This window comes from Cryptomeria japonica, chromosome 2 (genome assembly GCF_030272615.1).
Source record: "Cryptomeria japonica chromosome 2, Sugi_1.0, whole genome shotgun sequence".
NCBI lineage: Eukaryota > Viridiplantae > Streptophyta > Pinopsida > Cupressales > Cupressaceae > Cryptomeria > Cryptomeria japonica.
Genome location: NC_081406.1, coordinates 31,824,933 through 31,897,021, shown reverse-complemented (window position 1 = coordinate 31,897,021; position 72,089 = coordinate 31,824,933). Strand labels below are relative to the sequence as shown.

General features: G+C 36.6%; 2 protein-coding genes across 2 annotated transcripts; both read right to left on the bottom strand.

Annotated features, from left to right (window-relative positions):
* Positions 1 to 32,180: 32,180 nt before the first annotated feature.
* LOC131047430 (NAC domain-containing protein 59) lies at positions 32,181 to 34,693 on the bottom strand. Its single transcript, XM_057981319.2, has 3 exons — positions 34,561 to 34,693; positions 33,533 to 33,816; positions 32,181 to 33,161 (listed from the first exon to the last, which is right to left on the bottom strand). The coding sequence occupies exons 1-3, from the start codon at positions 34,691 to 34,693 to the stop codon at positions 32,358 to 32,360; spliced, it is 1,221 nt and encodes a 406-aa protein (XP_057837302.1). The 3' UTR covers positions 32,181 to 32,357.
* A 6,437-nt stretch (positions 34,694 to 41,130) lies between these two features.
* LOC131859028 (uncharacterized) lies at positions 41,131 to 44,133 on the bottom strand. Its single transcript, XM_059212539.1, has 5 exons — positions 43,742 to 44,133; positions 42,790 to 43,657; positions 42,374 to 42,681; positions 41,929 to 42,256; positions 41,131 to 41,631 (listed from the first exon to the last, which is right to left on the bottom strand). The coding sequence occupies exons 1-5, from the start codon at positions 44,131 to 44,133 to the stop codon at positions 41,131 to 41,133; spliced, it is 2,397 nt and encodes a 798-aa protein (XP_059068522.1).
* Between the last annotated feature and the right edge of the window lie 27,956 nt (positions 44,134 to 72,089).

Genomic DNA, 72,089 nt, shown 5'->3' with positions numbered 1-72,089 from the left:
GTGCTGATAACTATCTTCTAATTCCATTCACTTCATAGAATGTATTAAAGTCCTTAGATATGAATTCTCCTCCTTGATCTGATCTTAAACATTTGATTTTCTTACCGGTTTCATTTTCAACCATTGCTTTGAATAGTTTGAACTTTCCAAGTGCTTCTGATTTTTCTCTGAGAAAAGTAACCCAACACATTCTAGAATAATCATCAATAATTAGCATGAAATATCTATCACCTTGTAAGCTTCTAGTTCTTGTTGGACCACATAAATCAGTGTGAATCAAATCAAGAGCATTATTAGATTTTTCTGGAATACTTTTGAAACTAGCTCTAATTTGTTTTCCAAATTGACATTCCTTACAAATTGTATTCTGAGGTTTCACAATTTTAGGTAGATCTCTAACTGTCTTAGAAGTACTGATTTTTACCATGCAATCAAAGTTTACATGACATAGTCTCTTATGCCATAACCAACTTTCATCTATATGTGCAATTAAGCATGCCTTTTCACTATTATTCAAATCAAAGATATTACCTCTAGTCTGATTACCGGTTGCAATTTCCATACCAGTTCTATTCATGATTTTGCATTTTCCATTTTTAAATTGTAACTGAAATCCCTTCTCAACTAATTGACCAACACTTAAAAGATTATGCTTTAATCCTTCAACATAGTAGACATTGTCAGTGTTATGCTTACCATCAAGAGATATTGAACCCTTACCTTTGATTGAACAGGCTTTGTCATCTCCAAATCTTACTAAACCTCCATTGTATTCTTGAAAGTTCAAGAATTTACCTTTGTCTCCAGTCATGTGATGTGAGCATCCTGAGTCAATAATTCATTCATCCTTTGTTTCAACTTTAGCTGCTAGGGCTTGTTCTACCGGTTGAGCAGTAGGTGTCAGTTGATCTTCTGTTATAGCAACAAAAACCCATCCATTGTCTACTGGATCCTCATCAAAATCATTAGTCACACCTTCAGCAGCAATGTAACAAGATTTGTCTTTGTTCTTCTTAAATCTATTTCTCTGATATTCAGGATTAGGCTTGTATGTTCTTCTAGCTTCTTCTCTTAGTCTAGCATGTCTATCAGGGCATCTCGAAGCCATATGACCAATCTTATTGCAGTTAAAACATTTAAAGGGTGCTTTACCTTCATACTTACTTCCAATTGGACCTTTTGGCATTTTTCTTGCAAATAATGCTTCAAGTTCTTCAAGCTCTTCATTCTCCTTTCTGGTTTCTTCAAGTTCTCTTGCATAAAAGGCTCTCCAGTCTAATTTTTCAAATGATGGAGCAGATGATGTTGATGCTTTAAAGGCCAAATCTATCTTTATAGTAGCTACAGGACCAAATTCCTCAATTTCAAAGGCTAAAAGTTTTCCAATTAATGTATCCCTAGTTACTGATGTATTAGGCATTATTCTCAACTCATTTATAGCAGTAACCTTCATTTTATATGCCGGTGGCAAAGCTCTTAAGGTTTTTGAAACAATTTCATCCTCACTCAAAGTTCCTCCACAACATTTAATTCCCAAAACAATTTCATTTACTCTTTCCATAAAAGCAGAAATCCTTTCATCTTCTTCCATTTTCAGATGTTCATACCTGACTCGAAAGCTTTCAAGTTTTGCAATCTTGACTATGGAATCTCCTTCATTCAGTGTTTCCAAATGATCCCAAATAGCTTTAGCAGTATACCTATCTGATAATCTCATGATTTGTTGATCTGATAATGCGCTCAAAAGTGCTTCTCTTACTTTGCAATCATTCTCTTCATCTTTAGCTAAGGTAGTTGGAGCAGTCTAACCAGCTACAGCAGCAGTATAACCATTCTTTGTAACTTCCCAGATGTCTTTACCAATGCAATTCAGATGTGTCTCCATCCTGATCTTCCATAACTCATAGTTGGTTCCATCAAGTTTAGGACTGCCCTTCCTGAAATAATTAGTAGACATTGGATCTCCTCAAGTTGTTAAACTTCTGCAAAACAGGACTAGGCTCTGATACCAATTGTTAGGTCCCGGAGATAACTGAGGGGCGGGGGGGTGAATCAGTTGTCTTTTTAAATTCAAACCAAAAACCAATTAACCAACTTAATGCTTAATATCGGTAAACCAGTTAAGTATGCCGGTAGACAGTGTTACCAATAAATTGCTATACTGATAAGGATTAATGCATGAAACATAAACATAAAGTCATCCACAACACATAACACCAATATTTGTACGTGGAAACCCTATAAGGGGAAAAAACATGGTGGGAAACCTTACCCACAATCAGATGATACTACTGCAAATAGTGAGTGTACATAATGGGGTCTACACATGCAGAAAGGCCAACAGCCTAGAGCTCACTGCTTAATCACACAATGGGAGTCACACTGACTACAGTTGGATGGTTAAATCCAATAAGAATGTACTGCACAAAATAGCATCTTCATATGCTGGATTCAATACTGGTGTAATGCTAATATGCTTATACAAAAACCTAAATTCACCTTCAAATGATGTCTTCATGTATTCCTCTGCTTGATCGTGCATATATCTTCACACAATTCTTTTTCGCATTCCACACTTGATCTTACAAATAAGATCTTACATTTATACCATACCCTAAGACCAATTTTAGTAGGTCGGCTCTACAAGATATTACAATAAAATCATTTTACAAACAATATAATATCCGATGCAATAACCAATTGAACATGTCAGCTTAATGCATTTACATCAATAATAAATCATCTCCATAGCGTGCCATGCTGATCTGGAAAAGATATACCTACTGGTGTAACCCTAGATAACCTGGATCTATTTGTCGGTAAAAGCAAATATGCAAATATGAATATACCAATGATTAATCCTTCAAAACAAAGTGTCCACACGATGTCTTTGACATTAACAAGTGTCTTCCATATCATTCCAGGTACCGGTGAACATTATATCCTGCCGGTGAACCATATACCAGTAACTGTTGCACAGTTTACTTGCTTGCCGGTGAATGTTGTTGGATCTCCAAAGTGCTTGTTTTCAGTTGGTGTTGACATCAATGACAAAACCATACCAAAATACCAACACCATGATTTATCCAACAATCCACACATGCTAACACATACTCCAAAGACGTTACAAAATGTAACATGTAGAAATAATAACCACTCAGCCACATAACCTCTTCCAATGCAAAATACTCCATGCGGATCTCCACATGCCATGGTGAGACCCAAATTAGCATCTCAACATATCTTCAAACACATATCTGGACCAAATGAATATGATCCACTAAAACACAATACAATTAGCAACATATCCAAAGGGCACCAAAAGTATTTTGGACCACCCTGAATACAGGATGATACAACCAACACCAAAAACATTAACTTCAACATAAAACATAATTCTGCAACAACCAAAAGCATGTCCAAAATAACATTCATCTGGATAACCAAGTTTGACATCAATGACAACCATGCAATCTCATGCTATCAACAAACTCCAACAATCTTCAACAATAACATGATTTTTCAACACCCTTTGGTGATAATCTACTTTTTTTAAATCCAATAATTCAATCTTTTGGGGTATCTTGTCTACTTGAGAAGTAATTTTTGGGGTTTTAAATCTATTGGTGTTATTTATATACCATTTGTGTAAAGAGTTGCGATATTCTTTTGGTTTTAAATCTATTGTCATTATTTATATACCATTTATGTGAAGAGTTGTGAGGTAGGGTGTGTGTTTCTAAATTTTCTTGGGCTTTTCTTGGGCATGCAATACTCTTCTTGTGTCGATATAAATCTTATCTTGTTGGGTTGGTTCTTACTTCTTTGAATTTGTAACAAGGCCATGGGTTTACATATTTCCAAGTGAAGAAAATTATGTATTTTTTCTTCATATCTTGTGAATAATATTAAAGATCTTAGATGATTCTCTTAGTTGGCAGGGTTGGTTAGAGTCTTTTATGGCTTGATGATATCATATCAATAGGCAGAGAGATCTTTATAAATTATTTTATTTTTATTTTTCCCCTTTACTTCTAACCAACTTTAAAGAGAATCTTATTTGTATAGAAATTGGAGTATTTTTATTTTAAGATTAAAGATAAATAGTTTTGAGATGTCTACTATAAAAAGAAGGAATAAGATTCAAATGCATGTTTTATGTCCCGAACATTTGGGAACCTTTAAAAAATTTAATAATGCTACAAAATATATTAATAATTATGATAGTATTTCTTTTTAGGATGTAAATAACAAACCAATAATCATTAAATTCATGTACAAATCTTCTAGCCTATATTTGGAAAATTGAAACAGAGCATTGAAGAGAGGAAATGATGCGTGCGGGTGGTCTAGTTCAATGCATGGGCTACGGTTGTGCCCTTCTTGTGCCTCCCTTTTGTGTTTTATGCATTTTCAATACTTTTTGTACTCTTAGGGGTTGTGTTCAAGGTGTGTGGTGTTGTTCAAGACTTTTTGTGGTGTAGATCGGTGGTTGAGGTGTTGGGAGTTTTTCTTTTGTAGGAATGGATGATCATAGGTTTTTCAATAGCTTGGGGGTTGCTAGTACTATGTTACCCAATGGTTCTTCCTTGAGTATGCATGCAAGGTCATCAAACTCATTTTATGTGGGTGAGGGATCCAAACTTAAGAAAGTGAATGGTTGTTTGTCGAGGAGTTAAGATTGTCTAGTTTTGGTCATTCCTCTTGAATCAGTTATGCAGGATGTCTCTTATTGAAGCAACCATGCTCTGATCTACAAATTACTTGGAATCTATATTTCTCTGTCGATGTTGGAATCCTGGATTTAATTCTTAGTAGGTTGAGGGTGATATGGAGATTATGCCAGTTGTGAATAGTTATTTCATGGTTGTTTTTTCTTGCATGTTTGATTGGAATCATGTTTTTGAGGGAGGGCCCTACTTTTACAATCATGTGGGTTTCAATTCAACTAAAAAATTGTCTTCGAGGGTTCCTAACTAGGTTTGTCTTTCATGGCTTCCTTCAAAGTTTTAGAGGGAGGATATTTTACAAATGATTGTTTCTCTACTTTGGAAGCCAACTATAATTGTTCAACATACCCTCAATAAAAAGGTAATTACTTTTTCCTATATTTGTGTTGATATTGATGTGAATAATTTTTTGTTGGATTCATTGGAAATATATCTAGGCACTTCATCATGGATTCAATAGTTAGATTATGAGTCTCTTCCTTTTCAATATCAAATTTTTCACAAGTATGGACACCTTCAACATCAGTGTTCTAGGGTAAATAAAGCTACTGCTCCTGGTGGTTCTCCTCCTTCCACAGCTCCGAAGGTGGATAAAGGGGACAAAGGAAAAGCCCCTATGAAGGATGGTGTCCCTGATAAGGATTTTTTTTTCTAGCTAAGCCTTAGGCTAAGGAGAGGGGACAAAAGAGGTCTTATAGGGATAGGAAGAATTATGAGGGCTTCAACTGGTTTGAGGTATTGGACACTTTGGCCCTAAAGGAAGGGATTCCAATGGAAGTAACTTCTGGGACTACTGTTATGCATATAAATGTTGTGCAGGAGAAGGGGACAAATTTTATGGGTATGGATGATGTGCAGGATCAGGGTATTGTTCTAAATTTTCAATCTTCACAAGGCCTACAAAATCCTCTGGTGTCTCCTAATGTTCTTGATTTTGGAGATCCAAATGACTCTGCAGATCTACAAGATGATATTGTATTGGCAGATTCGGCTAAGGAGGTGTTGGCATTTGGTAATCAATTAGGTCTTCTCAGGATTTGGGTTTGCAGCAATGACCCCTTAAGAAAGCTCCTTTTGAGAATTCTTCAAAAGGTGGTCGCAAAAAGGATCAAGAGAAGATTAAATTAGTTGGGGAGTTGTTGGTGGACTCTGGGTCTATTAAGACCATTGATGCTCACATTTCCAAATCTCTTCAATGATTATTCTCTTGGAATGCAAGGGTGTTGAATAGCATCCCTCGACAAAAATCTATTCATGCTTTGGTTACAGTTCATTCTCCAAGTATATTTTATATTTAGGAGACTAAGATTTTATTTGATTCTATGCTTCTGTGTGCTTCTAATATCTGGCATTTTGGTTAGTTTCATTGCATTGGTTCGCTAGGTTTTTCTAGAGGTTTAGCTATTTTTTGGGAACTAAGAAATATTGTTCCACTTTGGTGTACATATCTAGTCATTCCACTCTCTCTATGGTAGCTTCTAGTTTGGAATGTGGAGAGATTATTATGGTTACTAATGTGTATTCTCTGATTTATATCCATGGGAAAACTCTTCTTTGGGCTCATATCAGGTATGTTAGATCATGTGCTCCATTTCTTCCTTGGGTTTTAGCTAGTGATTTCAATTCAGTGTTAAGTTTCGAGGAGAAAGGAGGAGGGTTGGCTACGTTGGGTCCTTCTTCTGATCTCTTTTGTGAGAATGTGGACCTCCTTCATTTAATTGATATCAAGCTGTATAATGGGGTCTATACTTGGAATAACAGATGGTGCATTGAGGAGCCTATCTTTGAATGATTGGATAGATTTCTAGTATCCCGCTTTTGGATGGGTGGTAGCTTGATTTCTAATTCTGAGATCTTGGAATGGAGGGGTTCTAATCATTGGCCCATTGAATTTTTAGTGGTTTCTTTTAACATTCCTAAGAAACCCCCTTTTAAGTTTCAACTCATGTGACTTCATGATTCTTCCTTTCAGGACTTAATGGTCTAGTGGTGGAGAGGTGGGAGCCCTGCCTACAATACTGTTATGTATTCCTTTGTTAAGAAAATGCATTTCATTAAATTTCAGCTTAAGAGATGGAATATGTTGTGTTATGGTAACCTTAATTATATGAAGAAGACTGTTTAGGAACACATCAATGTTATCACCCACCAAATTCAAGATCATGGTTTCTCAGAGGATTTAGGCAAAGCAGAGTCTCAAGTTGTGAGGGAGCTGGAGGAGTGGGAACTTCGTGAGGAGATTTTTTGGAAGCAAAAGGCTCAGATTGATTGGCTTTAAGAAAGGGACATGAACACATATTTTTTTCATAATTATGTGCAAGCCCGTCAGAATAGGATTTATATTTGGGTATGTGCAGGATCATGGTGTGCCAAAACAGGCCCTTAAGTGGCAATGAAATTTCAGAAAAATCAGAGTAATGCAACTTGACATGAAAATTTGAATAAGTTGTGAACATTATTTTTAAAATATGTAAGAAGAGAATATATAGAAAATTGAATCTAGTTTCTAAGCTACTAGTTGTTTTTTGGAAAAAAAAAATCCTATTTGATGAAAATTTCAAATTTCAATGCAGTGGTACTAAAATTTCAGGAAAAAAAAAAGAAGTAGATGTATGTCTGACCACCCTAATCACAATCAAATCTTAATATTTTTTTATAATATTTATAATATAAGTATTAGACTCATGTCCGAATGTGACATATATTTTTTTTTAATTTTTTATGAATTAAATAATTATTTATGATTTTTTTACTACAGCTTTTCAGAAATTCAAAAACTCCTACGTCTGACCACCTTAACTTGGTCAAAACCTTATGAAATTTAATTTTTTTTAATTTTTCCCTATAGTAGACGAAGCATAGGATGTGACGCATGTTTTGGTTTCAAAAAATGTTATACCGTTTGAAAGTTATGAGTGTTTTTCAATCAGTATATCAATCAGGACTATTGTCAGAATTCAATTAGAAAATAAATAATAATTATTTACTAAAGTCAAAATAAGACAAGCCTTATATTGTTGGAAAGCTGGGAACGTCCTTAAAAAATGCTTTTTGTTTTATCAATTTTGGCTACAAAAAAAGTCGTCAGCCACCAGTGTAAAGTCTGGAAAACCAGGGAATACTGAAAAACACATTTTTTCAGTTGACTTTCCAGGCTTGTAACTTCCAAGCCTAATACCAAAGCATTCCCGAGCCAAAATTTGAAATTTGAAAATTTGAGTACAAAAATTTGTGGTCCCCGATGAATTTCCCTTTGCTGCCATTTGTGAAGTAAACTGCCACATGGCAGAAATCCAATATCCGATTAAATCGAATATCGGATTTTATTAGTCATATTTTAAAGAGAGAGAGAGAGAGAGAGGAGAGGGACGGAGAGAGAGAGGAGAGGGACGGAGAGAGAGAGAGAAGGAGAGGGAGAGGGAGAGAGAGAGAGAGAGAGAGAGAGAGAGAGAGGGAGAAGAGGGAGAGAGGGGCAGAGAGAGAGAGAGAGAGGAGGAGAGGGAGAGAGAGAGAGAGAGAGAGAGAGAGAGAGAGAAGGAAGGAGAGAGAGAGAGAAGGAAGGAGAGGGAGAGAGAGAGAGAGAGACCATATGACCCCTAATGACACAATTTGGTGTCTTAAGGGGACCTATGGTGTCGTTAGGGGTCATATGGTGTCTTGGGACACCATAGGACCCCTTAAGACACCAAATCATGTTGTTAGGGGTCATATTGTGTCTTACGACCCATAACTATGACCCCTAATGATAGTTATGTGATATGGTGTCCCATGAACCCTTATGACCTCTCAGGACACCATATGACCCCTAATGACACCATATTGGGTCGCTTTGGGTCATATTATGTCCTAAGGGGTAATATTGTGGTCTATGACCCCTTAGGACACCATATGACCCCTAACAACATGATTTGGTGTCTTAAGGGGTCCTATGGTGTCGTTAGGGGTCATATGGTGTCCGTAGGGGTCATATGGTGTCTTGGGACACCATAGGACCCCTTAGGACACAATATGACCCCTTAGGACACAATATGACCCAAAGCGACCCAATATGATGTCATTAGGGGTCATATAGTGTCCTATGAGGTCATAAGGGTTCATGGGACACCATATGACCCCTATGGGCACCATATGACCCCTAACGACACCATCGAACCCCTTAAGACACCAAATCATGTCATTAGGGGTCATATTGTGTCCTAAGGGGTCCTATAGTGTCCCAAGACACCATATGACCCCTATGGACACCATAGGACCCCTAACAACACCATAGGACCCCTTAAGACACCAAATCATGTCATTAGGGGTCATATTGTGTCTTACGGGGTCGTAGGACACAATATGACCCCTAACGACACAATTTGGTGTCTTAAGGGGTCTTATGGTGTCACAAGACACCATATGATCCCTAACGACACCATAGGACCCCTTAAGACACCAAATCATAACATTAGGGGTCATATTGTGTCGTACGGGGTCGTAGGACACAATATGACCCCTAACGACATGATTTGGTGTCTTAAGGGGTCCTATGGTGTCGTTAGGAGTCATATGGTGTCCATAGGGGTCACATAGTGTCTTGGGACACCATAGGACCCATATGGACACCATATGACCCCTATGGACACCATATGACCCCTAATGACACCATATTGGGTCCCTTTGGGTCATATTGTGTCGTTAGGGGTCATATTGTGTCTTAAGGGGTCCTATGGTATCCCAAGACACCATATGACCCCTATGGACACCATATGACCCCAATGGACACCATATGACCCCTGACGACACCATAAGACCCCTTAAGACACAATATGACCCCTAACAACACAATATGACCCAAAGCGACCCAATATGGTGTCATTAGGGGTCATATGGTGTCTTAACGGGTCCTATGGTGTCCCAAGACACCATATGACCCCTATGGACACCATATGACCCCTAACGACACCATAGGACCCCTTAAGACACCAAATCATATCGTTAGGGATAATATGGTGTCGTTAGGGGTCATATGGTGTCCATAGGGGTCATATGGTGTCCCATGAACCCTTATGACCTCTTAGGACACCATATGACCCCTAATGACACCATATTGGGTCGCTTTGGGTCATATTGTGTCGTTAGGGGTCATATTGTGTCTTAAGGGGTCCTATGGTGTCCCAAGACACCATATGACCCCTATGGACACCATATGACCCCTTAAGACACCAAATCATGTCGTTAGGGGTCATATTGTGTCCTATGACCTCGTACGACACAATATGATCCCTAACGATATTATTTGGTGTCTTAAGGGGTCCTATGGTGTTGATAGGGGTCATATGGCGTCCATAGGGGTCATATGGTGTCTTGGGACACCATAGGACCCCTTAAGACACCATATGATCCCTAATGACACCATATTGGGTCGCTTTGGGTCATATTGTGTCGTTAGGGGTCATATTGTGTCTTAAGGGGTCCTATGGTGTCCCAAGACACCATATGACCCCTATGGACACCATATGACACCTAACTACACCATAGGACCCCTTAAGACACCAAATCATGTCGTTAGGTGTCATATTGTGTCCTACGACCCCGTACGACACAATACGATCCCTAACGATATGATTTGGTGTCTTAAGGGGTCCTATGGTGTCGTTAGGGGTCATATGGTGTCCATAGGGGTCAAATGGTGTCTTGGGACACCATAGGACCCCTTAAGACACCATATGACCCCTAATGACACCATATTGGGTTGCTTTGGGTCATATTGTGTCGTTAGGGGTCATATTGTGTCTTAAGGGGTCCTATGGTGTCCCAAGACACCATATGACCCCTATGGACACCATATGACCCCAATGGACACCATATGACCCCTAACGACACCATAGGACCCCTTAAGACACCAAATCATGTCATTAGGGGTCATATTGTGTCCTACGACCCTGTACAACACAATATGATCCCTAACGATATGATTTGGTGTCCTAAGGGGTCCTATGGTGTTGTTAGGGGTCATATGGTGTCCATATGGGTCATATGGTGTCTTGGGACACCATAGGACCCCTTAAGACTCCATATAACCCCTAATGACACCATATTGGGTCGCTTTGGGTCATATTGTGTTGTTAGGGGTCATATTGTGTCTTAAGGGGTTCTATGGTGTCCCAAGACATCATATGACCCCTATGGACACCATATGACCCCTAATGACACCATATTGGTGTCCATAGGGGTCATATGGTGTCCCACGAACCCTTATGACCTCTTAGGACACAATATGACCCTTAACGACATGATTTGGTGTCTTAAGGGGTCTCTCTCTCCCTCTCTCCCTCTCCTCCTCTCTCTCTCTCTCTCTCTCTCTCTCTCTCTCTCTCTCTCTCTCTCTCTCTCTCTCTCTCTCCCTCTCCTCCTCTCTCTCTCTCTCTCTCTCTCTCTCTCTCTCTCTCCCTCTCCTCCTTTCTCTCTCTCTCTCTAAAATATGACCAATAAAATCCAATATCCGGTTTAATCAGATATCGGATTTCTGCCATGTGGCAGTTTAGTTCATAAATGGCGGTAACGGGAATTTTGTTTGGGGACCACATATTTTTGTACTAAAATCGGATATCGGATATTATCAGATATCCGATTTTGGTACTAAAAACCAAAAAAAAAAAAAGGGTTTGTGGGCCATTCTGTTGATTCCAAGGGCCGACAGTCTGGGTCCTATGTTTTCTGTTGACGATTACGGGGTTGCAGACAACTAGAGACAAATTAGTGCTTTTGGGAGATTCTTAAAGTGAAAACTTACATTGTCAATCACGAAGGAGCATATGTGTGGAGGGAAATGGGGAGTAGTAGTCGTCGGAAGTCTAAACGCAAAAGAAAACTTTCAAATGACCAAGTTGAAGTGTATAGAGAAAGAGATAGAGAATGTCATAGGAGGAGAAGACAAGGTATGTTAAATATTGCTAATGTTACTTCAACTGAAGAGGAAATTGAAATTGAAAATGTGCCACAAGTTATTGAAAATGAAAATGTAGATTTTGAAAGTAAAAATATGGAAAATTTTGAAAATGTTGAAAGTGATAATGAAAATGCTCAACATGTGGAAAATTTTGACATAGGAGGTGAAAATGTGGAAAACTTTAACATTGAAGGTGGAATTGCCTCACCAAGTGAACCATATGTAACACCTAATTACTTTAGAAATGAAGACCCTATCATGGATGAAAGACAAATTCCAAATCCAAGACCTTCAAGAACCCCAAAATGGTTATTTGAAATCGATGATAACATTATTGCGAATCTTGAAGGCAAGAGGTCAACAAGAACCGTTCGGTTGTGGGCTACAAAACTTTTCAACCAAAATTTTAGCAATAAGACATTGACCGAGCAATGCCAACTCTTTGTTCAATTGCTAAAGATGATAAAGCTGAGACCATTGCTAAACAAATTGAAGATTCGTATGAACAAGAAAACGGAGAGAAATTCTATTATTGTAAAAAATCTATTTGACGCTCTCAATTCTATTGGAAAGAATACCAAAGAAAGAGATAAGAGAGCCACTCAAAGAGTGATTACAACCTCCTTAGTAAGCCATCAATTGAGGAAGGCTCGTCAAATGAGACAAACTTGTGTTGATTTTAACATAAACCATAAAAGTTTGGATAGAGCACTTGCACGAAGACAAAGACTTGACGATCCACTTCAACAAGATACATGGGCATTTGGTGGGAGGCTTCCACGTGTTGATAGAAAGTTGACTGACAATGTGAAGGAAGAGATTCAACAATTTTGGCACTCTAATTCTGGAGTGTCACCCAATGTAAAGGACGTTTTGAAATTAAGAATCGGCAATCGAGACCGCACACCGCATCCCAAACATTTCTTGGAATCAAGCCAAACAATGTTGTACAAAAAAATTTGTGAATTACATCCAACTTTGCAAATATCACAAAGGGCCTTTGAATATTTGAAACCATTTTATTGTGTTCCTCTTAAGATTCGCAATACCTATTGTTGCAAGTACCATGTGGAGTTTTCAATGTACCATGAACTTTTATGTCATATTCATTCTACGATGCATACTAATGAGATGTTGCAGGAGTGTGGTGCAATGCTATTTCCGAGATCATCAAGAGACTTGCAAGATCTATTTTTATGCCCTAGAGATGATGGCTGCTATTTCTATAGAAATGATTGTTTGAATGAGAAGTGCTCAGAATGCGGTGGGTTGTCAAAGTTTGTTTCATGTTTTCATGACGGCAGCGAACATGAGTTTGGAAATAATTATGTTGAGAAAAAAAGATACGAGACAGTGAAATATAATTTGAAGAGTGGAGGTGAAGGTTCTAGATGCGAATTAGACTCAAGAGAAGTGAGTATTGCTGATTTTATTTTGGATTTTAAGGAAAATCTTTTCTACAAGTATGCAAGGCACACCCATAGGTCTTAGTGGTTGGATCAACAGTTCAGGATGTGTAAGAACGCCTTCCTGATTGGCACTATTGTATCGGTGGTTGATTTTGTAGAGAACTATACATTGCAACCACAAAACGAGGTACAGTCTCAGTACTACAATTCAGTCCAGATTGCTATTTTTGTTCACATTACATATAGACATGCTCCTGATAGTACAGAAGAGGACAGGAAGATAATCAGGGAGTATCATTTTTATATGAGTGATGATAGATCACACTCCTCTGAGTATGTGCAACATTCTTTCGAGAATTTTTTTGAGTTCTTGCATGAGAAAGATATTGCAATTGACTGACATATAATATGGTCAGATAACTATACAGGTCAATTCAAGAATGCGCATATGTTTTATTGGTTGAGTAGAATGCATGTGGAGAGGCATATACCTCATATTTGGTGTTTTTTTGAGGCGGGGCATGGGAAGGGAGAGCATGATGGAGCAAGTGCATGTTTGAAGAGAGCTCTAGTTAAGGAGCAATTGAGGATTTCAGGTGCAAATTTCTCTGATGCACGTTCTATTGTTGATTGGTGTAGTTCATCATTGTCACATGGAGGTACTCTTGATTCAGCAGTGAGCAGATTCTTTTGGTTGGTTGAGGAGGGAACAGTGGGAGAGATTGGATTGTCAAACAATTAAAGATTCTTCAAAGATGCATTCATTTCTCAGCTCAGATGCAAGTACATGGACCATTTGGACAAGAGCGTTGGCTTGTTTTTGTCAAAGTTGTCTTCAGTGTGATTGGGATCAGTGCTAGTCAAGTGAGTGGGTTGATATGTGGGTTCCCCACTATCTAGCTCCTTTATCTCAAACAATATCCTTGTCAAACAATGACATGGAAAGTTCACTTGAGTATGATCGTCTATCAGATCTTGTACAACCAGGACATGTTTTTGCAGTTGTTGCACTGCAATGGAATGAAGAGAGATCAGAATATTGGTTGGCATGATGTGTATAGGGAAAACAAAAGCTAACACAACCAGTGATAGATGATGATGGGTTCACATATCCTATAGGTTTAGTTGTTGTTGTGGGAACTTGGTTGTGAACATACATGATTAGAAAGAATGGCATACCTGCATTTGAAGACTATGAGAGACACAAAACCATTATAATGTATTCACAACTTATTATAGCTACAAATGTCAAGTTGTTGAAGCATCAAGCAAAACTGAAGACCAAAGAGCTATGGACAGTGACTACTGTTGATCATGAAGCAATACTGGATACTCTTAAACAAAGAGATGAACCTTCAGGCACACTTGAGTAGTAGGTCTTTAATGGTGCCTTATTTTTTTATCATGCATTTCATTTCAAACAATGATCATTAAACCTTAATGTTCAAGTTTGTTACATGTATATTAAGGATGTGTTCAAAATGCAGGTCTATTGATGAACATTTTTTTTGGCAACACGGTTTTTGCATGCACATAGCGAGTACACTCGATATAATTGGAAGGGACGTATTTTTGCAACATGACTTATTATCATGCATTTGATGAGCTTTACAATTTTTGTTATTAGAGAACACTATTTGATAATTTTTTATGATATAATTATCGCATAACCTTTATGCTCATGAAGGTATTTTTTGATGATATACAATAGTATCACATTACGATTTTTGCGTCAACATAGTGGGTTCTATTGATATAATTCGAAGGGACGTATTGTTATGGTATATGATCCCACCTTTTCATTTATTATCATGCATTTCAGTTGAAGTGATTATCATAAATCTGTTATGTTCATCCATGCATTTTATGTGTAGTCTAACAATTCTTAAAAATACAGGTTCATGCTAGATCATTCATCATTGACAAGACCCTCTCTTGGTGATGGTACATATTCCTTTGTGCATTAATGAGATTAAATTGTGGGTCTTCTTGTATTTATTATCATGAAGATGATTCAAATGCATGTGGCCAGGACACATCTGCAGTGGATCAAATTGTCATGACAAATGATCTATTGAATCAAACATTTGACATTGATAGTCAGGTAAATAGGTTAATGTTGGGCCTTCAACATCAACACCTACTAGTCAAAGTGGTCATCAAACTTTCACTCAGGTAACCTTGTCTATTTTTATTCATTAATGGTTTATAAAATAAAGTCAGTTAGATTTTGGCAATTTAATAACATTGTTTCATTTTCAGATGCTAACATCAGATGCACCTAATATTCTCTCCACAATGGAGCATGGTGTTCTCTAGTAGTAGCATCTTTGATGCTTTTGACAGTAGTATGAGTCAGATTAATAAATTTCTAATTTGATGCTTCCCACAGGGCTTTGCAACTTCAGATTGTGAGTGTGCCCCTGTTACAAATGAATTGTACTTTAATCAACATAGATGGTCTATGATGGCTTTTTTGTAAGACTATACAGTTTTATTACATATATTGTACTTTAATCGACATATAACAATATCCAAGTGGTGTTTGGCATGAGCTTGAATATGGTAAGTTGTATGCATCTTGAAGTTGAATATGATATGTTGTATACATCTTGAAGTTGAACTTTGATTAGACTTTGTTAGCATTTGATGAATCATAAATGTCATTTTATTATTAATCTTGTGAGTGTGAGGTGTAGGAATAAATATCAATTACTTTGAAAGTCAAGGGACAACGCCGGTAGGGTATGACCCCGAGCGTTCGATCGAGTGGGGGGGCAAAATATGAGCATGCGTAGGGTATTGTTCATTAAATGAATTGTATTGTTTATGAATTGTATTGTTCAGTGAATGAATTTTATTGTATTGTTGATTAAATGAATTGTATTATTCATTAAATAAATTGTATTGTATTGTTCATTAAATGAATTATATTGTTCATTATAAAAACAACACTTAGGATGAAATGAAATGAATTGTATTGTTCATTAAATAGCCATTATTAACCATTGTTAATTATTGGAATGAAGATTAAAGATTTCCATGATAACACCACACGCAGATGAGCAACAATTTATATGATCAAATTTCAACTTCTGTATATATAAAAATGTCGAATGATTACAAATGTATGTCCATACACAAATATGGCATAAACACCAACTGAAACAAAATGTATGTCTAAATACGTGAATGTATGTCCATATACAAAATATACATGCCAACTAGACATGTAAGCATCCCAAAACCATCTATAACATCCTAAGCTGTTGATGGATCATCAAAATCGATCCTCTTCGCCGCACTGCTCGACTCTGAAGGATCCTACACAAGAAAAACAAACCACGATTAATATTAGTTATATTATATAATTTACATTCGAAAAGTTAACATAAAAATGAACTATTTAATTGAACTATTCATGTTTACCTCATCTCCACGTTTTCTCTTCAGCTTTGTAGGACTCTTGATGTATGTCTTTGGTAGAGGAGGTATGTTTTGAATATTTTCATAAACAACCTACATATGTTTCGAAACATGACATTGATACAAGTTAGCATATAATTGTCACTGATAATAACAAATTATATCTACTAATCAAAAAATAAAATAAACACACATCTACTCGAGGCATCTCTTCTTCTTCTTCAGGTATACTGGGTGTAGTCATCAAGGATGTGAAGCCAAGGATTCTTTGTATATATACACAACAAGTATATGAAACTATCAATCTATGTCTAGACATGTATAATCACTATAAGTTATTTAAATTATTCATTCAATCATATTTGCATTCAATTACCTTTCCCTTGTCTCCAATTGCACTACCAGATCCTAGATCACATTGCACCGCACTCGTGCTGCTTGTGCCCTACAAGAGTAAAATAAGATATACATGCAAGTTACTACATAATCTAATTAATACAAATATAAATGATGAGCATGTATGTATAATAAAATACAAACGACTAGGTGCAATAATATATGTACCGTCAAGCTATCGAGGCCAAATGAAATGGCTGACAAGGTGCCCTCCTAAATCTCTCTCAACTCATCCTTGGTCATCAACTGTTAAATAGACCATGTAAATAAAAATTAGTACTTAATATTATCTAATTTATAAATATTTAATTAAAATATAACATGAACTGTGAAAACACAAATCTTACCAATACATCATCAATGTATGATGACGGTGCCTCCTCGCCTCTAGCATGTGAGGACTCCCCAGGGTATCCTCCAGTCTGTGTAATAACCTCTGGTGCATCATGCATCTCATGCACCTCGTAATCTGCACTATCCACAGCAGGATCAACGGGCTGTCCAACTGGACCCAAGCATATGTGCCCACACATGACACAACTATGGGGCACACATATGTGTGGAGCTGAGGATGACGTGTCAGCACCACCCGATGCACCGCTACCATCAAAAGTATGCTGAGCTACTGACGCAGCCTGAGAAACCAAAAGGCTACTCAGAGAGTGAATAGCCAAAATGGTCCGTGAAGCCGCCTCACAAATGATATCAGGATGTTGAACTGCAATTGGGGGATCAACAAGAGGAGGGGGGACATATGGGCCCTGGACTACTCTGACTGCCCCAGGTCTATTTTGGGGCATACCTAAACCTACACCCTGGAAAGGTTGGATGTCAAAGTAGTTCATATGTTTTTGTAAAACAAACTCAGCATACAATTTTTTTATGAAATAGAAGGGGATATCAAGATTGTTGTTGGGTGGTTTGTTGAAAACCATCCACCAACGATCCCAAAAGTTTTTCACAATCCCATCATTTGTGCACCATTTGATAGAAAGTTTTATATTTTTGGGATCTACAAGCTGACCAGTACGGGGATTGACAAACAATGAGGCAATTTCGGCTTTAGATATCTCAAGATCCTTGATATCCTTATACGATAAGCCATCTGCATATTTTTCCTTCATAGAATCTCGCCACAAAAGGGCGGCATCATGCTCCTCAGTCATGGTTTCCATACTTTTTACGATCAATGTGAGAGGATCAAACAATGGGTTTAGACGAGGGATCCTACGATATACTTTTGCAATCCCCCTCAATTCATTCAAATTTTGTGCAATCAAATCTTGAATTGAGGGGGGGTTTGGCAAATGAGGGTTTGGTTGTTGCAGTTGTGGTTGGTCAGTGTTTTCATTGTTATCTCCCATTTTTAACCTAAATGAATGTAAACAATTAAATTTAGTTAACAAATTTAAACAATTAGGTATTTGATTTTAAAAAAACCTAGTTTTCATGAAAAAAAATATTTTTTCAATGAAAAATCAAATAAACATTCACAAAAAATACAAAAAATGAATGAAAATGATTCAAAACAACAAAATTCTTACCTCTAAATCTATTTTTTAGCAATTTTTTGTCAAAAAACCGGATATCGGACGGAGCGAATATCGGATTTTGACAAATTCACGTGACCCGTGAGTTAAAAATGACTCACGGGACTGTTCTTGTCTAAATATAAAAGTCTCAGAAAATCGGATATCCGATTTCAACACTTAAATTATTTTTAAATAACATATATAATATATTATTATATTATATAATGCGTATTGTATTATTTATATATACTATAATATTATATAATATTATATTATGTTATATTATATTATAATATAATATAATATTGTGTGGGGGAAAAAGTGAAACTAAGCAAACATGCCCTAATCTCACTTTCAATCACACATTTGTGGAATACGAAAGAGCCTAGAGGTATCACACAATTGGCTACTTCTTTTTGTGGAAGAGAGAGCCATGGGCTACCTATTAGGATTTCTATTCCTTTGTTGTAATTGAAAGATAAAATGATGCAAGTTCAATTCCCAACCCCAAAGTGCAAGTATGAACTAATAACAAGATTGCAGAATTGAACTTAAACTATGGAAAGTTGTAAACATAAGGACAAGACAAGAATGTAAATGCATACCTAGTGTTAAAATCTGAGTGAAAATGTTTGGGATGGGGGCATGGGCGCCACTGTCCTGATTCTGCCCCTGAAACTGCTCTGGAAACTACTGTTTTGCAACCTGGAAAGCTGTCAAAAATGCTGAAAACTGCTATCTGTCAGGAGGACCAGGGCGCCCAGCACCCCTGTCCCAGGGACCAGGGTGCCCAGCGCCCCTGTCCTGGCAGGACCAGGGCACCCCACACCCCTGTCCTGGTCTTTTTCTCTGCAATTTGGTGTGTTGTTCTGTCTCAGTCTACTTCTTTCGGATCTGCAACTTGCGGCATCGTCTGAATCCCGAAATCTGCACTTATATCTGAAAAGGTGTTTTGGGCAGCTATATAGGGTTTTTCCTTAGTCAAACCCCCGCTTTGGTGATTTCCACCTCCACGAATAGCCAAGTTGTATTGTAAAAGTAGTGTGTGTGCAGACCTTGTGTGTGTGCAAGATCCTAAAATGCAAGTAAGCAAACTAGAGCAACCTAGAAAGTAAACCCTAATTGCTTGTAAATGATAATGTAAATGCTCTAAATCAAGATACAAAGTGATCTAAAGCATGAATACAAATGATATAATGAGGCTTATGCAAAGACATGAAAACAACATGAAATCATACCCAACCCCAAGGGAGGGGTACAAGCCAATCTTCAGTCGGTGATCCCCTATTGCTCTTCAATGCCTTCAAAGCCCTAAATGGATGAATGAAATTGATGGATGCTTGATGGATGGATGTTGAATGTTGTTGAAGTCTTCAAAGATCTGCTCTTTCACTGCATAGAAGGCCCTTTAAAACAAAATTTGGGATCCTTTCAAATGAAGAAAGAGAGCTCTTATATATGAAACCCTAGGTCTTAATTTCAAATTTTGGCCGACCTAGAGATTGAATCTCCCGCCAATTTCTTGGGGTTAAGCTTTATTTTATGATTGGATCGCGCTCCTAAAATTTTGGGAAAAATGTCCGGGACCATGTGCACTCCGGGCGCCATGGTCTCGATAACTTTTCACCAAATTTTCAGGGCCGTCGGATATGATGATTTTAGAGAGAATCCCGAAGTTACAGGTGATTTCGAGATGTTTTGACCCCCGAAATCAAGCCCCCAAGTTCAAAATAGGACCTAATTAGGGTTTTTTGATTAAATGATGTATTGGAGGAATAAAATGAAAGGGGCACACTTTAATGAAAAGGGCCCAACTTTATGATATGGAAGATGATGAAATAGAACCCTGACCTAATTAATTTAATTAATTAAGTGCTAAAGGGGAAATGCAATGCAAAATGCAAAATGCGCCAAGGCGGGTGCTAAACTAGGTGTGAAATTGTACCACCCTAGCAAGTGCATACAATTTACGACGCTACATTTAGCCCCCACTTTAGTGGTCATATGAACACTACGTGCATATGCAAGCTAAAGTACAGAAAAGTAAACATTATTTGAAAAAGGATATATCCATTAGTCTGTCGAACGAAGCCCCCAGTGGTATCTGCAGTACACAGTTAGGAACCGCACCCTACAAAACACACGTCAGATCACAAAATCACCTAATGCTTACTAAGGAAGGTGATGATTTCGAGGGTAGCTATATCCCCCCCCTGTTTCGGCTTGCTAATTTTAGTGAGTTGAAATAGGGTCTCATGTTTACCACTTCGAATTGTTAAAGAATATTGATGACAAATGCTCACAAGAAGATTTGATATGAGATCAAAAACTAATGGAGAGTCATTTGGTAAGAAATAGGACTAAACCTCAATCCCAACACAACAAAGAGTGTGAGGATTTGAGAGTTCTCTAACACAAGATGAAGGATGTAAATGGAAGCAAAATGCAAAGAGAAGAAAAGAAAGGGAAAAAAAGCATGAATACACACATTGGTGATCCATGAGAAGAATAATGAGAGAGAAAACATGGACTTCTTGCCCCTAGATCTTGTCTAGGTGATCCATGGGAAAAAGGACATGGAAAACTAGCCCCTAGAGTCTGTCTAGGTGATCCATGTAAGGGAGGAGAGTGAGAAAGTCTAGCCTTATGCCACTAGTTCCACTCAACCTTGTGCATGTGTGTGTAAGTGAGGTTAGAAGCACCTCATAGGAGTCTATGCCTGAGTATGCTACAACCTGTATATGTATAGTACAAAAGTGTGACATCTTGCTCTAAGAGTCTGTGCTCTGGTTCCAAGAATAATCACCTTGCATAAAAGAAAAAAAAATGGAGACATCTCGCTCTAAGAGTCTGTGCTCTGGTTCCGAGAATGACCCATTGCTCAAAAAGTGTAATATTTATGTCATAAGAAAAGTAGAACAAGGATACCTACCTTTACCACAAAAGAAGATACCCCAAAAATGCAACAATATCATAGATCCAAGCAAGAGAGTTTTGCACTCTTTAAGCAAGGATAAGATAGTTGAAAAAGGGATATCTTGTAGTATGTGTAAAGGAGATCCTTAGAGGAGAAGAGATCTTTGTACAAAAAGACACCTATCCCCGAGAGGAGTTGTCTTAGACAAATATAACATCTTCTAGAATAAGACAAAGAAGAGAATAAGAATGCAATACTTCCTTCTTTTGCGAGGTGAAAGTGATTCTTAATGAAGGATGACGCTCTTTTTAACCCAATTGGGAGAGTGAATTCATTATGGATGTATTTTACCAAGTGCAAAAGAGGTTGTAGTCAAGGACTTACACCTCTTGTAAGAAAGAATCCTTGAACAAACAACAACAAATGCATACAAGGAATAACATCAAGTAATAAAGTTCACACCATCCACAAAATAGGAAAAAGTGGACCCTTAGATAAAAATAAGGAAAGACAATTGCCTCCCAAGGATAAGGACAATGATAAGGACTTACACAATCTTCTAGGGAGAGATTTAGACATAAGCAAAATGTACTACATACCCACATGAGTTCATGCAAGCAAGACATTAGTGTATGTAAAATGCTCCTCACAAGAAGAGGGTAGGATAAGAAAGGGAATACACATCTTCTCCCGTATCTAGGAAAAGAGGATTCTAAAGCAAAGATTATCAATATTTCCACACTATTACCCCAAAGGGAAATTTTAACCATAAAAAGAAGAGATGTATGAAGTCACCCTTGTCCCCATAGGAACAAGAGATAACATAGAAAAATTACGCTATTATGTTGCTTCAAAAAATATGATTGCACTTGAAATTGTACCATCATGAATGACAATGAGCCCCCAGTAAATGAGCTACCAATGTCACATAATGATGAGCAACATAATAGCCATTAATGTTATTTAAAGACATGATAGATTGAATGAGGTATTTGAATATGACATGCTAAATGCTCAACTATAAGTGAGATCAAAAACATGTATAAAATGATAAAAATTGAAGAAGAAAAGTCACAAGAAATCTTAGAAGAGGGATGAGTGTAATTTATTAGAGCCTTATCCCTGGAGGAAAGGACTTTATGATGAATAGGAGATAAAGATTCATAAGTGGATTTAGAAACTTGAGGGGATTCATAAAGAGATTTGTTCATCGCCAAGATTTCCTTATGAGGGGAATGAGAGTTGATAGAAGTAGAAGATGATTTAGTTGAAGTGAGATCATCATCACTACTAAATATAGCATTCACATTGAGAGATGGTCTTTTAGATGCTTTGGTGGGCTTAGAAAGATTATATCCAAGTCCAAATGAATATTCATGCATGTTATGTTCTAAAGGAACTTTAATTCCTTGTTCATTTGCACCACAACCATTTCCACTATAGCAACTCTTAGCCAAAATATGAAAACCACGACCATAACGATTAGCCATTTCAGAAAGAAAAGGTGGTTTTTCATAAGACAAAGAATCAAATTCTTCAGAATTAGAGGTGTGAGGAGAAGAAGTTTGAGAAGCAGCCACAAAATTATTGCTCATAGGTTCAGGTAAGACTGATTGATCTCTAGTTTCTTCCTTCTTTTTAACTTTAAGCTCTCTAGGAGGAACCCTATACTCACCTACAAAGGTGGGATTGAAATCAAGAGATCCCCAATCGTCTTCTGCGAGAACCTTCTCAGGGTCAAAAGCCTTTTCATGTGTAGGTTCAAGTTGAGAAGAGTCTTCTTCAGGAACTTCAGACTCATCCAAAGAATTTTGATTATTAGAGGGCGATGATTCATCCATAGGTATCTTGTTTAACGAGTCATCACTAGAAGAGGAAGGCTTAGAAGAACTCCCTTTGGAAGTAGATGTTTGCAAACAAGCTTGAAAATTAGTATCACCTATCAAGGTATATGTCTTATTATTATAAATAAATTTAACTTGTCTATGCAATGTAGAGGGGACAACTTGCATACTGCGAATCCAAGGTCTCCCTAATAACAAGTTGTATGTTAGATTTCCTGACATAACATGGATAGGAGTAGGCAAAGTAACAGGTCCCACTATGATGGGTAAGGTGATAATACCTAATGAAGACTTAGCCACATTATCAAATCCTTGAATGGGATGAGAGTCAGGCTCAATAAGGGATGTATCCACATTCATCTTATGCAATAGATTAATGCTACATACATTAAGGCCAGAACCATTATCTACCAATGTTCGTCTTATAGCAGTGTCATTTATGATAACCACAATCATCAAGGGACCATATTGATGTTGAATTTCACTAGTAGGCAATTCATCTTGAGTAAACACAATTTGAGCTTTAGGATTCATCACAGAGTTAACCAAAGACACTATATTACTAGATGTATTAGGTGGAGGAACATTCAAATCTTTCAAGGCATCTTGTAACATTCCATGATGAGCAGAAGAAGTTTGGATCAAATCCCAAAGGGATATCTTAGCAGGGGTAGCTTTAAGTTGTTCTATGAGATCATATTCCTTACCAAGAACTTGTGAAATACGTGGAGCTTGCGGAAGAATTGGTTGAGGATTAGGAAGAGAAACTGGAGTAACAAGAGGAGGATTAGGCTGCCTATTATTTCTAGTATTATAAGTATGGGCAACCGCATTATAACTCTCTCTAGTCAGTTGCTTAGCATACTCATAAGGGCTCTTAGTAGAATAACCTCCTTGCACAGTAATAATAGGTTTCTTAGGAGTGCAAAAAGAATCATTAGCATAACCACCTTGAACCATGAGGTTGGGAATTTTGAGAAGGACAAGCACCTTGGACAGTGAAGAGAGGCTTGTTAGGTGTTTCATTTACATGTATCAAATTAATTGAGGATGGTTTAGAGGAATGAACAAAAGTGTTGGAATAATTATTGATAGTCTTCTCTTGCACTAAAATCTCATCACAGATTAAATCAATTTTAGGAGAGAGACAAGAGGTAGGCATTGATGTTCTAGTAGGAAAAGTAATACTAGGAAAGGTCATATCATCCTCTATCATCAAAGGATCTACATGGGGAATAAACTCTCTAGGAGAAGAATCAACATTACTCTCTAAAGTCTCACTTTTGAGAGGGAGATCTTTGAAAGAGATGTTAACCATCTTGCTTTGAGCTAGGGTTTCCTTATGAGTAGAAGCAAGTTGAGGAGAGGGAGATGCTTTATTTTTAGAGGGAGAATAATTGAGATTCAAGGAAGGTGAGAAACTATCAAGGGAGTTTTCAATCTTGATTTCATCCCCTTTGGATAGGGTTCTCTCATGGGGAAGAGAATAATCTACACCTTCTTCTAATGGTTCATCCCAAATAGTGAGGTTGTTGAAAGGAGTGTTTGAAGTATTATCAATTTTGGGAGAGGAGACCACATTGTTTATTAATTCCTCATCCTTAGGAGGGAGAGCATCAATAGATGTGTTAAACTCATCCTCTTTCCTCAAAATATGTTCAATGTGATCTTTAGGGGAGAGAGAATTAAGGAAATTGCTTATCATTTCATCTTCTTTCTCTAAGGGATGTTTATGGGTAAGACAAACTTTAGGAGAAGGGTAAGCATTTATCATTAATTCATCATCTCTAGTGGGAATTTTGTTGCAAAAGGAAATGCCATCACTAGGAAATGTAGGGATAATGTCATCTTCTTGCACAAAAGGATCCTCATGAAGGGAGTGTTTTTAGGAGGAACATGAACATATTTGTCCAAAGATTCATGCTTAGGAAGGAGATCTTTGAAAGAAGTGTTCGTAACCTCTTATTGCACTAACATGCCCCCATTGGAAGGACCAACTTTAGGATAAAATAAGTCAATGTCCATCAATGAATTTTCACTTGGAGAGGCATCATGTAGGGAAGGTGAAGTAACATTAATAAAGGTGTTTATGATATCATTCTCTTCCTCTAGGATAGCTAAATAGGAAGGGCACATTTTAGGAGAATTGTCAAGATCACTCTTAAAGTCCTCATCCTTAGAGCATGGGAGAGTCTCAAAGGGATTGGTAGCAACTCTTTTAGGCACTAAAATGTTGTTATAGATGGGGGTAGGTTCTTTAGGAGAAGGGAAAATTGAAACAAGGGAAGCTAACCCATTATCACATCTATGAAATGAATGCATCATGACAACAATTTTCCTCTTTCAAATGACAACACATGCAAAATAGAAGGAAATGTTTTAAATTTAACCAATGAAAGCACTTAGAATGTAGATTTAGAAAATGAAATTTATGATTCAAATGAGTTTCTAAATCAGATTTGAAATTAGTGATCCCAATTAAGCTATCTAGAAGTTCAACTTTGAATTGAAAAATTAGGGTTTTAGCAAAAATTTCCTCTAGATTTTTTTGAATCTTGCAAGAAATTAAAACTTGTAAACACAAATTTGATTTTGAAATAGCATAAACACTCAAATTTGAAAACATAAATCAGAATTAGAGAAGATTGGAATTCACGTCGGGTTCACCAAAATGTGTGGGGGAAAAAGTGAAACTAAGCAAACATGCCCTAATCTCACTTTCAATCACACATTTGTGGAATACGAAAGAGCCTAGAGGTATCACACAATTGGCTACTTCTTTTTGTGGAAGAGAGAGCCACGGGCTACCTATTAGGATTTCTATTCCTTTGTTGTAATTGAAAGATAAAATGATGCAAGTTCAATTCCCAACCCCAAAGTGCAAGTATGAACTAATAACAAGATTGCAGAATTGAACTTAAACTATGGAAAGCTGTAAACACAAGGACAAGACAAGAATGTAAATGCGTACCTGGTGTTAAAATCTGAGTGAAAATGTTTGGGACGGGGGCGCGGGCGCCACTGTCCTGATTCTGCCCCTGAAACTGCTCTGGAAACTACTGTTTTGCAACCTGGAAAGCTGTAAAAAATGCTGAAAATTGTTGTCTGTCAGGAGGACCAGGGCACCCAGCGCCCCTGTCCTGGCAGGACCAGGGTGCCCCATGCCCCTGTCCTGGTCTTTTTCTCTACAATTTGTTGTGTTGTTCTGTCTTAGTCTACTTCTTTCGAATCTGCAACTTGCGGCGTCATCTAAATCCCGAAATCTGCACTTATATCTGAAAAGGTGTTTTGGGCGGCTATATAGGGTTTTGCCTTAGTCAAAGCCCCACTTTGGTGATTTCCACCTCCACGAATAGCCAAGTTGTATTGTAAAAGTAGTGTGTGTGTAGACCTTGTGTGTGTGCAAGATCCTAAAATGCAAGTAAGCCAACTAGAGCAACCTAGAAAGTAAACCCTAATTGCTTGTAAATGATAATGTAAATGCTCTAAATCAAGATACAAAGTGATCTAAAGCATGAATACAAATGATATAATGAGGCTTATGCAAAGACATGAAAACAACATGAAATCATATCCAACCCCAAGGGAGGGGTACAAGCCAATCTTCAGTCGGTGATCCCCTATTGCTCTTCAATGCCTTCAAAGCCCTAAATGGATGAATGAAATTGATGGATGCTTGATGGATGGATGTTGAATGTTGTTGAAGTCTTCAAAGATCTTCTCTTTCGCTGCATAGAAGGCCCTTTAAAATAAAATTCGGGATCCTTTCAAATGAAGAAAGAGAGCTCTTATATATGAAATCCTAGGTCTTAATTTCAAATTTGGCCGACCTAGAGATTGAATCTCCCGCCAATTTATTGGGGTTAAGCTTTATTTTATGATTGGATCGCGCTCCTAAAATTTTGGGAAAAATGTCCAGGACCATGTGCACTCCGGGCGCCATGGTCCCGACAACTTTTCACCAAATTTTCAGGGCCGTCGGATATGATGATTTTAGAGAGAATCCCGAAGTTACAGGTGATTTCGAGATGTTTTGACCCCCGAAATCAAGCCCCCAAGTTCAAAATAGGACCTAATTAGGGTTTTTTGATTAAATGATGTATTGGAGGAATAAAATGAAAGGGGCACACTTTAATGAAAAGGGCCCAACTTTATGATATGGAAGATGATGAAATAGAACCCTAGACCTAATTAATTTAATTAATTAAGTGCTAAAGGGGAAATGCAATGCAAAATGCAAAATGCGCCAAGGCGGGTGCTAAACTAGGTGTGAAATTGTACCACCCTAGCAAGTGCGTACAATTTACGATGCTACAAATATTATATTATATTATATAATATAATATTATGTTATAATATAATATAATATTATATTATATTATATTATAATATATAATATAATACAATATTATATAATATATAATATAATTTAATATTATATTATATAATATAATATTATATTATATAATACGTAACATATAATACGTATTATATAATACATAACATATAATATATTTTTTAAATTAAAATTACAAATAAAAATCGGATATCTGATTTTATCCGATATCCGATTTGCATAGGTAATTACTAGGCCAAGGTGTACTGACACCCAGGCCAAGCAAAAAGTCAACACGGATTTTCACGTTTTTAGGCGAGTGAGGAAGGCTATTTTTTTCACATTGCCACTTTTTGGCCCCCCTTGATCCTGCACTAACCCATTTCCTCTTTGGTCAATTTAGAAGGAATTTAGTTGTCATCTTTGCAAGCTTTGTCTCGTGAGGCTAATGAATACCCTTTTACTCTCTTTACTAAAAATTTGCCTCCTACTGACGATGAGAATAATATTATCTATTGTCACCAATGAGATGAATGATTCCCTCATATGTATGATCTCTCTATCTAAATTGGAAGAGATTATTTTTGGGATGCACAAGAGTAAAGCTCCAAGTCCAGATGGGTTTCCTATAGAATATTTTCAAGAATTATGGGATGTTATTAATATGGATTTGTTGGAGGTGGTTTGAGAATCTCATGGTATTAAACAAATTCTCTAGGCCCTAAATTCTACTTTCCTTGTTCTTATATTCCTAAAAGCGAAGGTGCTAATCGGTTGGATTTCTTTAGGTCCATTCCTCTTTGTAATGCAATGTATAAAACTGTTACTAAATTGATTGCAACAAGGCTTAAAATTTGGCCCCCACCTATGATCTCAGATGAGCAAGGGGGTTTTGTGGTTGAAAGTCAAATTTTGGATAGAGTGGTGATTGCTTCTGAATTCATTCACTCTATGACAGTGTCTAAGGAGAAATATATGTTCATCAAACTAGATATGGCCAAAGCTTATTCTAGAGTAAACTGGATTTTTTTGCCAAAAAATCTTATAGCCTTTGGTTTTTAGTCAAGAGGTTCGATTGGACTATGAGTTGTGTTTCTTCTATGTCCTTCTCTGTTTTTTTTTCTTTTTTTTAAATGCCTGGTAAACTTTTTAACATAACCGGCGACGCTGGCATGACACGCCCTCTGGCTCCACGTGAAATGCTATTGACCCGGAGCTATGAACCAGTGAGGCCACAATCAGGGGACCTCATCCACACACTTTAGTTGTTCAAACTCGCGAGCACAATGGCCTAGCGAAGACACAAGGCCTGCGAGCACAATGGCCCAGCAGGGGTTTGAACCTTGGTGGCCACTTCACCAACGAAGTGTTTTAACCATGACACTACATGTCCAAAGGCATGTCCTTCTCTATTGTTATCAATTGTGAGTTTTCTGAATTATTTGGAGCTTCTAGGGTTCTTCGCTAAGGGGATCCTATTTCTCCCTATTTGTTTATTATTATGGTTGAGGGTCTAGGAATATTTATTAATTCTTAGGTTTCCCAAGGCTAAATTCAAAGTTGGAGCTGGGGTAATGGGTTGCCTAGGCATTCTCATCTCTAGTTTGAACATGATAATGCTCTTATGGGGGTTTCTCGTCTTCATGAAGTTGAATCTTTCCAATGGACATTGAGTGTTTATTTAGCTACTTTGGGTCAGAAAGTTAATGAGCACAAATCTTTTATCTATTTTTTAATACTCCTGAGTTTCTTCAAAGAAGGATTGCTAATATCTTGAGGTTTCAAATTGACTCTCTTCCCTCATTCTATCTAGGGATCTCTCTAGCTATTGGAAGGTTTCTTAGATCAAATTGTCAATATTTGTTGGATAATCTTCGTTAGAAGGTTAATCACTGGACTCATAGGTGATTGGCCACTTTTGTAGGGTGAGTCTTCTTCAATCTATGATCCATGCTCTTCCTATTTACAAGATTTTTTGTTCAAGTGGCTCCTATGTATTTTCTTAAAGAACTTGATGATCTCTCATGCCACTTCCTTTGGAGTGGTAATTTGCATACTTCTAAATGGAGCTTAGTTAAATGGGACTTTGTGTGTAGGCCAAAGAAGGCAGGGTCTTAGCCTTTGCTTTGCTATCTTGAATGGGCAACTTCTAGCCGCCAAATGATATTGGCATAAGTGTACCTATCAGAATTAGGTTTGTGCTTGCATTCTCATGCATAAGTATCTAAATGAAGTTCACTTTTTGGATGTTCCTCGTTGTCATTTGGAGGGAAGGGGTTCTATGATTTGGCACACTCTGAAAACTAGGGCTCAACTAGTTAAGAGTGGATTGTTTTGGATATGCAATAAGGGCTCTAAAGCTCTTTTTTGGCTGGATTCTTTAGATGGAAATCCTCCTATTCTTTCTATTCGTCTGCACCTCCAATCCCTTTGTGATAGTTTTACTGTAATGGGTTGGGATAAGGTAGAGCATTATAAAATTGTTCAAAATTTAGGGTTGGTTGTTGGTTATAGATGGAAGGAATCTTGTCAATAGCCATTAAATGGATTTGTGGATTCTTCTCATGAATGCAACTCATTGGTTGGGCAAGTTGTTTTGGCCTAGGGAAAAGATTCAGCTGATAAGTACTTTGTTGTTGTAGGGTACTTAGAGCTTGTTAGACAATTGTTTGGTGCCATTAAGGTGCCTTGGTGGAAATAGGTGTGGAACAAATTTTTGTGGCCCAAATGCAACTTTTTCATGTGGTTGGTGGTTCAAAATCAATGTCTTACTTGGGATAATTTGTGCAAACGAGGCTTTCAAGGTCCCTCTATGTGTGATTTGTGTTGTAATAGTGAGGAGTGTGTTTCTCATCTTTTCTTTCAATGCTCCTTCTCCAAGGCGATTTGGCACTTCTAGTGGGGTGTTTGGAATTAAGCCTACTGACATGTCTCTTCTTTGGCTAAGTTTTGGGCCCAGTGGGGTCAGCCCCCTGTTAAGTCTTCTTTTCTTTAGGTTGTCTGGGCTCTAGGACCCATTTTTATTATTTGACATATTTGGTTGGAGAGGAATCGTAGGATTTTTTAAGATGCTAGGATTGTTGTTTAACACTTGTGGAGGAAAAAATTTCATTCTCTTCGTAAGACTATCTTAGTGAAGTGTGACTTGTGGAAGTGTGGATCCTAGAGATGTCAATATTTGTAATCAATTCAATTTTCTTCTTCAAGGAAGTGTTCCTTCTCCTGGGGTGAGGTGTGCTAGGCAAGTTATGAGAAGTAGTTGCAAACGTCCTTTGAGGAAGATAAATCAAAAAGGTCATTGGACCCCTCCTCCTCAAGGAGTTTTGAAAATTAACACTGATAGTTCATCTCAGGGGAATCCTAGCCATGCTAGTATTGGAGGAGTAGGTCGTGACAACTCTAGAGATGTTCAATTTATTTTTTTAGTTTATAAAGGTCTTCATACAAATAATTACATGGAGGGTCTTGCCATTTTATATGATGTGGAACATAGTATTGTTCTTGAATGGAACAAGATTATTTGTGAGACTAATTCTCAGGTGATGGTGACTTTGTTGAATGAGCAGCGGCTAGATGATGTCAGTTAGCACCTAGCTTTGGTTATTAGATAGATTCTTTGATTGTGTGGCTCCTTGGAATTTGTTTGTTTTAGTCACATTCCTAGGGAGTGAGATGGAGTAGCATATTGCTTGGCCAAATGGGCCTCTAAACAAATGCAAAGTTGGAATGTGTTAGATAGAAGACAACCACCTCCAAAATTGCCTCACATGTTGGATCACTTAGTAGAAACAGATGAGAGTGTGTAATGCTCTTTTTCTACTAAGCAGTTGGCCCTCCTTGCTTTGTTTCTTTTTTTGTGATTGAATAAATTTTTACCCTTCTTTTAATTAAATATCATAAATAAAATAAAATTTTAATAAAATCAAAAAATAAATATCATAAAAATTTATTGAGTATTAAAACTAAAAAGATTAATAAGTAGAAGATATAGAAAATATGTCTATTTATTTTATATTTGAAAAAATAAATAAAATATTTTTCAAAAAAATAATTACAATAAAGATATTTATTTAATTTTAAAAGTAATAATTAAAACCTTTTAAATCTTTCTTGCCTTACCTTTTATTAAAAAATCCTTCTATAGATGAAATATCCTCATTATTTAATTTTAAAAAAAAAAATTTAAACTTCACTTAACATCTTTAGTCTATTGTTCTAAGAATAATGAATATTATAACAATTACAAAAATATTAAATTTATTACACAGAAAAATACTATTATGAAAATTACTACTTGCTAACATAATAAATTATTTTAAAGTACCAAAATCTTAAACTTACTAAAAACAAATTTATCTACTGCTGAACTATCACCCAAACCTGAAAATACACTGTTGAATAATTTAAAAAGGCTCACAGACTTGACTTTTCTTCTTTGACAAGGAGAAGCAGGATCCAAAGGTCAGCCAGTAAACCTTTAAAATATTATATATAGCTATTACTCATGCTAATTTTAGTATAATCCATGTGTTTTATTTAGCCATCACATAAATCTTATTCAGCTGTAACAATCATTAAATAGCTGTATGCTTTAAATTCTCCTAAAAGGAGGGAAGAAAATTGATATACAATAAATGGCATCTTATAGATGAATGGAAACAAAATTTATTAGTATTCACAAACAGAAAATGAATTTGGGCTGGTAGTTTGTAAGTGTTAGTTGTGAGTTCTTTGTTGTTATTTTCAGCTCTCTTTTTTTTGGTCCTATCATTCTTAATGCTACTTATCTTTCTGTTTGTAGAAGGGTCAAGACCATTTCAAAAAATAGGTCAATTGTCATTGAGTACTGGAAGAGAAGTTAGATATAGGACCTCCAGCCAAATTCTCCCCCATGAGTATACTCAAAGTTTGAGCATCATCAACTTGTTCAGTATTTCTGGCACCAAAAACTCTTTCATTAAAGGCATCCCAATTTTCTGCATTGATCCCCTCCTGCTGATGATTATAACAGTCACTGACCCATTGGAAGCTGTCATGGTTGTTCCCCAAACAAGTTATATCATTACATTCTTTTTCATGGAACCCAAAATCAGTAACAGGTGACTCCATAAGTAATAAGCTAGTATAGCTAGAATAAGGTTCAACCAAACTACTATCAGAAATATCATTGGCAACTGCTATACTATTCTGCTCCTGCTGATTTCCATTACTGAAACATTGGGTGCTTTCAAAATTAGCTTGCAAACCAGGTATGTCAAAGCCTCCCAAATGGGTAGATGGGAGAAGCATCTCTGAAAATTCTTGGAGGGGAAGAAATGGTAGCTTTTGACCACCTTCCAGATTAAAGAAGGAATTGAGGCAGTTTACATACAGATGACCAAAATCTGTAGTCATGGCTTTGTCATTGGGTATTGCACTAAACATGTCAGCATTATTACACATGGAGCATATAGCTTTTTCATCATTTATTGAGGTAGTGATGATACAGGAGGATTCTAAGCTTGAATTTGTTGCATTTGAGAGTGATGGCAATGATGAAACTTCTGGTTGATCAAGCACTGAAAATTTTCTTTTCTGACCACTTTGAGACTTTTTTGGGTCTTCATTCCTCTCAAAGACTTTGCACAGAACCCATTCCTCCTGCACATAGATAGATCAAATGCTTTATATGTGAATTAATCATCTCCTGCACTTTGGATTACATTATCTACCTAAAAAAAATGTTCAAAATGAGCAAGATGATCAGATTGTAAAGTCTTATGAACTTAAGAGATATAAGTTTTCCACAATCTATAATAGTTCTTTGAGCTGCTTCAACGTTTCTGATCACATTCTGTGATAGAGAACTAAAGAATATATCATCTTGATGATGGATCATAGAATGTGATCCAAAAGGTTGATTGAAAAAAGACACAATCCAATATGAACTTACCTGGCATTTACTATTTACCATTCTATATTTTGTGAACTTGTAGAAGGATATCAGGAATACAGTATAAGTGATTAACTACCTTCATGTTTGGGTAAAGGAGATTGTCTGAGAATTGACCTCCTAAGTTATACTCATCCATGATCCAGTTGGTTTTTTCTGAATGTGTATGCCTTCCAGTATAGAAAACCAACTTTTTCTTTTTCCCGATAGGAACTTTTGTCTGTGAATCACAAATCTCTTGATCATATCCTGATTGTTTCCAGAATCCACCTTTTGTGCTTCTTTTGACTCTTGGACCTTTTGCATACCTCTGGCCCCTTCTGTGAAAGAAGTACCATTCCCTGTCTCCTGTGTTAGCTTTTCCTGTGGTGCATTATCATCAACTATCAACATCAAATCATTCCTTACTATATAATGTTGACAACATTAATGGAAACCTTGTAATATTGACCATTCACAAGAGATCAAAAAAACCTTAGGGTTCTATCTATACTCTCTAACAAATTCCTTTGTGCTTTTGGAACTGAAGTTGAAATACAAATTTGAAGGTATTGGGACAAAGCGGTGTCTTAATTCCTTTTAAGAATGCAGATTTTATGTCAGATCAACACTGCATATCTTTGAATAGATAGTAATGATTTGCATGGTGTTATAAAAATTTAAATATAAAATACATTCATTTCAATTATGTTTATGCATTTTACAATGGTAGCAGGTGGATCAGTACAATAATATTACATTTTGGTTGACAATAATTCACAAATTAAAAATAATGTACACAACATTGAGGAAACTTCTAAAGTCCACAGAGCTGTTAGATCATAATTAAAAGGCACCATAAACTTTAGTCTGTACCCCATTTGCTACCTAATATTTTAAAATTTTCTTCAAGTATCACCAGATTTTTCAACATAATAGGTGCCGCCTAGATTTTTGATTTTACATAAATTTGACTTTAGCCTTCCATAAATATAATATTTTATCTAAGGGAAAAAGACATTAACTGAATAAATAAATCTTCCCATTATATTCACCCAACTGAACAAATATGATTTAAGGAGAATAAAATTACAAGATCCAAAGAAATTTATAGTGGGAAAAGAGTACCAGGAAGATCCCAAGGCTCCAACTGTGTTAAGTCTGCATCAGCAATGAAAGGCACAGAAAAAGTGTTATCTAACGTCTTGTGGGTGAGATAATATTTTAAGAGTTCCTCATCACTCGGCCGCAATCCGTACATTTCTGCCCTAAAATTTATTTAACTTGCGCTTCAATTTCTGCCCCAAAATTTATTTAAAAAGAGGTGCCAATGAAAAGCTTTTTTTTTTCAAGGTTGTTTATTAACCTTAGCACATTTATATCTTTCTTAAATATATTTTTTAAATGGGAATATGGATATTTTATTATGACGACGTGATCTTGCTAAGATGAAAAAAAGTGTGTAAATTTGCTATTGGTGCATCTGTCTTCCTATGGACTTTAATATTAAAAAAAAAAACTATGGCTTTAAAAATTGTATTGAAATATTTGTCAAATGCATAATATAATTTTTTAATTTTTATGTAGATATTTTGAATATATTTATCTTAAAAAGTGGAGAGATGTTAATTTAGAGTTATTTTATTTAATACATAAAGATAAATTTTGTATGTTATTTATTTTGAGAATATTATATTTATTATTAAATATTAATATTTTGACATGTAGATGTTTGGAGAGATATCAATTTAGAGTCATTTTATCTAATGCATAGAGAGAAAAAAAAAGTTGCTATTTATTTATGAAATATTATGTTTATTATTGAATATTAATATTTTGACATGCAAACTTCTATTAAATTTGAAATAACAAATAAGAGCTTTTGTTAACAAACTCACACTATCATTGGAGAGTGGACACTAATTAATTAGTATATATATCTTAAATATTATCAATTTAGAGTCATTTTATCTAATGCATAGAGAGAAAAAAAAAAGTTGCTATTTATTTATGAAATATTATGTTTATTATTGAATATTAATATTTTGACATGCAAACTTCTATTAAATTTGAAATAACAAATAAGAGCTTTTGTTAACAAACTCACACTATCATTGGAGAGTGGACACTAATTAATTAGTATATATATCTTAAATATAAATGTGTTGAAGAGTTGTTGTTTGAGCTCGCTCAATGGTCCCCTAGGGATTGGTCTCGCCTCAACTTACCCCTCCATGACCCCAACTTGGCAATAAAAAATAAGTCCAAGGCAAGGTTTGGTTGGAATTTCAAGGTTGAGATGTGGAGATACCCTCACATTGCTTTTAAAAAAAATGCTATTGTTCTATAATTTTAAAAGTATTTTGTTAACTAACACTACCTTGCAATAAAGAAGACGAACTAATATGGTGCGCTGCAAGTCAAGTAATTACTCAGTTAAACTAGGATACAAGGTAGCTCAAAATGATAATTCGAATAAAGAATGGCCAACTAAGAAATGTTGGGGAACTTATATGTTACCTAGAACAGGAGATTTCACTTGGACAACACTACAAAAGAAAATTTAACAGGTGACAGACTTCAGAAAGTAGATATCTTAGTAGATATCTTAGGACCACATAGATGCTCGCTATGCAAAGAGCAAGAAGAGTCAATAGACTACCTACTAGTGACATGCAAAATAACAAACCAATGTTGGTCTCATTTATGCAACAAATTGTCTTCAGACGTTTAGTGTTGTGGTATAAACACTCCATTGGTGAGGCAGCCCTCAAGGTTCAGACCCTTGCTAGGCCATTGAGCTTGTGGGCTTTCTACCTTTGTTGGGTTGTTGACCTCGTAGGTTTGAACAAGTGAAGTGGGGGGAATATGAACCCCCAAAAAATGGATTTATGCAACAAATTAGGTTGGAATGGTCCATTAGAAAATAACCTCATGGGAATTGTCATAGAATGATCCAACTTATATAGAAGAAGTCTTTGGAAAGGCTTATGGCAAGAACCAAGGGCACAAATAATTTGAAATTTATGAAAAGAATGCAACAACGGGATCCTCAAATAGAAAGAAACCCCATCAATAAACTCATACACAAAATTGAAATTGTGATCAACAAGCATTAAAACACCGAAGTAGCAAAAAAGTAATTCAAACAATACTCTTGATAGGATGACAAAATTATCATAACTGACCAAAACTGATAATACCTAAAGGAAACTTCGTTAAAGATAAATTGAAAAGAAGGGAACCAAATTGGAACCTCTCAACCAGTAAAAAAATCAAATAATTAAATTTTGGCAGAGCCTAAAGAGAAACCCAAGAATGTGGGATTCATAATAAGAAATGAGAATGGAAATCTTGAATGGGGCAGATCAATAAAATTACCAGAAGGCATGAACAATGAACAATGAAGCCAAACATGTAGCTTTAAAATTTTGAAACCAAACTTGTGTGAAAAAATTAATAAAAAACTTAGATATAGAAGGAGATTCAACAATAGTGATAAATGCAATCTCCAAACAATATTCGCCTAGCTGGAAAGCCACCAAATGGATCGAAAGGATAACAATAATTATAAAACACATACCGGACTATACACTGTCACACACTTACCGTGAAATGAAGTGAGCTGCAGATTTCATGGCAAACAGAGGCATTGACCAAGACCATCAATCAATCATTTCCAACAATCCAAAAGACTAGCCCGATTTAGACAATATAATCAGCAAAGATTCCATAAGGACGGACTCACTAATCAAAAACTCACATATGCACAAAGATATTCCAAACACATGACTCAAAACTAAACTCGGTGTCAAAAAGACTCTGATAAAATCTTAAAAACTTTAAAAACTTAAAATAAACCATCCTTTAACAATGGCAAGATCTCTAGGTATAGTTTGGAGTAACTCGTCTCTATTATATACATCATAATATTTCTGTAGACACCTAAAAATGGTCAACGCTTGCAGGGTCATACTTTAACACTTGCGCATTGCCTCATTTTAGGTTTTTGCATCGCATTAACATTTCTCCTATGTCACGCACTTGCTTTTTATCATTTGCAAGCATCGAGTCATTCTTCTATCATCTCGCCTTCGAATTTGGTCTTGTCGACAACAACCTTCAGTCATGATTTTGGTCGATCTTTGTCCTTGTCAATCTTGTCATATTGCGATCGATTCGTCATCGATCCTTGTCCTTTCCAATCATGTCAATTTGGTCAATTTGTCATTAATTTTTGTCAACCAATCTCAATCAAATCATTTTGTCGCACTGGTCATTTATCAATTCAAAATCATGACATTAATTATCTTCAATCAAGACCTAATTGTCATTTTCGCATTTCTAATTCGTCTTCTAGGGTTTTATGATTTAATTTGCCATTTCTTCCTCTAGGATTACTAAATTACTTATTTATCCTAAGTCTTCTCATTACAATTAAATCTTCATTTAATTGGCTAATTATTCCTCTTTGTGAATTGATTAATAAATGAAAAATTATTAATTAATTCACTAATTCCTAATTTCTAATTTCTTAATTCCTCTTTTTCTAAATTTTCTAATTTCTTAATTCTTAATTTCAATTTCCTCCTATTTCTCTCCTAAATTTATGGAAATGACATAGAAATTTGTCATAGAATTTGTCATAAATTGTCATAAATTCTTGACATAGAAATTTGTCATAGAATTTGTCATAAATTGTCATAAATTCTTGACATAGAAATTTGTCATGAATTGTCATAAGCCTTGCATAGCAATTTGTCATAGATATGTCATAATTTTGCTATTCTTGATTTGAATTTCCATTTGAATTGTATCATGCTAATCTTGTCATTTATCCAATTCTTCTATAAATTGGATGATTTTCAATCAAAGCTAATCTGAATCCTTAATCAAACTACCGAACTTACGCTTCTAGTACTCTTGAGCTTTTCATCAATCTTGCTTTCAATTGTATGTGCACTTGTAGGTGAGATCCACAAATCCATTGAAGAGGAAAGAACAACAATGGAGCCGCATGGAAGGAGCATTCAATTCTGCATTTGGTTTGCATAATCTTTCATTTTGAATGCTTTGTTTTCATATCTCTATTGAGTGTGCTTAGGATTAGGTTCATTTGCAATGAGTGCTCTCATGATTGAGTTATCATGTCTTGTGTTTTGATTGATCTACTTATCTTGTGATGATTCCTAATTTCTACGCTACAATTTCAATAACAAATATAACACAATGGCAAGATCTCTGGGTATAGTTTTGTAGGTGTGTAGACGAAGACGAAGAGCAAAGGATTGATCTGATTAGGATCTATGACTATTGCATAAGAATGCTTATAACAATTACATAAGTTAATTCAAAGCATACATAAGCGAATTAACATGATTAAAATTCTTAAATAAACAAAGCATATTAAAGATGATGATAGAAAGAAAAGAGAGCAAAATAGATAGAAGAGCAAACACAATTGATAATGGAGTTCGTCCAGACGGACTACGTCTCCGGGTCCTACTCCAATAGGGGGACCGATCCGATTACTCCAAGAAATCAATTACAAATGTTTGCAAAAACTATTCCCTTCAAATCAATTACAAATGTTTGCAAAAACTATTCCCTTCAAGCACATCAGTATTTAACCTTCAACATGCAGGAATAACAACAAACTATTCAACATAGCATCTCCTTCCCATCGCCTGGATACCTCAAAAAGGCCTACTACCCCCTTTTATACATAAAATAAGTCTAAAATAGACTAAAACCACCAACTCCCATAAATAACCCTTTACAACAAATTATTTCCCATGTATATCCCCTTTACATTCTTATAAATTTGGCACCATTAGTAATTAGGGGGTTTATTTAGCCAATATCCCCTTTAAAATAGGGATTGGCGGGCTTCACATTGTTTAAATTTAATATGGGCCGCTAATGACTCAAGTGCTATATATAGCACAACGGTTTCCATCCATTTTGGGAGACCGGTAGTCAAGGGTTCCACCCCCGTCGGCCTCCATTCTCTCTTTAGGCAGTTGGTTATACAATAAAACCAACTTCTCTCTAAAAAATAGTAAATATGAATGAATGGTCTAGCAGTGAAAGCGGCGGGTTTGTTGAGGGAGGTTATGAGTTCGAATCTCATAACATATATTTGGCTAAACCATTTTCCTTCTGAGGTGTCACGTGTTTATTTCTGGAGTATTGGAGATAATTTATTTTATCCTCCAGATCAAGCCTCCCCACTGAAGAGCTTTCGGACCTCTGAAAGTTTGACTACTCAGAAAGTAGGTGAGGGTAAAGTTCCCTCACTTTACCAATCTCCATCCATCTTGCTTTACTATGGTGCATCCCTTTCCGTCCCACTTTAAGGTATTCAACACCACCTCTTTTTGAAGATCTGATGTTTCTGTCCAGGATGACATCCTCTTGCAACACATTCAGATGCTCAGGTGCTAGGTCATCGACAGAAGGAATCTGAACATTAGCCTCTTCATCCAATATCATTGGAGGCTCGTACAACTTCAGATTTTCTACATTTACAACTGAGTAAATTTGCATATATGGAGGAAGATTAAGGCGAAAGGCATTGGTACCGATCTTTTCCAAGATCTCAAAAGGACCATATCTGATAGGCTTAAGCTTCTTACCTTCACCTTGCATCCTTTCCTTGCTAATATTTAACCAAACATGGTCACCAACCTGAAAATAATGATCTATGCGATGTTTGTCATGTCGAGCCTTGTATTTGGCTTGGATCTTCTCCAACTGAGCTTCTACTACCTGATGAATTGCTTGGACTTTTTGAATGAACTTCAAATCTTTCTCTGCATCATGATGTCCATCTTCAACATCATCTTTTCCAAAGGAAAAGTCCATTGGTGTTCTTGGCAAGTAACTGAAGCAAGTCTCAAAAGGAGACCTCTTTGTAGAAGAATGTGTTGCATGGTTGTAAGCATGTTGCACATAATAAAGATTCTCATCCTACAACTTAGGATGCTTGCTACAGTAACCTCTAAGTAGATGAACAACTATCCTGTTGACTACCTCTGTATGTCTGTCAGTCTGCAGATGGAAGGTTGTACTCTTCTTCAGCTTGGTGTCCATGAGTCCCCTCAAAGATGTCCAAAATTCCCCTAAGAACCGAGAATCTTGATCTGATACAATAGAAGTAGGTAAGTCAAAATGAACCCATACAAATTGGAAGTACATATGAGCTGTTAGTTCAACGATGACCTGTTTCTTACAAGGCATTAGAATACACATTTTGCTGAATCGATCAACAACAACATACAAATAATCATGTCCCTTCCTAGACATAGGTAAACCTCCCAAAAAGTCCATAGACACACTTTCCCATGGACGGGATGGTACAGGTAATGGTGTATACAAACCCAATTTCCTATTACTTGATTTACTGGTTGCACACATTACACATCCCTTTATATACTTTGTAACAGTTTCTTGCATACGAGGCCAATAACAATACTTCTACAATTGAACCAATGTTTTACTTACCCCGAAATGTCCTGCAATCAAAGAGTTATGTGCTTCTCAAATCACTTGTGCCTGTTCATCTTTAGGAACACATAATTTACCCAAGTGGTACAACAAGTTATCCTGCACATAGTAATATTTTTCCTCTACATGTTTACCCTGGATTAAAACTGCATATATATCCTTAAAGTTCTCATCATTAGCATATTGTTCCTAAAAACTTTCACGAACCATGGAACTATTTTTAAGGATTATCAAAGCATTCTTAACTGGAGGCCTAGAGAGCATATCTGCTACTTTGTTATGGGCACCTTTTTTATACTTAATCACCAAATGAAACTGTTGAAGAAAACCCATCCACCTAAAAAGCCTACTTTGTTGCAGTTTAGACTGTGAGTGCAAATACTGAAGTGGCTGATGATCAGTGTGGATTATAGTTTCTTTGCCCATTAAGTAGTGTTTCCATTTCTTAGCACTCTGAACTAAAGCATAAAGTTCCTTATCATAAGTGGGATAGTTACTTATTGCGCCTAAAAATGTTTCAGAGTGGTAGCAGACTGGTTTACCTCCTTGCATGAGTACAGCTCCCATGGCAAACCCACTCGCATCCGTCTCGATCTGAAATGGTTGATGTAAATCTGGTAAAGTCAGAACTGGTGCAGTGCTCAACTTTTCCTTCAAAGTGTTGAAAGCCTTTTGCTGTGGACCTCCCCACTAAAAAGTTGCCTTCATACTGGTCAATGCATGCAATGGTGATGTGATAAAAGAGAAGTTTGCAATGAACTTCCTCCAGTACTGAACTGCACCTAAAAAACTCTTGACTTCTATGATTGTACTTGGCCTAGGCCATTTCACAATACATTCGACCTTCACAGGGTCTACTTTCAATTGACCATTCCCTACGACATACCCTAGGTACACTAAGGATGTCTTAGCGAACTCGCATTTAGACATCTTTACAAAAAGTTTTTCTTTCCTTAGTACATCCAAGACTTTTTTAACATGAATTACATGATCTTCCCAAGACTTGTTGAATACAAGAATATCATCTAGGTAGACTATGACAAAATCATCAATAAAAGGACGAAAGACATCATTCATGACTCTCATGAATGTAGTTGGTGCATTACAAAGCCCGAAGGGCATAACCAACCACTTGTAAAGTCCTTGTTTTGTCTTAAAAGCAGTTTTCCAAATATCATTTCCTGCAATTTGTAGTTGATGATATCCACTACGCAAGTCTAACTTAGTGAAATAAATTGCATGTTTCAACTGATCAAGTAAATCATCAATTCTAGGAAGAGGGTACCTATTCTTTACCATTATCTTGTTCAGAGCCCTGTAGTCAATGCACATTCTCCAAGTCCCATCTTTCTTTGGAACCAACACAATAGGAGAACTGCAAGGAGATGTACTAGGATGAATAAGTCCTCTCTCAACCAACTCTTGAACCTACTTTTTGATCTCTTCATTTTGCAAGACTGATAACTGGTACATGCCAATGTTTGGAAGTGGCACATCCTGCTGCAACTGGATCTCATGTTGTATCTTTCTCTTAGGAGGCAATCCTTTTGGTTCCCGAAACAAGTCATCGTAAGTGGAAACAACTTTGACCATTTCAGCCTTATGTTTAGGATCACATCCTTTAAATGCCTCAAATGTTTCTTCCTCTTTGGCTTTTACAAGCATTAATACAAAGTTCTTACAAGAGTTGACTAACCTTTTCATTTGACCAGCATTAACTAGTGCAAGATTACTCTTTACCTTATGTGCTCATACAATGTATTCAACCTTATCTTTAAAAAGATGGTATTTGTTCTCCCCTCTATAGAAGATAGCCTGTCGATCATACAAATAGGGACTCCCAAGTACAAGACCACAAATATCTAAAGAGACTACATCAGCTTCTACCTCATCTACAAAGTTTGCAGTGATAGCAAATCTTATCTTACATTGTTTAGTTACTTGCAATTGTGCATCATTGCAAACCCATCCCAGAGGATATGGTTTTGGATGAGGTATTGTAGTCAAGTTAAGCTTTTTAACAATTTCTTCAGATATCAAGTTAACTTGAGAACCCGTATCAAATAATGTATCAACTTTAGTATGTTTGATAACAACCCGAATATGAAATAATTCATTCCTTTGCTTATCATTCTTAGGAGTAGAATCTTTACTTGTACTTGCACTTATATTAGAAGAACTTGTAGCTGATGAGAGAGATCTACCTTTTTCTTTACCTTGGATTCCAACAGCAATGATCTTTGTCTCATCGCCAAAGTTAGATCCAAGATCTTGTTGAACTATAGCAGTAGTCTTTTGCTTGTCTTTGTTTCCACCATATCTCTTTGGCCTTTTTTCAGGGTGCAACTTCCGGCACCTAGAATCATCATGCCCTTCTTTCTTGCAATGTGAGCATGTGGGTTTTTCACCCTCTTTCTTCACTGTAGCTATCTTTTTCCCCTTCCCTTTGTTTTGGGATTTGTTCTCAGACTTAGATAGCTTCTTATCAAACTTATCAATAAAAGAACACTTACCTCTTAACTCTAGGTGTGTGGCTTGAACACAGACTTTATCTAAGTTACTAGGATTCAAGACCAAAATTGAATGTCTCAGATAAGAGTGAAGACCAACTATGTACTTAAGCAACGTGTTATGGGTATACAATGGAACATTTAATGCAATAGCCTTCTTTTTTAATTCATGGGTGTAATCTTGGACAGACTGACCTTTCCCTTGCCTAAAAAGTTGCTAGCTCATCATTAGTTGTTGCATATGGCCTAGGGGATAGAATTGCTTCTTGAAAGCATTAACAAAGTCTGACCAAGTTAAATTGATTTTACCATGTTGTGAAGACCCATCCCGAATTCTACTCTCCCACCAGGTTAGAGCTGTACCTCCTAACCGAAGAGTAGCTAACTGGATCCTATCGGCATCATCTAAGAGGTTTTGGACTCTACAATAGACTTCAACCTGTTGAATCCAATCATCTAATTTTTCAACATTTAATTCCCCACAATACTTTGGTAGATCAAATTTTACATCCAATTTAATCTTAGGCTTATGTGAACTCTTGAAGAGAGAAGAAAACTCAGAATGAGTAGAAGAGGGAGAAGACGGGGAAGAAGGAGAAGAAGGAGATGGGGGTGTTTTTGGAGGCTCACGGTCACCTCCTGGTCTTTTTCCTTTGTTCTCAAGAGCTGCACGTCTTCGCATCTTGTCCTCTCTCTCATGTACTAAAACTTGTACAATGGTTTCCAAATTTTGAAGAGTCTTCTAAATACTCTTGTCTTCAGAACCTTCTCCACCACCTTTTCCTTGCATCTGTGATGGTGGATTAGTTCTTCATTTTTTGATCTCAAGATTATATTCTTCAAGCTTGCCTTTGCCTCGTTGAATCCTGGATCTTGTTAACATTCAATTCTGCAATACTAGACAAACAAAGCTCTAATACCAAACTTGATCTGATTAGGATCTATGACTATTGCATAAGAATGCTTATAGCAATTACATAAGTTAATTCAAAGCATACATAAGCGAATTAACATGATTAAAATTCTTAAATGAACAAAGCATATTAAAGATGATGATAGAAAGAAAAGAGAGCAAAATAGATAGAAGAGCAAACACAATTGATGATGGAGTTCGTCCAGATGGACTACGTCTCCGGGTCCTGCTCCAATAGGGGGACCGATCCGATTACTCCAAGAAATCAATTACAAATGTTTGCAAAAACTATTCCTTTCAAATCAATTACAAATGTTTGCAAAAACTATTCCCTTCAAGCACATCAGTATTTAACCTTCAACATGCAGGAATAACAACAAACTCTTCAACATAGCATCTCCTTCCCATCACCTGGATACCTCAAAAAGGCCTACTACCCCCTTTTATACATAAAATAAGTCTAAAATAGACTAAAACCACCAACTCCCATAAATAACCCTTTACAACAAATTATTTCCCGTGTATATCCCCTTTACATTCTTATAAATTTGGCACCATTAGTAATTAGGGGGTTTATTTAGCCAATATCCCCTTTGAAATAGGGATTGGCGAGCTTCACATTGTTTAAATTTCATATGGGCCGCTAATGATTCAAGTGTTATTTATAGCACAATGGTTTCCATCCATTTTGGGAGTCCGGTAGTCAAGGGTTCCACCCCCGTCGGCCTCCATTCTCTCTTTGGGTAGTTGGTTATACAATAAAACCAACTTCTCTCTAAAAAATAGTAAATGTGAATGAATGGTCTAGTGGTGAAAGCGGTGGGTTTGTTGAGGGAGGTTATGAGTTCAAATCTCATAACATATATTTTGCTAAACCATTTTCCTTCTAAGGTGTCACGTGTTTATTTCTGGAGTATTGGAGATAATTTATTTTATCCCCCGGATCAAGGATGGCCCTGCTCTTCAAATGTGCAAGCAATCCGCCAGCAAGAGCAGCAGTGATCCCTATCAAGATTGTTAATGAACATGATTTCATCTCCATTACCTCTATTTTTGTGCATGTTTAATCTTTCCATAAGTCCCTTTAAGGCAAAATAAAGTACATTAAAGTCATCATTGATCCCTCTTGTTTTGATCTTTGTATGTCAAAGTGTTCTCCTTGAACTTCCAGCTTGAACTTGTGTGTTGTTCATTGGTTCATTGGTTCATTGGTTCATTAGTTCAAGGTTCATCCTGTGTACGTATGTGTCGAATCATTGTTAAAGCAAAATTTGAAGTGTGCAGGAGAATTTTCAATGATGAATGAACTTGAATCATGGAACCCTTCATCAAGGTTTGGAGGTTCGTAAGTTCAAAGTTCATGGAGCAAATAAATGAATGACGGGTGATAGTGAATGAAAAGAAAGGATGAGGATAAAAGGGAATATTTTCAAAATCCTGGGAACTTTAAATTTTACAAATAAAAAAGTTTCCATAAACTGGAAGTAATCAATATATGATAGGCGCCTTGAGCGAGGTGATTTGTAATCAATGCAAGTGTCGGAATTATGTCATTTCAGCACAAACTCAGCACAAGTGGATTTGATGTTTGAAGTATGTTGCTCATAAAGCCGGATTTCAGCCTTTTATAGACTTCAAATGATTTGTTTCTTCATTGAGAAGCTAAAATTAGAAAGATAAGAGTTTGGCACTGAAGGTAATAAGCTCTATTCTTCAAGCTTAGCAGGAATTCGATTGTATGAAATGTGAGTTCCCAAATTTCAATTCGCCTCTGTAATTTCTTTGTCTCAGAAGAAAATTGGTTGAATTTCCTACTTTTGGTTTAGTAGGGTATATCTCTTTAGTTTTTGTTTGGGGATACTTCATTAGCTAAGGCAAACCTAAGAGATTTCTTAGAGAGAGCTAAAAACCCAAAAGACTCCCCAATGATGGAGAAAATTGTAAACAATGGACTTATAGAAGTTGTCGCTTTTCCTATGGTTGTGCAATGTCTTAAATTAGTGTTGGAATTCATGAATAGATATGACCTAGAATATAGATGCATTAGGTCTATAGATGGAGGCGCATTATTGAATATCAATAGGGAAACCATAATGGCTGTAATGAAAATTCCCCCAAAAGAACCCTATGAAGACTACACAATAACCTCATCCTACGGCTTTTTCTCTGAGAAAAAGGCCACATACAGAAGCGTCATTGCTAGGAATTGGTTGTCGAAATTTCAAAAGGGAGGTTCAAGGCTGCATAAGCCATTAACAAGAGAACACCTAATTAGACAAGTCAGTGATATTGTAAATCTCTTGCACAGGGCAAAGGGTAGTCAACAAGCATTTTTCTGGGAGGATTGGATGTATTTCTTCTTTCAGGTGCTTTTAAATGGAGAACATTATTTGGATTGGGTAGAACTTATTGCAGAAAGAATTAATGAAGGTTTGAGCAATTTCTTTGGAAACTAAAGTTTTTATATGTCTTCATATTTGTTTTACTATTTGGCTTGTATAAGACCCTAGCCGGGACTACATCATGAACCATTAGTAGAAGGGATGAATATTTATGACTATCATCCTCACTTACAGTTGCAAAGATGTCATGAAAATTTTAAGAGGGTGAATGATGTGTTTATAGGTAGACTGGTTCATGATGTATAGGGAAATATAAACAAAAGGCTAACAGACGAAGCCATGCAGCTGATAAGTACCTACGGCAATTATTCTATTCAGTTTCCTCGGTTTACATATATAAGAGTGGGACGATTTGAAGGCGAACCTTTTAGACTATCATGATATGAATTGGACCACTTTGTGTTAATAGAGGTTTGCAGGTAGTTGGCTCACATTGATAAAAAGACAATAGCGAAGAAAAACTCAAGAGTTTCTTTCCCTATTGAGTTAGGGTATTATATTTGCAAAACAACATTTGATGCATTGAACCTGGAAGCGGATTTCAAAAAACTTAACTTGCAGTATTATATAGCCCGCACAAACTTTGATAGTAAAGGGTATGCAACGACACGTTTGAGTCTTAGACTTGATTTCTCTCATATTCCCCAGTTAGAAGATTTCTGGGAAGACTGCTATGATGAATTTGAAGTTAGAAAGAGAATGTGGTCCTGATTCACGGTGAGTTAGATTGTCTCTATGCAGTTGGAAATGAATGTTTATGGGATTACAGAAGAAGGAGAAAATGATGTAATGGATCCACTGTATGTAGAGAAGGTTCAAGGCCACCCTATTTTGGAGATAGATTGGGAAAAAGATGAAGAAGATCAACTCTGGCACAAAACATTTCCTATAATCCGAAGGATTGAAAGATGGTTGATAGAGCAAAGGACTGGAAAAATGATTGTCAATGAACCTTCTTCACAGGCCCCAAGTATTTCATCTAATAAACATGTTCAATCTTGTGATGTAGGTGCTATTAGAGTTAAATTTGAAGGAGTAAATACTAGGAAATCAAAGAAATCCCTCATAAGCCAACTACCTGCTCGTACCACTCGGTCCATGACCAGAAGTAAAAGCAGAGGAGGTTAGGATAATACTGCGATGGTTGATTTAGAAACATCTCAAGAGGGTGAAGGCACAATGGCAAGGTTGAATCAGGAACCAACAGCTTTGGAGATTATTGATGCAGAAAAATCATCTGAGGAGGTTCAAGACCCTACAAATTCAATGGTGGTAATGAATGTGGTAAAAGATCAGGTCCCAACGGACAAAAGTACAGCAATTTATACTCCACAATGGCTAGAAACTTCTTTCAGCAACAAAAAGAGAAATGTGATCTCGGCTTCAATACCAATTGAAGATATGGTGAGCAAGTGCCTCGGCATAAACCCCAAGTCTAAGAAGTAGAAAACTGTTTCAAGAATGGATTTTGATCCAGATACAAGGAATTGGACAGCAGAGGTAGCTCGCCTCATGAATAATGAAGAAGTGGAGAACCCCACAACCAAAGACTTCACTATTGAGAAAATCAATCTCGGAAATGCTTCAAGGGCCACAGATGTGCATCACTTAGAAGCTTCCACCAAAAAGATCATTACTAGAACCTGGAAAGAAGAAAATGATAAGCAGAAATTGAAGCAGACAAAAAAGTTGATGGCCAAATACATTAATGCTATCCATAATCCCAGTCCTCAATCAATTTCCTAGTTGCCTACATCTTTCGATCCTAAATCCCCAATCAACTAGAAAATGTTGAGCCAGATTTAGAGGAGAAAAATGATAACTGAAGTATTTCTGGAATGGTTGTATGGAATAATTCAAGTAGCTACAGGCTATATCAAGGATTTGAGTAAGGTATATAATGATGCTATGATGGTGATTCGAGAGTTAGAGATAGAGATTTCCTCTTGGAAGAAAGAAGAAGCAAAATGGTCAGCAGTGATTGCTCAAATGAGTGAGGTTCAAAACTACAGCGTAATGAGGTTTCTGGCAGAGAAGACAGTACCTGGGTTGGACGAAAATGTATTGTATGTGTGCAGAAAGAATATTGAATGGTAGAACTCAATCATGAAACAGGGGTATGAAGAATTCACCAAATTGTTGAAAGACTTAACAGAGCTTACCTTGTCAATGAGAAAAGATCTAAGGTGCATTGACGTCAAATTTTTCAAAAGATGATGGAAAAACCATGCAGACTACATATTACATAATTCAATTCTTCAGGAAAAATATTGATTACGTAAAATATGTAAAGACATTGATAACTGAATATTTTTCCAGAACTGCGAAAAATAGAGTCTCTGTTAGCTCTCTACATCAATGGCCTGGACAATCACGCAAATAAGGTGGCGCATGTTAGGTGGGACAAATAATTTTGGAAGCAACTAATTACCCACATTGGGCTACTGAACTTTGCAATTATTCAGAACTTCTATGCGGCTCACCTGGAATGAAAACGTGTTGTTGTTGCAACACAAAATCAGCTCGGGAGCTCCACGTCATCATAACACCTTTCATCGTGCCAGCAAATTTCAATTTCCTGATTCAACATCTGTAGTCATGTCTTGAAATAGTTTTAGTTATGAACAAACTAAATTTTACTTTAGAATAGAGTTAACTCTGGTTTAAAAAAGACAGTTAGCCTTTATTGGCTATATATATGTTTTTGAAAGACTTTGAGAAGGTTCGAGAATTTTTGAGGGGCTCATAGACCTTATTATATTTTTTTTGATATGTGATGTTTTGAATAAGACATTTTATCTGTGAATGAAATGAATGAATGGTTATCATAGGCTTAAATCTGTGTGTTTAAGTTGTTGTCAATAAATTTATGTGTGAATTTATATTTCAATGTGATAATTGTTTTGCTTCTAAAGTTCATCATATATGTGAATGAAGTTTGTTGGTTTATGAGTTCATTCTAATTAATCTTGCTAGGAGAAAGAAAAGTCTATGTGCTTTGTGTATGTGAAATCAATTACTTTTAAGAAAAATCACATTCATGACATGTGTATGTGTGGATGGCAATCGCCTTTAGTACTTTCTAGTAAAAAGTATATCTATGAGTTTCTTTTTTGTTAAGTTTATTCATTGAATATCATATAGGGAGTTGAACCTTAATTTAGAGGGAAATGTTTATAGTTTACCCAACTAATTGGTTAATGATTTGATCCTAAGAAAGGATTACAGAGTCATACATATAAATTATCATTGAGGACAAATCTGTTAACCAACAGATTTTTGGTGACTCTGCTGGGGAAATGAATTGAGTCAAGATCAGTCGCTCGTAGATGGGAACAATGAGTTACCCCATTAAGTTATATTTCTTATTGTGCAATATGTTCTATTAAGGAAAATAGGGAGATATAGTTGTCTTTTACTGCAGCAGACTGGAATTCAGAAGGTACACAAGATCTTTGAGGAGAGAAGGGGTTATAGATCTCGTTTTTCAAGAATTACAAAATTAAAATTTTGCATTCAACCCTACTCGTGCTCAGCGAGAAATAATTAGACCTCCATCCCCTCCTAAAACCCCTACATCTCCTACTTGCCAATCTTTAATCTTGCATGGTACTGTCTTGCCCATTGTTATCAATCTTACACCTTTTACTCTTCCAATGGCTCAACCTTGGTGTGTAGTTGTAGGACCCCTAAATTTTGGGGCTAACTTGAATGCCTTACCCAAAGGAGCAAAAGACAATTTGTCGAAGTTCAATGGAGATGGTAAAACATCAATAAATGAATGTTTAAATGCTTTTAATGTAGCATGTGGAGTATTAGGTGTTCAACATGAAGATGTGGTTGTGAGACTTTTTGTACAAACCTTAACTGATGATGTGGCATAATGGTTCTATCATTTACCCAATGGTTCAATCATTAATTGGGATAATATGATATCAATATTTGAAGCCAGGTTCAAAAGTGATGAAGACGAGCATTCTCTTCTTGCTCAAGTGACTCAATTAAAAAAAGAAATAAATGAACCCATGAGGGAGTTTGTGGCCAAATACAACAAAATAATTAATAAGATCCCAGCAAACAAAAGGCCCTCTAATGATAATCATAAATGTGTTTTTCTTAACTCAATGCCTCCTTATATAGGCTTTCATCTCAGGAGACAGAGGGTAGCAGATTTGGTAGCGGCCCAAACAATAGCTATTGAATTAGAGGATGATTTAATCACAACTAGCAAATGGAAGAAAGAAGTTCAAATACCAAATTCTCAACCCTCTACTTCCTCTAATTCGATGTTACAAAGATTGGTCAATGATGTTATCACATTAAAAAGACAATTGCCAAAGGCTAATGCCTCTTTTCAGCAGCCTTATCAATATATTCCTAGAAGAAATTTTAATCAGCCATTGAACACTGCTAATAAAGCATTACAACTCCCACCTACACAGCAAAGGCTTGCAATTGAACATCCTCCCAGAAAAGGCAACATGTGTGTCTTTCATTTGACTAATGATCATGATGGAGGCTCTTGTCTAGAAATGATGTGCTATATGCAGATGGCTAACACAAGAGAAATGGTGGAAGAGATTGTAGAATATGGAAGGAATCCTGAGCAACCTGAAGACTCTAGAATCCACTTCTTCGAGTATGAATCAGATTCAGAAAGAGGAGGTGATATATTGGTTGCCTTGGAAGATCCTTCATGTGTTGTATTGACTAGAAATCAACGCAATATGAGATCCACAAGCGATGCAGCTTCCTCGAAACTATCAATAAAAGGTAAGGAACTTCAAGCCCGAACCCCTGTTGGTAGTTCAAAGGTTTCAAAGGTGCAAGTTTTAAAGAGGCCCAATCCTGATGTCTCATTCGATATTGTTGAATTTTGTAAGTCATCAAGAATCCAAATATCCCTTGCTGAAAATCCTAGGTTGAACCCTAAAGAGCTAGATAAACTAATTAAATATGTTAAAGGAGTTGATCCTTAGGTTGACTCTAGTAGTCAACAATCCCTTACTGTTGAATCTTTTAATGTTGAGCTTCCCGCTTCAATGTTTGAGTCAACAGTGTCTGCACTCGAATTAACTGCTAATGAGTCTAATGACTCTCCTCATTCTATGTGTCTTTCTTTATTAATGGTCACAAGCTCAATAATTGAATTATAGACTCTGGTGCATCTGATAATATCATGCCTACTGTCATAGCTAAAGCTTTGGGCATATCCCTCACTAAGACATTTGGTAGATGCTACTCTATGGACTCAAGACAAATCCCTTTGCTTGGTCAAATTAAAGATGCACAAGTTTCCCTCACAGCTCATCCTAGTAAAAGGGTGAAACTAACTATTCTTGTAGCTGATATACTCGCTAGTTATGGCATGTTGTTAAGTAGAACCTTTTGCAAAGTTTTGGTGGAGAGATTAAAATGGACTAGTCACAAGCAATTATTCCAGTGGGAAAACAAAAGGTGGAACTACTACCTGAGACAAAGGCCAAGTTTACTGTGCTCCCCTCTATGGATCCTAAGTCTCAAATACTGTATCAGGAGTGTGATTTTGGTAATTACATGATCTTTTCTAGAAATGAAGAAGAAAAACTAGTACTGGAACCTAATTGCTCTGAAAGTCTCTGGGTCCTGGAATTTGATGGCAGTTGTTCATCAGTAGGTTTAGGAGCAAGAGTAGTTCTAATTTCTCCTAAAAATGAAAAGTTTCCTTTTTCTTTTAAATTGGAATTCAAGAATACTAATGATATAGCAAAATATGAAGCTTTGTTATTGGGGTTGGAGGAAGCTAAAAAGAAAGGGATAAAGATGCTTCAAGTTAAAGGGAATGTTGAGCTAATTGTTAAGAAAGAGGTATTTTTAATGTGAAAAATGAAATACTAAAGCATTATATAAATAGGGTCTGGGATTAGATAGAAAGTTTTGATGCATTTTTAATTGAGGCAATTCCTAGAGATCAGAATACTTGAGCTAATTCGCTAGTTGTATCAGCTTCCCTTTTGCTTCCTCATCTTGATTTTAAGGAGGAAACATATAGGATTGAGGTGGTTTATCATCCTAATGTGCCCAATAATTCTGATTTTTGGTAGGTATTTGAAAGTGACAAACAAATTGATAATTTTCTACAAAGTGTAGGAATGTTCATGACAACCTTCTTTGATGGTTATGGCTCTGAATGTAAGGAATTTTGTCTTGACCCATGGGATAATCCTGATAAAGACGTTATTTAATTAAAAGGGAACAAAATTACCAAGGGTCTAGTGTCCCTTGAACAATTGTTTGATCATCATGATAGGTATACTGGAAGTAAAAATATTCTAGATTCCAGTGAATCAAGGGATCATGAAAAGGTGAATATAGGGGATGAGGCTAACCCACAGTTTGTTAATCTAGGAAAGTGTTGCACACCTAAATAAAAGCATAGGTTTATTAATCTCTTGCTAGACTTTAAAGATGTCTTTGCTTGGTCCTATGATGACTTAAATAATTTTAGAGAAGGTCAATTTCAGTATCATATTCCTTTGAAACCAGGAGCAACACCTTTTAGGTAGAAGTTGAGAAACTATAATCCCAAGGTTGCAGATGTTATTTTTAAAGAAGTGCACAAGATGTTAAAGGCCAAAATCATATATCCAATCCATCATTCAACTTGGGTATCAAATATTGTTCCTGTGAGGAAAAGGAGTGGGGAAATTCGGATCTGTGTAGATTTTAGAAACCTGAATCGGTCAAGTCTGAAAGATAATTATCCTCGTCTTGTCATGGAACATATTTTGCAAACAGTTGTTGAATCTGAAATGATGTCTATGTTAGATGGGTTTTCTGATTATAATCAGATAAGAGAAGCCAAGGAGGATGAGCATAAAATTTCCTTTACAACCCAATTGGGAACCTTTGCATACAATTGTATGCCATTCAGCCTAATTAATGTTGGTGCAACATTCCAAAGAGAAATGAACTTGTCTTTTGGTCATTTAAAAGATAAGATAATCATTATCTATTTGGATGATTTGACTGTTTTCTCCAAAAGAAGAAAGCATCATATGAGGGATTTGAAAGTTGTTTTATAGAGATGTAGAGACCATGGGATATCTTTGAACCCCAAGAAATATGTTTTCTATGTCACAAAAGGGAAGTTACTGGGGCATCTTGTCTCAAGAGATGGCACTAAGATGGATCCAGATAGACTAAGGGCCTTTCAGTAGTTGAGTCTTCCATCTACTAGAAGTGGTGTTAAATCCTTCTTTGGACAGGTGAATTTTCTCAGAATATTTGTGCCAGGCTTCACTGAGATTACAAAACACATAGTGGGAATGATGAGTAAAAATCAGATATTTAGGTGGAATGAAGAAGCAAAGAAATCCTTTGAAGCTATGAAGAAAGCAATAGCACAAGTGTCTTCTTTCATAACTCTAGACTTTTGGAAGGATTTTATCATCTATTGTTTTGCCTCCAAGCATATGATGTCTTGTATACTTTGTTACAAAGAGATGATCAAAATGCAGAATTTTTCATTGCTTTCGTGAGTGTGCCTCTTAAGAAGCAAGAGCTTAAATATTCCTTGGTAGAAAAATAAGCTTTTTCTATAGTCAAAGCGGTTAAACATTTTAGATATTACATCTTGCATTCTCATTCTATTGTTTATGTACCTAATCCTAGATGAGAAAAGTATTTTGAGTCGGTAGGATGTAGGGATGAATAGTCAAGCTACTTGGGTTTTTAAAATACAAGAATTTGATCTTGATATTAAGCCAACAAAACTAGTTTGAGGTCAAGGATTATATCGGTTGATATAAGAGAACAAAGAAAATGAAAATGAAGAGTTACCAACCGCTCTATTAGTCATCCTACAAGATTTGTGGTTCATGGACTTAGCTCATTACCTGACATATGGAGAATGTCCAAATCATTAACCCCAAGAGAGAAGAGGAACCTGAGGTTGAAGGCAGTGAAATATGTGATCTTTGATGATGTGTTCTATAAGAAAGGCATAGATAGAACCTTTTTGAGGTGTGTAGATAAAGAGCATCAAGAGAAACTCTTCAAAGCGTTCCATAATTAGGCTTGTGGTGGTCATTACTCATCTGCAGTCACAGATTTTAAAATTCCAAGGAATTGTTACTATTGGTCAGGTATGTTCAGGGATGCATACAAATGGGTAGCCCATTGTGAGAAATGCAAGTTGATCTTTGGGAGACCATAGCTGGTGGCATTACCACTAAGTCATGTGGTTGTCGATGAACCCTTCAAGCAATGGGGTTTGAATTTCATTGGACCTCTCATTCCTAATTCTAGCATAGGGCACACCCATATTCTGACAGCTACTAATTATTTCACTAAGTGGGTGGAGGCGATTCCAGTGAAGAAAACAACTTCTAAGGTTGTGTGCAATTTCCTCAAAGAAAACATATTGGTGTATTTTGGTGTTCCTTAGAAGATTGTGACGAATAATGACACTTGTTTCTCTTCATTAGAGCTAGCCATGTTTTTCTACAATCATAGTATCTCACTCTCCCATTCATCGGATTACTATCCACAAGGGAACGAACAAGCAGAGTCCAGCAATAAGAATTTGATAGCTATAACGAAGAAGTTGGTGAGTGAAAATGCTAAGGATTGGCATAAAAATCTCTATGAGGTACTCTAGGCTGATAGAACATCACCTAAAAGGGTAATAGGTATGGTACCCTTTGAATTAGTATATGGAATACGAGCTCAATTGTCTCTTCCTTTGGAGCTATCTATAGCCAAGTTACAGAAGTTGATTGAGGATTAGTACTTTCAAGACTCCCTAGAGAAGAGGATAATGTACCTTACTAAGATAGAAGAAAGGAGTGACCTTGTGGATCGCATCAAAACTCATCAGGCTTGAGTTAATAAGATATTTGATTAGAAAACTAGACCAAGGAAGTTCATGCAAGGAGATCAGGTGTTGCTATGGGATAAAAGGAGAGAACCTAAAGGAGCTCATGGGAAATTTGACTCTGTCTGGAAAGGACCATTAAGAATCCACCAAGTATTGGGACCAAACTCTTTTAAATTAGAATATCCTCATGGAACAATTATGCCCTTGTCCTATAATGGGCAGGATCTAAAGTTCTAGTAATTATAAAACAAGAGTTCCTTGTTCTTGTACATAGTTCCATTTTTGTGGTTTGTTGTTACTGGTTTTGTTTTTGTCATTTTGGTTTATTCTGGTCTCTTCTCTATATTCTTAAATTGTTTGTAACCAGAGATTCTAAGTTCCTCTCCTGGTCCTTCACAATCCCAATCCCCAATCAGAGCAGATTGTTACCTCTTTTTTTGTGCATGTTTAATGTAAGTCTCTATAAGGAAAAATAAAGTACATTGAAGTTATCATTGACCCCTCCTGTTTTGACCTTTGTATGTCAAAGTGTTCTCCTTGAATTTCTGGCTTGAACTTGTGTGTTGTTCATTAGCTCATTAGTTCAAGGCTTATCCTATGTGCGTATGTGACGAGTCATTGTTAAAGCAAAACTTAAGTGTGCAGGAGAATTTTCAACGATGAATGAACTTGAACCGTTGAACCCTTCATCACGGCTCAGGGGTTTGTAAGTTCAAAGTTCATGGAGCAAATAAATGAATGACGAGTAGTAGTGAATGAAAAGAAAGGATGATGATAAAGGGAAATATTATGGGAATCCCAAGAACTTTAAATTTTAAAAATAAAAAAGTTTCCATAAACGGGAAGTAATCAGTATATGATAGGCGCCTTGAGCGGGGTGATTTGTAATCAATGCAAGTGTCAAAATTATGTCATTTAAGTATAAACTTAGCATGAGTGGATTTGATGTTTGAAGTATATTGCTCATAAAGCCAGATTTTAGCCTTTTATAGACTTCAAATGATTTGTTTCTTCATTGAGAAGCTAAAATTAGAAAGATAAGAGCTCGACATTGAAGGTAATTATCTATGTTCTTCAAGCTTAGCAGGAAATTGATTGTATGAAAGGTGAGTTCCCAAATTTCCTGCCACCTCTGTAATTTCTTTGTCTCGGAAGAAAATTGGTTGAATTTCTTGTTTTTTGTTTAGTAGGGTATATCTCTTTAGTTTTTGTTTATACAAGTTGCTGCGATGAGGCCTGTGTGTCCCAAATTAGGGCTGAGTTTTGTTCTTGTATGTTCCCTACTAGAATTTGGGGATACTTCATTAGCTCAGGAAAACCTGGAAGATTTCTTAGAGAGAGCTAAAAACCCAAAAGACTCCCCAATGATGGAGAAAATTGTAAATAATGGACTTATAGAAGTTGTCGTTTCTCCTACGGTTCTGCATGATGGTATGATGAAAGAACAAGGATTTGGTCAACTACAGAGGGGGGGGGTGAATCAGTAGACAGAAAAACTGATAAAACTTCACCAATCTCTAAATAAATCTCTAAAAGTAAACTTAGAACTATTAATGCAATATCTCTGTCAAGGTTAAAATTGTCAAGCTAAATTAGTTTGTTGTTACAACAAATTAGTAGTAAACAACTTGTAACTCACAAACATCCAAATGCTTTTACTGATATAAGTAAAACTTCATTTTATATTGTTGTTGGTTATCATGACTTATCAAAGTGGATTAAGTAGTTAAGAAAATCAACCATAATAAAACATAACCACAAAAACATTTACCACTTGACACAATATTTTTGACATGGAAACCCAAATGGGAAAAACCACGGTGAGATGGAACTCACAAGATAACTATCTGAACTCTTCTGAAGTTCACCCTGTTAGGAGCCAAGCCTGTTAAATCTTTACAAAAAGTCATGTTAAGAACTGATCCTTTTAGGAACCACCCAGTTAAGGGATTGACTATAATTCCTTGTTAGAAGCAATAATTTGTGAGGAGTAACATTTGTAAAGGATTTAGAATCCAAGCTAATGGATCACCTTGTTAGAGGATCTGAATAACACCAAGCTTGTTAGAGCTTACCCGATTAGGGGATTTAACTGTTGTAATTGTTAGAAAACAACAAGAGTTTGTTGATCTATTTGAATAGCACTACACTTGCTTGTTCAAATCATTTTCATGCTCCTATTTGCCTTTACTCAAAATGCAGATACATCATCCGGTTCAGCAACCACACACTCAATTCAACTTTGCCAATACACTAAAACTAAAACAACTCATCGACCTTATAAACAAATTAATTAGGTCGGTAACACAACAAAAACCTAATTCTCATAGAGATTACAAACAATTTGGTTCAGGTATGACCATTGGATTACATAGCAATCTCTACACATCATTCAAGAAAGCCTCGACCGCTCCTTGATCACCGCTTCATCAAACTTAGTAACCCATCATGCACTTTGCATTATATGCAGTATACTTGCTCATTCCCAAGACAAAAACTGTTACCTCAATGCACCAAAATCACTTTGAAACTCTCTTCATACAATATGCATACATGTCATAATCATTACTGCTCACCATCAGATCATAAACCAATATAACTAATTTACCAAACTTAATCGGTTAGGGTTTATCAAAACGACGGGTAGGGTTTACCGGTTCAACTCTCTAATACTTAGCAATATTGGTTCACTCCACAAACTTACCTATTGATTACAATTCCTTTCACACACTCTTTCTACCAGTTACAAAACATCATTACAACAATAGCATTATCGTTTTAATTGACATCAATGACAACATAACATTTCATTAATGCAATCTTCATGCAAATGCCAACAATCTCCCCCTTTGGCATTGATGGCAATACAAATATCAATACCATTGATTGTTGTGATTGTGAATAGGAATCCTAGTTTACATTTTACCATGTACTCTCCTTGTCTTCAGCTTGTCTTCAGTTACTAGTTGGTTGTACATCTTAACTCTGTCAATCATACAATTCTTCTTCCAATAATCACGTAGTGCTTCTCCCCCTTTGACAACAATGCCAAATTGAAAGTAAAACATGCAATGTAAATATTCACTGTTCAGCATCAACAACCTACAACTTGATGCTCCCCCTGTGGATTAACTCCACTTCTACACCAGTCCTGTTGTAAAATTATGCAAGTAGGTATGGGACTGATGTAATCTACATCATGCTCAATTTACCTCATGAAGGGGTACAACCCCTAGCTGACTTCTAAGATACTCAAAAGTAGTCTTAGACAGAGGTTTAGTAAAGATATATGCAAGTTGCTCCTTGGTAAAAACATGATCTAAGATCACATCTTTACTCTGCACTTTTTCCCTCAAGAAATGATACTTTAATTCAATATGCTTGGTTCGTGCATGCAAGACAGGGTTCTTTGAAATATTTATGGCACCGATATTGTCACATAAGATCTTTACAGATTCTGTAAACTTCATCTTAAAACCTTCCAAAATGTGCCTCATCCAGATAGCCTGGGTACAATTCATATAAGCTGCAACATACTCAGCTTTAGCAATAAACTAAAAAATACAACTCTACTTTTTGCTACTCCATGAAACAAGTCTTCCTCCAAGAAAGAATGCTCTAGTACTAGTTGATGGCATGATGAAACAACAAGGATTCAGTCAACTACATTACCTACCCAATCTGCATCTATGTACACCTTCAAGTCAAAATTTCCTTCATATGGATACCATAATCCATAGTCAATAGTACCTTTCAAATATCTGAAAATCCTCTTGGTTTCTATCAAATGTGTTTCCTTCAGATTCTTCTAAAATCTAGCAACTAGACCAACTACGTGAGCTATATTCAGTCTGTTGTGAGCAACATAGTGCAATTTTCTAATCATTAACATGTACTCTTTCTCATCAATAGATGTGGCATCATCTTCCTTAGACAACTTACAACTTGTAACCATTGGTGTCCCAACTAGTTTGCAGTCACTCATACCAAATGTCTTTAATACCTCCTTCACATACTTAGACTGTGTAATGAAAATACCACTCTTCATTTGTTGTATTTGCAAACCTATGAAAAATTTTATCTCTCCAACTAGAGACATTTCAAACTCACTTTTCATTTCATTTGCAAAGTCATTGCTCATGTCATCATTCCCTCCAAATATGATATCATCTACAAACGCTTCACTAACCAGTATCTTATCTCCTTCATATTTGAGATATATGTTGCTATCTTCACTGGTTCTTTGAAAAAATATCTTCATCAGGTGTGAATGAAGCCTTTCATACCATGCTCTTGGTGCTTGCTTTAATCTATATAGTGACTTGTGCAAATTGCATACCATGTCCTTCTTGTCAGTTAAAGCATAACCATCTGGCTGCTCAATGTATACTTCCTCTTCCAGTATTCCATTCAAAAATATAGATTCCATATCCATCCGATATACTTTGAATCCTTTATGAGTTGTAAAAGCCAATAAAGTTTTGACACCTTCCAATCTAGCCACTGGTGCAAAAATCTCACCATAATCTTCTCCTTTTCTTGTGCATAACCTTTGCAAACCAATCTAGCTTTGTTGCGAACTACAACACCATCTTCATTCAATTGTTCCTTAAAACCCACTTAGTACCTATCACATTTTTATTTACCGGTTGTGGTACTAGAGTCCAAGTGTTATTCTTCTCAATTTTTTCAAGCTCCTCCTCCATAGCTTTAACCCAATGATCATCACCAAATGCTTCCTTAGCAGTTATAGGCTCAATAGTGGAGATCATGCAAGAATTTTCTCTGATTCTTCTTCTGGTTAGCACTCCAGCATCCTTATCTCCAATAATCTGCTCAGGATTGTGATTGAGTCTCACATACCCTGGAATAACATGATCATTATCTTCAGGTTCATCTTCATTATCATCATCTTCTTTTGAATCTACCTATTCCAGTTGAACTGGTACATCAGTATTTGCTTTACTGGTTTTAGGTTTCACAAGTTCTGGTTCCAAAAATAAGATGCAAGGGTCTTCATCCTTTTTCTTCACACAGGTTTTCCCTAAGACTTTAGGATACTCATCCACTCGAACATCAGCACTCTCTATGATTCTCTGTGTCCGGTTGTTAAAACACTTGTAAGCCTTACTCTTGGTGGAATAACCAAGAAATATACCTTCATCACTTTTAGCCTCAAACTTGCTAATATAGTCACCTCTCTTAATAAAACATTTTCTACCAAATATCTTGAAATAACCAACATTAGGTGATCTACCATACTAGTATTCATAAGGAGTCTTGTCCTTACCTTTTTTTACCAAAATATTGTTCATTGTGTAGACAATTGTGCTGACAGCTTCTCTCCAAAAAGTGTTTGCTACACCTCCTTGTATCAACATCATCCTAGAAGATTCAACAAATGACCGGTTGTTTCTCTCTACAATAACATTCTGCTATGGTATCCTTGGTGCAGAAAGTTGTCGTTGATACCATTCTCTTCACAATATCTAGTGAATTCCTCAAAAGTGAATTATCCACCTTGATCAGTCCTCATCACTTTATCTTATTTCCACTCTCCTTTTCAACTAAGGCCTTGAATGCCTTGAACTTAACAAATGTCTCTATTTTATCCTTCAAGAATGTGACCCACATCATCCTTGAGCAATCATTAGTGAAGATCATGAAATATATATCACCTTGAATACTTTTAGTCCTTATTAGTCCACATAGGTCTATATGAACCAAATCTAACAGATGCTCTACTCAAAAAGACTTGCTCTTGAAATTTGAGGATGTCATCTTTCCCAACGAACATTCCTTACATAGAGAATTAACTGGTTTGTCCAACTGAGGCAAACCTCTCACTGTCTTTGACTTACTCACTTTAACAATGTTATCAAAATTCAAATGACAAAATCTCCTATGCCAAAGCCAACTTTCATCAACTTTAGCAATTAAACAGTTGTTGACTTTAGGATTTAGGTGAAACGGGGTACCTTTAGTGTGCTTGCCGATTGCAATCAGTTCACCTTTGCTCCCATAGATTTTGCACATACCATTCTTAAACTCCAATGGATATCCTTTGTCATTGAGTTGTGCAACATTCAAAAGATTGTGCTTTAGACCTTCAACCCAGTAGACATCATTTGCACTGCTCTTTCCATTAAGAGAAATAGTTCCCTTGCCTTTAACCATGCAGGGTGAGTCATTACCAAATCTTACAACGCCGCCATCAAATTCCTTCAAAGAAAGAAATTTTCTCCGGTCACTGGTCATGTGATGTGAACAACCACTATCAATTATCCAATCATCAGAATTATCCATGAGTGAAACTAAAGCCTTTAGATCAGATGTTTCTTCTTTAATGGCTACAAACACAATGTCTTCATTAGCATCACCATCATATTCCTCATCAGTGATACCACCATCAACTACAATAAGACAATCTATTTTTCCTTTTTCCTTGTACTTATTGAATTTCTCTCGCTTGTGCTCATTATCACCATTAGGACAGTTAATAGTTGTGTGTCCAATCTTGTTGCATGCAAAATATTTCAAAGGTAATTTACCTCTATATTTGTTGGTTCCTCTAGGCAGTCGCTTGGCCAACAATACTTCAAGCTCAACCAAACTGTCTTCATCATCAACTTCTCTACTGGATCTAGATTCATAACTATGACTGACATCTCTACTTTTCCTCATAGATGGGTTAGAAATAGAAGCTCTAAATGCTGATTCAGATTTCTGAACACTACCATCATAACCATTTAATTCAAAAGCAGTAAGCTTACCAATGATGGAGTCTAGGGTTACCTTGGTTTTGTCAATAGATTTCAACTCTTGAATGGCTACAACTTGAATAGCATAGAGCGGTAGCAGGGTTCTCAACACCTTACTAACATCATCCATTTTACTACTAGCACTCTTGATCTCACCAACTATCTCTTTTATCCTCTGACCATACTGTTGGATATTCTCACCTTCAGCCATCTCTAGTCATCAAACTTTCCTCTTAGACTCTCTTCCTTGGCAATCTTCACATGTTCATCACCACTATAAATCTCTTCAAGTTTCTTTCATGCCTCATATGTAGTCTTCAGACCATGAACATCAACATATTCAGCATCAGATAAAGAACTGATAAAAGCCTCCAGTGCTTGATTGTTTTCTTGTTGCTCTTTCTTCTGATCATCAACCATAATCCTAGTAGGTGCAACATATTGAGTATTAACATGTTCCCATTATTGATTTCCAAGACTCTTGATATAAATTTTTATTATATCACTCCATATCCTATAGTTCTCTTTGTTAAACTTTGGACCTTCCTTCTTCATCATGTTCTACAAGATCTTTACCTCAATTTGTTAGGCTTAGACCTTAGAGGACCTGAGATGCTCTGATACCAATTGATGGTATGATGAAAGAACAAGGATCCGGTCAAGTACAAAGAGGGGGGGTGAATTAGTAGATAGAAAAACTGATAAAACTTCACCAATCTCTAAATCAATCTCTCAAAGTAAACTTAGAACTATTAATGCAATATCTCTGTCAAGGTTAAAACTGTCAAGCTAAACCGGTTGGTTGTTACAACAAATTAATAGTAAACAACTTGTAACTCACAAACATCCAAATTCTTTTACTGATATAAGTAAAAATTCATTTCATATTGTTGTTGGTTATCATGACTTATCAAAGTGGATTGAGTAGTTAAGCAAATCAACCATAATAAAACATTCACCACTTGAGACAATATTTTTGACGTGCAAACCCAAATGGGAAAAAATGCGGTGAGATGGAACTCACAAGATAACTATCTAAACTCTTCTAAAGCTTGCTCTGTTAGGAGCCAAGCCTATTAAAGCTTTACAAAAAGTCATGTTAAGAACTGATCCTGTTAGGAACCACCCGATTAAGGGATTGACTATAATGCCTTGTTAGAAGAATTACTCTATGAGGAGTAACCTTTGTAAATGATTTAGAATCCAAGCTAATGGATCACCTTGTTAGAGGATTTGAATAACACCAAGCTTGTTAGAGCTTACCCGGTTAGGGGATTTAACTACTATAATGTTTAGAAAACAACAAGAGTTTGCTGATATATTTGAATAGCACTACACTTGCTTGTTCAGATCATTTTCATGCTCCTATCTATGTTTACTCAAACTATAGATACATCATCTCGTTCACCAACCACACACTCAATTCAACTTTTCCAACACACTAAAACTAAAAAAACTCATTGACCTTATAAACAAATCAATTAGGTTGGTAATACAACAAAATCCTAATTCTCATAGAGATTACAAACAAGTCGGTTTAGATATGACCATTGGATTACATAACAATATCTACACATCATTCAAGAAAGTCTCGACCACTCCTTGATCACCGCTTCATCGAACTTAGTAACTCATCACGTGCTTTGCATTATATGCAGTATACTTGCTCATTCCCAAGACAAAAACCATTGCATCAATGCACCAAAATCACTTTGAAACTCTCTCCATACAATATTCATACGTGTTATAATCATTACCACTCACCATCAAATCATAAACCAATATAGCAAGTTCACCAAACTTAATCAATTAGGGTTTATCAAAACAACAGGTAGGGTCTGTCGGTTCAACTCTTCAATACTTAGCAATACCGGTTCACTCCACAAACTTACCTATCGGTTGCAATTCCTTTCACACACTCTTTCTACAATTTGCAAAAACTCTAAAAATCTCTAAGTGGGCCACAAATCATCAATTTGGGGACCCTTACAAATAAATCCAACTTCTCAATTTATAGAATTTATCTGCCCTACTATCTAGGAAATAAACATAACCTAAATTAAGAACTAAAATTAGGAGTCTCAGTTAACTTGCAAGTTTCTGCCTTGATACTCCACTTAACAACTACGAAATGGGGACTACATGTTGGGTGACCCACGTTTTCATAGTCATGTAGGATTTCTCTCAAAACTGGAACTTGAGTAGGCGCTCCAGCTAAAAATACAAAATTAAGGATTTATGAAAAAGCTTTTCTATCTTTAGCAACTATGCGTTTATTCCTTATTTCTTGGCAAAAGCTCTATAATTGTCAATTATACATGCAACTACTTGAACTGGAGGATCAGCTACGTGCTTAACTCTAAATTTATATTTCTTCAACACTTCATCTGCATGCTTCTTTCCTTTCTCTAGTTCCCCTATTGTCTCTGCCACCTCTTGACATTGAGTGATCAAGCACATGTACCTGTCCATGAGGGCGACATCAAACTAGGTGAAAGGTCCTAAGTGTTGAGCCCCGTATGCATCCCACTGATTCAAAACTTCTTGTTGTTCCATTATCCCCATACTAGTCAATCCTAATCTGAAGGCTCTAAGCATACTCTTTACAAAATTCTCATTGCAGTACCAGGGCAGCAATATTGAGTTCCCTATGAACCTGCTAACCCTGATGTAGGTTGAGCATGGGTTTTGGATGAACCAACATGCCCACTCTTGAATAATAGCCATGGCCTCTGGGATAATCTGGTATCCTGCGTCCCCTATTAATTTGATTATTACTAGAAATATGAAGGCATCATTAACTCTCTTAAATGAGCCTTTGCATTGGCTAGAGTGAGTTGCGAAGAATATTCCCATACCTTCTTATGTCCTTCCTCCTCTCCCAATTGACCTTCTACCTATAGCCCTGGGAACTTTCCAGCTCTAGCAGCTACCTCGATGACATAAGATGTGAAAAAGAACTTTTGGGTCTGGTGAACCTCTTTCATTTGTTTGCAAATATTGTCGGAGAGGATTTGTGGCCAATCAATATATTATTTCACTATTAAGATAGTGGTCATAAACTGGAACATCCATGGATGGAAATGTTTACAATCTGGCTTGCCAAAGGCCTTGCTGAGCATAATGATTAAGTCTCTCTGGGGCTCTTTGCCCTCAAGATCTCTGTCGCCTTGAGACCTATTTTTATTTCTTTTTCCAACTAGTTTTTATTCATGTGCCTTTTACTTGATGCAGCTTTGTCATTCCATGCCTTTAAAGCCTCTTCTTCAGTTAAAAGAAAAATCTCTTCTCTGGATGGGATGCCAAAACCAAACCCCAGCATATCAGGAGACAAAACTATAACCGTTTTCCCTTATGCATATGTACACTTTCTAGTATTCGGGTTATAAAATGGGGAAATTGTCATTATGAACTCAGGTGCTTGTATTGACTGTGGAATGGTAGTGGCATCCACTAGGCCTGATCTTTTGATTCTTTGGTGGAGGGCCTCCAAACTAAGTTTGTCTAACTAAGTCCTGATATCTTCAATTTCTATATGGCCAATTTATGTGTCTATGACCCACCTGATTTGATCATCCAGCTTCAAAGCGTAGACCTATCCCTGATAATGATACTTCATGGTGGCTGGGAGTCTATTAATTTCTTTGCCTCTTTTGCTAGAGGATGAATCCATCTAACTATTTGAATCTACCAGAAGAAAACAAATTTTCAGTCCTTGATTATAAATATAAAAGTTCATTTGCTTCAGGACTTCGGGGTCCTAGGGTCTCGGGCTAGGTACAGATGAACTAGGTCTAGAACTGTGAGGTTTCGAGTTAGGTATGCATAAGGTAGTTTGAAACTCTAGGGTTCTGGGTTGGGTAAACTAAGCTCATCTCGGGATCCCGAGGTCCCAAGCCAAACAAGATTTAGTAAAAGATCAACCTCAGAACTCTGGAGTTCCGGGTTGGGTGAAGCAAACTACCCGAAACTCCAAGGTTTCAGGGTTCTTGGTGTGCAAAAAGCCAACTACTCGGAACTCTGGGGGTCTGCGGTTCTGGGCGTGCAAAAAGCCAGCTATCTGAAACTCTGGGGGTCTGGGGTTCCGGGTTAGGGAAAACTAGGGCATGCGAAAGAAACAAAAAAAAAAAAAAAAAAAAACCAACAAAGAACGACGAGGAAAGAAGATCTAATCTACAAACCACCAAAATGGGCAAGAAAAACCACCAGCCTGGTGAATCGAAATGCTTGAAAAATTCCAAGGAAAGCATGAAAGTCTATAGGTTTGCGACTTGGAAGCAAAGGAGAAGGAGCTCTGAATGCACAAATGAATTTTCAAAGTTCATCATTCCTATTTATACCCCTTCCCAAGCCCGTCCGTATGAAGGATTTAAAACATGACCTCGGGACTTTGGGGTCCTGAGGATCCGAGCTTGACACAAGAAAGGAAACACCCTACCCCAGAACTCTGCGGGTCCGGAGTTCCAAAGCAAGCAAAAAAAAGGTTCCACCTCGGGACTCTAGGACTCCGGAGTTCCGAGGCAAAAGACACAAAACCTCGAGACTCTGGAGTTCCGAGGCAAAAAAAATTCACAAGACCAAAGAAACCAAGGGACCAACCTCGGGACTCCGAGGATCCCGGGTTCCGGGTTTGGTAAAAAGAAAATATCAAATAAAAAGGGACCTTGGGACTCCGGAGTTCCGAGATGAAAGAAAAACAACGAAGGAAGATCCCAACCTCAAGACTCTGGGACTTCAAGACTTTGGCGTTTCGAGGCAAAAGAACAAAAAACAGACTTTGGGACTCTGGGGTTTCGAGGTCTGAAACCAAAAAGAACAAAACAAAAGAAAATAAAAGACAAATATAGGGGACCCAAATTTCGATTCATGGAGACTAATGGGGGAATAGATATGCAAGGCATAACAAATGGCGACTATCTGGGAAAAATGACTATAGGAAATTTAGAACTTCAAAATATGTGATTAACTCAATGCCTAAGGCTATTATCATTCAAAAGGATGTATAAGAGAAAATGATGATTGAACCAATGAATAAACAACCAACTCAAGAACTAGACATGATTAAATCTTAAGTGTGTGTGCATGATTTATTACTCCATCATTTCAATAATGCAGATAATCAAAGGAAACTGGGCGCAAGCTACATAGATGAAGTCATCAATTATGTTATGTGCAAGGTTATCCTAGGCATAGCTCTGTTGCTAGTCAGGCGTCTATAGCCCCGATAGAGATACCTCAGGATCCCGTCAAACAGTGCTCCGTTGTCAGCCAAGCGTCCATAGCCTCAGTGGAGGTTACTTGAAACACCCATTTTAGTTGCTTAAGAGGATCATTTCTTTTCTCTCTCTCTCTCTTTTGAAAACATTATAAAATATAGAATGACTTATTTCTTCAATAACCTTTTAAGAAACTTTCAAACATTGAAGTTTTATTATTGGGTTGGGATCCATGGTGGATAACGTGAAACGTCCTGACTTCGGATTTTTCACTTGAAAACGAGTTCATCTAATATCTTACAAAACTTTCTGATGCATCTTAATGTGATGTTAGTGCTGAGTTTATCAAGCTAGCCTTTTCCAATTGAAAGTCAAAAACTCAAATCATATTTAAACGATTATATACCACTTTGAACGAGTATAGACAAAAGTTTCAAAATTAACCAAATGACAATGAAGTCATAAATAGTAGAGAGTCGAAGTCTCTCAGAATTTGGCAAGATGATATGCAAAGGATACCCTCCTTTTAGAATCTTTGAGAACAAAATATGTATATCCAAACCAATGAACAAACAAAATGATCAAACAATCAAACAAAACAAACAAAACAAAAGGGAAACAAGCACACAACAAATAATCAAAAACCCAAAGAAACAACGAAGCAAAAACAAAAGAAACAACTAATCTACTATATACAACAGGTGAAGCTTCACTAAGGATTAATCGAATTAATGTTTGAGGAGCTGACCATTGACGGGCAATGGTACAAGTTCTCTAGTCAAAGAGCTTAACCTAAAGGTGTTTTCACCTAAAATTTTGGCTATTTGGTAAGGACCTAACCACAATCTTTCAAACTTCTGGTGATCACCTTTCTTCTCCTTGGCCTTGTCCCATAACAGGACTAGGTCAGAGATCTGAAAAGCTTTCAGCTTATCCCTCTTATCAAACCATCGCTTAACAAGGACTTGGTGCTTGGCAAAGTGTTGTAGAGTATTAATCCTTTTTTTATCAAGTCTTAATACATTTAAGAGGCGAACCTCTACTTGATCCTCAATGTCAAGTTCTTTCATTAATTGAAGGACCAGTATTCGTAAGTTGATTGGGAAGACAGGGGTCTAGTCGTAGACAAGGTAATATGGAGAAGTTCTCAAGGTGGCTTTTACTCTGGTTTGATCAGCCCATAAGGTGTATCTCAATTGATTATGCCAATCCATGGGGTTTTTCTCAAGTAGCTTCTTAATGACATCTAGGATGTTCTTGTTCGTATATTCATCTACTCCATTACCTTGCAGGTAGTAGTTGGATGAAAATTTTAATATCACTTTATATTCGTATGACCATTGCATCAACTGTGCAAAAGTAAAAGCATGGCCATTGTCACATACTAGAGCGAACGACATACTAAACCTCGTGATGATGTGCTCTTCAATAAATTTCAAGACTACCTCAGCAGTAGCATTCTGGCATGCAATGGCTTCTATCCACTAGGTACAATAATCCGTCGCAATAAGAATAAACTTATGTCCTACAAATGAGTTAGGATTAATAACACCTACAAAATCTAGTGCCCATTGGGCAAAAGGTCTTACCGCAAACACTGGTTGGAGAGGCATGGCGGGATTTCTTTCTCTGGAGGCTACAGTTTGGCACGTATGACAATGACAAACATGCTCATGAGTATCCTTAAATATGCTAGGCCAATAATATCTAGCCTTCAAGATTTGATGTGCAGTGGCATCCACCGACCCATGAATTGTACCATATTTCCCATGAAATTCCTCAATCATATTACAGGCTTCTTGATGATCAAGACACGGAAGGTAAATAACTTCATAGTTCTTTCTATAAAGTGTCGAATCCTTGATCATATAATTGGCACTTTTGAGCCTTAACGCTCATCTTTGTGTGGTTGTCAACCCCTCAAGACACCTATTATGGAGCAATATAAATACCAAATCCGTGTACCAAGGGTCCTGACTGAATGACTCCAACGTATACTATTGGTACTGGATTTGAGGGATGTTAGTCGCCATGGCTTGAGACAATCCTTGGCCTCACACCAACTTCATTGGATGCATCTCTAGATCAAATTCTTATAATATTGCCATCCATTTCCCTCGACGTTCTCCCAGCTCGGACTGCATGAGTAGTGACTTCACCGCTTGATCAGGGACAATCGCATAAATTTTACTCCTCGGGATATAATTCCCAAATTTCTTAACTGCTCTCACCAACGCAAAAGCCTATTTTTCAAAGGCAAATATCTAACCTCAGCAATTTTGAAAGGAGAGCTCATAAATGCAATGGGTTTCTCATCCCCCACTTGCCTCTGCATCAAAACAACTGCTCCCGAGTGTAGTGAAGCAAAAGAATATATGTAAAATGGCAGAGTGTAGTCAAGGCTAGTTAACATAGGGGCTTCAGTGATGGATTTCTTGATCTGGGTGAAAGCCTCTTTTACTTCAGTTGTCCATTCGAACTTAGCATCCTTCTTCATCATTTCATTCAACGGCTTGACTATCTCTGCAAACCCAGTAATAAACTTTCTAACAAAATTGATCTTCCCAAAGAAAGATCTCATCTCCTTTTTACTACTGGGTATTTGTAACTTCAATAATGCTTCTACCCAATCTAGGTCTATAGATATCCCCCTCTCAAAGATTACATGGCCAAGTAGCCTTCCTTCAACCAATCCAAATACACATTTCTTGGGGTTAAGGGAAATCCCATATCTCTGACATCTTTCCAATACCTTTTGGAGGTGGTCTGGGTGGTCTTCTTTGACCTTGGAAAATATCATCAATTCATCCATATAGATAATAATACATTTTCCAATCAGTTCCTTAAAAGATGTATCCATCACTCGTTGGAAAGTTGTCCCAGGATTAATCAACCCGAATGGCATTCTTTTGTATGATACATTCCCTACTATGTTGTAAACACTGTCTTCATACGATCCTCATAGTTCACCAATACTTGGTTATATCCAAAATAACCATCTAAGAAAGACATCATTTGCAAACCATTTACTATGTGTAGTACTTCATCCAAAGAAGGAAGTGGGTAATTATCTTTCTTGGAGGCTTTGTTGAGATTGGGAAAGTCCCCACAAAGCTGTCTTTCTCCATTCTTTTATCGTACTGGTACCAAATTACCAACCCAAGTAGAATGTCGTACCGGAAAAATAATCTTGGCAGAGATTAACTTTTGTACTTCCTTGAAAATCAAGGGTTCTATTAGTGAATTGACCGGCCCTTGCTTTTGTCGGAATGACTTTATGTTAGGTTTTAGGGGGATCACATGGGTGATGATCATTGTATCGAATGTCCTTAAATATTCATACCCCCATGCTATTACATCAATGAACTCTTTCAAGATTTGTATAAATTTTTCTCTTTCATTTTGAGTGCAAATCTTCCCAATATTGTTAATCCTCTCTTGTCCTTTTGGACCAGTATTATTTGGCTCGTACTTTCCAGCATCTGAATCCGTTATTAATCTCTCCTTTACTCTTGGGTCAAAATCAAAAAGTCTCTCTAAGGTGACCATCCCTTTAGGAATAACGTTAGTTGGTAAATCCAAAATATCAACATTACTTTTGATATTAAGATCATCTGATTTATCTTCCTCATCAATAATTTTCTCTTCAAAAGCCCCTAAATTGGCAAGAAAGGCTAGAATGTGGGCATCATCCCAGAAAACTTGAAAATGTTTGACATTATCAGGTACAGCTGGTATGGAGATTAATTCTATGAAAAACTTCTTCAAAGGGGATTGGCTTATTGGTTCTAATGTACTCGCAGCTATGGCCAATGTATCAGGTATTTTGTTTACTTTCCTAGGTACCAACTGAATGTTGAAAGAATCAAAATACTCAATAAAATCCTACACTCTATTCCTATATGCTGCTAACCTTTTATCATGGCACGCATATTGGCTTCGCACTTGTTTAACCACCAGCTCAGAATCTCCTTGCACCTTCAAATACTTTGCCCCCTTCTTATGAGAAAAACGTAATTCTCTAACTAAGGCCTCGTACTCCATCATGTTATTAGTACAAGGGAATTGGAGTCGGTAAGAAGCTAAAAGGGTTTTCCCTTTTAGTTTCGTTAACTCTACGCTTGCTCCACTACCTTGCTTAGATCTTGACCCATCAAACTTTAAAAACCATATTTCATCTTTTGGTCTCTTTACATTTTTCACCTTAGGGTCAATGATCAGATTAGCTTTCGGAGATGATTGTTGCTTCTCCAACTCGAGGTCTTCTGACAATTGAGATTGTTCAATTTCTAGTTGCATAAATGCTTCAGTGGTGTTAAGAACAATATGTTCTGATTGAGGTTGAAATTGAGATTGTGTTTCTTCTTTCTCTTGCTCAAGAGGAATATCTTCCTTCTCATTTTTGACAATCTCAACTGCAAGAATCTCCTGGTTGTATTCTTTAGGTTGGGTAGTCTTACTTATAGAATCTATTGTTTGGGGATCT

Coding starts and splice junctions, on each gene's coding strand:
- LOC131047430 (XM_057981319.2), bottom strand. CDS start 34,693: ATGTACGGATTGCGGCCGAGTGATGAGGAACTCTTAAAATATTATCTC. Junction 33,817..34,560: donor GGAGCCTTGGGATCTTCCTG/GTACTCTTTTCC, acceptor AATGCACCACAG/GAAAAGCTAACACAGGAGAC. Junction 33,162..33,532: donor TCCTTTACCCAAACATGAAG/GTAGTTAATCAC, acceptor ATCTATGTGCAG/GAGGAATGGGTTCTGTGCAA.
- LOC131859028 (XM_059212539.1), bottom strand. CDS start 44,133: ATGCGAAGACGTGCAGCTCTTGAGAACAAAGGAAAAAGACCAGGAGGT. Junction 43,658..43,741: donor GGTAAAATCAATTTAACTTG/GTCAGACTTTGT, acceptor GCAACTTTTTAG/GCAAGGGAAAGGTCAGTCTG. Junction 41,632..41,928: donor ACAAGTCTTGGGAAGATCAT/GTAATTCATGTT, acceptor GCAACTTTTTAG/TGGGGAGGTCCACAGCAAAA.